The following is a 64483-nucleotide window of genomic DNA, read 5'->3' as shown; positions in this document are numbered from 1 at the left end:
AGAGCCCTTGATCTGTAATGGAAATAGTCGGTTACCGAGTGTCTAACGTGGATTGTCATAGGAGGAAAAGCTGTACAAGTAAATTCAGTACACCACGTATTATTGAGTAATAAGCTTCACTCGAAAAATTACGCTCAGACAGAGATAAAAGGGATTTAATATGCGGGGCCCCTTATTGCGCGGGCCCATTACAATTGCTGATCTTGTTACGTGCATAATTCAGTACTGGTCATAGTGTATTTATTCTGTCATAGTGTATGGTAGTTTTGGCTTTATCAGATTAGTCATCGAATTGACAATCAGAAGAACATATTATGTAACTAAATAGTTACTTACAGATAACACGCGAATTATTTCGAATTATTTAAATATTGTAAAATACTGCCAGTGCAGGCTAAAGTAAGATTAGCAATCCTAAAGGGAATATCTTAACATGAAGGGATTAAAAGGTAGGGTGCGTAACGCCAATTTACATAAATTGGCTAACTATAATAGGTTTGAGTTGCAAAAAACCAGTAACACATATGGTAAAAGAAAATGGAACTATATATTGGCCAAAATCGTAAATGTCTTGACACATTCTATTATAGATACCAGTAATACAAAATCATTTTTTTTAGCTCGATGTATGACACATTTCTTGGGAATGAGTAACGCGGATCATGGCCACATACTCTAGGAAATGTCTTTTACTTTATTTTTTTCTTACTTTATTTGGATAATTTTAGATAATTTATTTAATATTAAAATATTTTAAGTTTAGAATAAGTGAACTCGCCATTCCTCACATAAACACTTAATTTCATGAGGATGGCTTAAATTATTTAGAAGTTTATTTCTTGTAAATTTTTAACAATAAATAAAAAAAAATACCATGAGTGTTGATAAATTTCAACAATGCTCCAAGTTTACCATTTAACACTAAATTAAAATGATGAAAAATATTTTTTTAAATTTTTATCATTTTAACGTAATGATAATTAAATCTCAAATATTTGTTCTGCATTTCTTCAAAACACATATCTAAAACATTTTTCGCTAGGTTTCGGGCTTGCCGATGAATATAAACCCGTTTTTTTTAAAGGAAACTGATTGTCTCGGATCAGTCAGTATTGAAATCGAAAAAGTGATGGGATTGAAAATTTACCAGGAGGCTCCTTTGCACAGGAAGCCGGTTAGATTATGGGTACCACAACGGCGCCTATTTCTGCCGTGGAGCAGTAATGTGTAAATATTACTGTGTTACGTTCTGAAGGGCGCCGTAGCTAGTGAATTTACTAGGCAAATGAGACTTAACATCTTATATCTAAAGGTGACGAGCGTGTAGTGCCGCTCAGAATTTTTGGGTCTTACAAGAATCCTGAGCGGCACTGCATTGTAATGGGTAGGGCATATCAATTACCATTAGCTGAACGTCCTGCTCATCTCGTCCCTTATTTTCATTAAAAAAAACTTATATATACAAGCAGATAAAGTACATATTTCTTTATAAGGTTTGGGTAAGTGGACCAAGTACAAGTACTTTATATTCTGTGACCTAACCGCTAGTTATATGCTCTGGAAACTACAATTTAGTGCCGCTTAGAATTATTGAAAATACCAAAATTCTAAGCGGAATCGTATTTGCGCCCGTTACTTTGAGACATAAGAAATTAAGTATCATTTGCTTAGTTATTTTATTAGCTACGGTGTCCTTCAAATTGTAACAATAAGGCTTGGCTACAGAAAAAGATAGCCCTCACTACCATAGAATGATGCCAAATACCAAGATGGTTTGTCATAACAAGAATTCGTAAAGGTTATCACTTTGATGACCAGCAAACAATATTATACCACATTTCATAGCAGATTTTCCTTTTTCGCGAGGGCTCCACAAAAGGTACAAACAAAACTCATTAATCGTGTATCTAATGGCCACATAATTCCGTAAATATCTAACTTCACAATTCCGTAAATATCTAACTTCAGAAGTGGGATGGGTTTCGGTACTATAGATTTTATATCAGAAGTGAAAGAATTTCCAAATAGGATTGGCAATAAGATTTTTCCTTTTTGCCAAGGTTCCACAAAAGGTACAAAGACGTCTAGAGTGAACAGTGCGGAGGCTTTAACTAAATCGCTTCACTGTACTTGTAGACAATCATTCACTTCAAACTTCCACTATTAAATTCAAACAAAACTCATTAATTATGTAGTGGCCTCATAATTCTGTAAATATTTCACTCCAGAAGTGGGATACATTTCGGTACTGTATATCTTACCACGCAGTAGTGGGATAAATTTTACATCAGAAGTGATAGAATTTCCAAATAAGATTGGCAATCACATCACAATTCTGTGAAGCTGTTTTATTGTACTATGACATAAATAAAATAATTATTTAGCAATTTTTTATTTGCCTAACCATAGTATACAAATGGATATACATAGTATGGATACTGAGAGTAGTAATATTGGTACGGATAGTAATAATATTGGTACGGATAGTAATAGTATTGATACGTATAGTTTTGGCAAGGATGATGTTTGCTACATGGGTCCTGGTTCGGTTTGATCTCACAACACTCATATATGATTTCCGTGTCAGAGTTCATGATTATGGCGCATAAAATGATAATAAAGAATACAATATTCGCCCCCATTTTCTGAAAAAATAAGCATACATTATAATTATTTAGAAAAACACCTAGAAAATAAATAATAAAGAGCGTTTATTTGCAGAAATCCATTGCTATTTAATAAAATTTTATGAATGAAGATGCGAAACACATGTCGAAATGATTTTGTGAAATAATTATTTATTTTTATTATTACAAATAACAGATTACTATTATTACAAATAAAGGTACATTTATTGGATACGTAGCAATTTATTCAAACAAAACAAATTTTGTAACTATATTTACAATACTATGACTACATTAAATTAAAACTATCATTACGGAGAAGCGTACCAAGAATACTGGCAGCATTTCCGGTTCACCGAGTTTACCGAGATAGCTGCCAGCGCTTGGCTTGCCACGAGCCCTATTGAGGTGAGAAGATAGTAGTTCTTTGTACTTTCTTCGCGCCTCTGGGCTCCACGGGCCAGCTGTTTCGACACCGAATGGAACTGGGAACCACTGGAACCGATATATTTGCGATACTTGCTGTCTTCGGAGGTCGAAGCAGCAGACCAAAAATATAATAAGCTCTTATAATAGTATAAAGCGGTATTTTACTTATTATAAAATTATACTCACTTTGTTCTTGAAATAAAACTCGTTAAATTGGTGATCTCACTTTGAAAATTGTGTTTGTGACAATATGTCCACATGAACACAGAAGACCATGGAATCAATTAATACTCGCATTATCTGCAATAGAGATATCAAATCACTTTTAATTATAATCCGCCGTTGTGATTGATCTGCGCAAGCGCTCGGTTTATTACCAGTTGCCAGAAAGTAGAGTATACAACAAACCAATAAAAAAAAGTGTGTGCCTGTAATCTTTACGCGCGATTGAAGTAAAACTTAATAAAAGTTAACTTTAGGAATAATTAACAGACACATTAATATATTACATTAAATAAAACCGTGTTACAAACTATGCACTCACGTATTACTGAAGAGCTAGGAGCATTGTTAGATTTATTGGTATTTTTGTTCTCGGAAAAACTGACGATATAACTTCATCTTTTGAACAAATTTGGCATTTTCTCTACATATATAAAATAAAAAAATGCCTTTATTAATATATAATATAACTAATGTTTTTTTATCAAGTGTGATTTTATATATTTTACAAAGAATGATATAATGTTATGTTTTGATATTATTATTCATTAGAATATAAACTTACACTTTTTACAGGTCAGCTCATTTTCAGATTCTTGATTTTCTCTTTTATTCTTATTTATTGATGAAAGAGAAAAATGTTCCTGGGATTCCGCCGTTTTATTTGACTGATTATTATTTTCATTATATATTCTATTTATAATTCAGTTCATTGTCGAATCGCACATTTTAATATTTTCACTCATTAATAAAATAATTAATAATGAGAAATTTAAGGTTTTATTATTATTAGCACATATAAATATGACGTATTTATTAAATATTAACAAATATGGCTTTATGGGCTCGAACCTTTTGCCTATTCTAATAATGGAAACGAAAAACTAAAACCAAAAACAAATTAACGAATGTCAGAAAATTTCTGAAACATTATTAATTGCAATATAGTAATAAATTAACAATAAAACACTTGGAAATTTTTAAAATATATTACTGAGCAATTTGAAATATCTTTTAAAACCATTAAATTATAACGGCTCAAAACATTCTTTCAACTGACTTTTGTACTGAGCGTTACTTCCGTCAGAAAGAAAATTCTGAGTTACCCCCAAGTCGTGTTTACCTAAAGCCCTAGCCTTTTGGTAGCCCTATAATGTGTTAGTGATGAAGATTATATTGTCAGTAAAATCACAATGTAAGGGATCGACCGATAGTAGTACGGACGATTCGTTTTTAGTTTATAGGAAACGGCTATTAGTGAAACACGCTCGCTAACATTAGCTCTTTCAGCTTTAAGAATTTTAAATAATATATCTACCGTCTCACTAACGCGGGCGAGGCAATCATAAGTACGATAAGGACACCTGCAGTTCTGAATTAATATTGCATGTAAAAACTAAAATTGTACAATTTCCTCATCCAGAAATTAACTATTCGTGATAAAGTTTTGGAATGTGAATGGGAAATAAATGTTACGTGTATCGTAATAATATGTTTTTTTTTTACCAAATGTAAAATAATTTACTATTATTTTTCTACTATCTCCATGCTATTTTCCGCGAGTCAAATAGAATTTTTAGTAACTGTGTTTCCCGGCTTCTGTGTTACACCTTGCTTTGTGCAGAGCCAGCACTCAGTACAAATAGACTACAATGTATTAAAAAATTCACAATTAAGATAAGTGTACCTATCGTATTAACTTTAATCACTTTGTATGTTTCTTAATTTTGTTAATAAAGAACAATGGACATTTTGGCACCACCCTACAACAGCAATAACTGTTGTATCGTTGAATAGGTCTCAATCATACAAACAATATTTACGATGGCCACTTTCACGAATTCATAGTTCGTTTGTCAATATCGCGTTATGAATATGTAGAAAAAAAATTTGTTTTTTTCTTATTTTAGTCAAATGTTATTAACCGACTTCAAAAAAGGAGGTTCTCAATTCGTCGGTTCTTAATTTTTTTTTTATGTTTGTTACCTCAAAAGTTTCAACTGGGTGAAATTTTCATTTAAAATTTCCATTCCTATCATTTATAATTTTTTTGAGAATTTTTATATTTATTCACCTTTTAAACCTTCTCTGGACTCCCACGAATTAGTTCTTGAGTTTTAGCGAGACTAACGAACAGCAATTCATTTTTATATATATATTAAATGATAATGAACAGATTCTTAAATGAAATCTCAGTCTAACAGACTACTGAGATGACAGTTATGGTGTGGATGATGATTTTCCCCCAAAAAGCGATATATTTAAAGATCTACCCCCTTATTCATAATGGTCCGCTAACTTTAAACTGCCACTTAGGAGTGTTTTTTCTCATTCTGACTTAGGTCAATAGAAGAAGACAGAGTGAGAATTAGCAATGCTGTTAGCAGACTATTATGAATAAGGGGGCTAGTCCCTCACAAACAGTTAATTCGACATCAGTAAAAACTGACAAAAAGCAAAGTTCGAAGTCGATTATCTCCGAACGGACAACAAATCGAGACAAGCGCCATACATACTTGTGTATATATATGTAATAGCTTTCCGGACATATAAAAATCATAGCTGTTGGAGCGGGTAGCAAGTTCCATACATTTTTGCCCATTGTCCTTTGTAGTAGGAGTAAAAACCATTGAGGAAAGAGTCGAGAGCTTTTGTATAAAAGAATAGACATTAGGGTTTCCTTTTAAATAATGTAACGCAATTAAAATAAATAAATAAATAAAATTATTTAAGAGAGCGATACAATCACAGTCACGAGGAATAAATTTTTGGGATATCCCGTATAACATCCGCATTAAAAATTATCATAATTCCTAAGGTTAATTGCTCACCTTACCTGTTTACTGCAAATATATAGTCAGCGTACGTCTTCGGTTACCTTGATTTTCTTTATTTAGACCTTATTGTCGGAAGTAGACGCCTCCATCGCTATAATGGTGTAAATATCAAGATCATTTTAACACTTTGAATGTTGATTTACTTTCGGCTTATCTACATTTTAATTCAGATTAAAAAGGCAAATAGATACAATTCATAGTATTCATTAATTTTAAATACGAGGAATTTACCTAGTGCAGATTTGATTGATTGATTCATTGTTTTATTTGATATTTGAATAGAATACGTAGGTACTATGTTTTGTTCTTTTATTTATTTATTTATTCAATGAACAAAATTATCTTAATATATATAATAATAAAGACATACTCCCAAAACCTCTAAGGTTTATGTGCGAGCGTTAAGTTCGCATTACAATACAATTGTTTTAATTACTTAAGACTTAATATAACATATAGTAGTATTATTTAAAATATACATCATAGGTATTCCTGGTTATTAGCTTCTAGATAGTATTTTTTTAGCTTTACTTTGAAATTTTTCTTTTGTAGATATATATCTATTAGATCATTAGGTAATGTATTTAATATCCTTGGTAATACATAGTTACAGGTTCTTTTACCATATACATTGTTATATTTAGGTAGACAAAACTTATTTAGGTAGGCTAGTTTCCTCATATTTTGTTTTCTTTCATGTTTCTTAACATTACAATATGTATTATTATATTCTACAACAATTATACTACAACAATTATAACTGATATTATACCGATTGTTTTAAAAAGAGCATATTTTGTGGAACTTTTTTCCGATTCCTATCAACAAAAGTATTTTTGTCAAATTTGTGGACCATCCTCCTTTTAATAATATTCATTAATTTTCTTTTTCTTTTAATTATATCCACATTAAAGCTCAGCTATAATTGCCAAAATAAAATAAGCCTAAAGATTCAATTAATGAAGAGTTTCTTAAATATGGCTTTCAGTTTCAGGCAATACCTCCATGCAATAATAGACTCAAAAAGGGAACTCTTTGAAGTTCCTGAATGTTTGATTTTCTTAAATAGTCTTTTCAATCAGGGAAAGTCACAAAAGCTTCAGACAAAAGCACTAACGCGCCAGTCTCGGTGTTCCCCAAGCTTATGTGCTATCTCATACTTTATTAAGTAAAGTAAGTATTTATTTACTGACATACCAACAGCTTGCAGCACTACATACTAAACATTACAAAATAATTATCTTATACGTAATCTGGTATGAATGCCAGTTACTGGTGTATACATCACTCTCAAAGATTTGAAGTAAGTTATTAAAATAATAGAAATAATAAAAATAAGAAATATAGTTTGCATGAATATCATATATATTATTATTTGTTTATTAGTATTATATTATTATTCTGAAAATCGATTGTATTCAAAACACAGCCTTGATAATGTAGAATGTTTAAGGGCATTTGTCCTACTTACTGGTTGAACAAGTATGTTAGTAATGGGATTACGTAAATATCTGTACGGGATCCAGCAATTCCCTGCATGCTGTGTGTCCTGATAACAGCTTTTTGAGGTTAGATCCAGTACTGTGCGGCGATTATAGAGTGACATCATTTCAAAGTGTTTCAGCCGCAGGTCAAAGGTGGCCTTATCAAAGTTACCAGAACTATGATATATCAGGTATCTTAGGTAACAGTACAGTGCTGGAAAAACTTGTATATCCCAACGAATTCTCTCTTGAGAGGTCGCAGATAAATGAACCTTGTTCAGTCCAACCTCCCAGAAGAGTTTGCGCGTTTACCACATAAAAAATATTTTGTTATATCACCGCTCTTCGAGAACATATTTCTAAATACCAAGCCTCGTATATTTCGTTCATCTGGAAGGCAAAGAAGTCAATATAATACAATATTTTAGCGCAAAACAAGGCGCAGGTCCGGCAACATATTGAGTATTGGTCTCTCACTTTTTGTCCATTGAATCAGAAGTGCAACGTCCTCTACGTTGCTTGTCGTCTATTACCTCATTAATCACGGGGAGTTTTTCGAAGAGCTGTTTGACCTGATTCCTGCTACGGTATTCAACCTTCCCACGATACTCAACTTGGATATCACCATATCGTTGGGTGACCTTCTTCCACAGTGCGGTTTTTAAGCAACTTTCTGGTACGTATAACCACACTACTGATTGAACTTCCTTATGCGATGTCTCGGTCGGTTAGCTTCAAAAGAAATGGGTATAAAGACCTAAAAACACTCTTGTAATGTTACTAAGGAATATGCCTTTAAATGTATTCTGTCAATTTGATAATTGCAAGGGGTCAGTCTGATAATTGCAAGTGGAGCCAAGCTGTACTACAGTACTGTCTATTCATATGTAGGCAGGTTAATAATCTAAGTAGTGATTTGTATAAGCTACCATAAGAAGCAAAAGAAAACGAGATATTTAAAAATATTATATTTATTTTGATCAATATCTTGACTAATGAAAATTTTACGTACTTAACCTATAAATTCTCATCAACAAAACATTTTTTTTGTTTCAATTACTAATAATATTCACTTTGTGTGCTATGATACATTAACGATTTCTTACATAAGACCAGTTATTGTGGTAACTACTAAAACACACTCAAATGATGATGCATACTCTTACAAAATCAACTTAGATACATTTAAAATTTATATTCTATGCAAAGATATCGTAACAGATCTGTCAAACTTATAAGCTAAATTAAAGTTTATTTTTTTAATCCCTTATTATCTTTGATGTGTTGTAATATTTGTACGTAGAAATTAACAATTAAATATCGTAACGTTATTATTTGTAATTAAATTATTTGTAAAAAAAAGATGCTTCGTGAATATGATGGTCGTGATTACTGTCATAATTAATAATCGCGTCCAACAAAATATACAATGATTTATTAACAGCACAAGCAGTACCCGTTCATGAGTTGACGCATGGACCACATTCCCTTCATTCCCTTCGCACATATTTGAGGGACGGTGGCGGACCGGCCCACGACATCACCGCAAGTGATGCCATCGACTGATGAAGTCGATCTCATTGGGTCTTAAATGTATGTGTTGATGTACTTGTCCTGTGAAGCCAGAGAAGGTTCCTCAATAAAGAAACCCAAGCGCTGACTGTTATTTCGGCCATCGGATCAGCCTGGCTCGCTAACGTATAAATGCTGCCAGTACTCTTGGCCCACTTCCACGTTTTTATTCTTACATTCTTGTGAATTAAATTGTATTACTTCTATGTTCACTTAATAATTAAAATGTTTAAAACACAACATTCATTATAGCAGCCGGAAGACGTCCACTGCTGGACAAAGGCCTTTCCCAAAGATCTCCACGACGATCGGTCCTGCGCTGCGCTCATCCAACGTATTGCGGCGATCTTGATCAGATCGTCGTTCCATCTTGTGGGGGGTCGACCAGCACTACGTCTTCCGGTACGTGGTCGCCATTCGAGGACTGCCCCAACGGCCATCTGAACGTCGGGCTATGTGCCCTGCCTAAGTTTCGCAGTCATTTGGGCTATGTAGGTAATTTTAGTTTTGTGTGTGTTTCGTTCATTAACCATGAATGTTGTGTTTAAAGTAGAAAATAAAAATTAATAAATTTTATTAACAATTTCCTTATCTAATAATATGTTTTCACAATAACCCTTTTGTTTTTAGAATAACTTACATGTCTGATGTAATTTAAGCATACATCTTAAATCTTACTCTTTTGTTCAGTTGCCACGGTTTCTACACGAAACGGTATTGGCAAGAGCATTACATGAAATACAGTCAACTGTTATTGAGTCACCTGTACCTGAAGATGTACCGTCAGATGGCGAAACATCATACTAAGATATATTTGTGACTAGAGATGTAATAAAGATCTAAAGGGCGTTAATTTTTTATCACATTTGCAGTATCGAATGTTAACGTTACAGATAGCTGGCTCCGAGAATGTCCCAAACAAATCAAGGCCCAATTAAAACATTCTGCAAAAATCTAAAAGGCGACGATGTACACAGCGGTCTACCAATAGGACAGGTATATTGCTTGACGCACATCGCGAACCTTCTGTCGCACTCACACAAGCGGCCAGCACAGCCGTTGATGTACTGGTGTCTGGTCAGATGGTTCTCGAGGGCACAGAGAGGTTCGTTGTTGAAGCACGTCCAGTAGTAAGGCTGGAAGTACACCGTGTAGAAAGCGCATCTAATATTGTCGTAGCATTCATCGTGGATCTTGCAGCAGCTGAAATTGAATAAAATGAAATAAAGTGAGGGAAGGTGTGTATTCAGGAGGTCGTTGGTTGAGAGTTTTTTATGGGAATTTGTGTCGCAACCAGTAACTAACCCTGATGATTAGCGGTGCTACATCATCTCCCATAAACTGAAGCATAACTTCAGTGATGCCGGAGGGCACTCTTCAGTCTAATGTTAAGATGCATTTACATCTGCAGTATATGCAAAGTGTAACTAAATCGGAATCCACATCCTTTAAGTCAAAACACAACAGTACGAGTACATCGTTACTTTAGGCAGAAATAGGTGTCGTAGTAATACACATGTATTAAACACATATGTATTCGCAATAAAAAATGTCTAACATCTGAGGTAAGTGCGTGCGGGCTACTGAATGCTCATTGGTCAGGTTAATGACCACAACGTATCGTGATTGGTCAGGTAATAATCACACCAAACCGCAACCAATCATTACTGGCTATTGACAAATACTCAAGATACTGTTAGTTCTACTCCTACTAAATTTAAGCTACTATATTTGATATATTTATTATTATTTCCATCCTTGATGATGTCGAGTTAATCATATTTTGGACCTCACGCAATTATTTAAGCAATCATGCTACGGAAAGACGACAACGAAGAGCGGCTCGAATCATCGGCAATCAAGTCATCCCCGATGGACTTGACTCTTTGGCGTCGAGTAGAGATGTGGTCTCTCTGCATCTTCTACCGCATTTATCACGGGGTGTGCTCACCGGCCGAATTCCACCACCGGACATTACGTGCAAAGTATCACTCGCATCACGTTGACGTCTGGCATTGCACAACCGCGTGTTTTGCAAGAAATTTCTTCCCTCGCACATCTCTTGACACCTGATGTTGCGGATGTCCATGGGCGGTTGTCTCATCTCTTCCCATCCCGTGAGCCTCTTGCCCGTTTGCCCGTTTGTTATAAAAAGTTTTACACTAAAACTTATAACTTATGTAAAAAATGAAGTATTAAAAGTTACATACTTGTCGATGCCATCCATAGGTCTCCCCGTGCCTCCGATGCCGCAGTAACATCCATAACCCTTATAAGTCACTGGATCGCAGCCGGTCGCACATGTCAGCATGTTGTACAGGTGCAGTACTCCACGCTTAGCGCGCTCACTATTGTTCATAGAGGCTGGTGGTTCTATAACCCTGTTAGAAATTAGCATTTGTGTACATTAAAAAAACCGGAAACTCGTTGGTTGAAAATACTGCAAATCATCCATATCATAGAGATGGTGTTGGGAATGGAGCGACCGCGGTCAGGTTAAATTATAAATTTGGTTGCATCGAAATTTAATTTAAAAAAAAGGAGAAGCCCGCTGAGTTTCTTTCGCTCGTCATTCTCGGGTCTGAGGCATTAATTTCAAGTGGTTTCATATTATCCAATTTTGAATTTAAAATATTTGAATTTGCATATGGCTCTCATGAAAATTACCATTATGCGTTGTAGTAATCAGAGATAAGCCACATGGCGAAATTTCTGGCTTATGATATGGTTACAATACAATGACTGTTGTGGTTAGTGAATGAGACTGAGGCATCACGCTCGACTATATAAACATGTCATTACTTTATGAGTATTAAACAAAAAAATTCTTGTAATTAGTATTATTAACCTAACCTTGATGAAGTTTTCATGAAGTCTCATGTAGTGTGGGTGTTGACACATTTGAAAAGACACGCCCCAAAGCTCAGAAAAACATGAACAAGAAAGTCAGCGGGCACTCTTTATAAATGTAATTGTATTACCTACATTGAATATACATTTCATGAAACAGTCAGTTGACGATCGTTTCAAACAAAGATGTGGCAACTATCATTTTATAAAGTCATTCATGTTAATGTGTACTTTATATTTTGGTGATTCGTGAGCGTAGGTGGCGTAATGATAAGAACCTCTTTCTAGCCCCGGTTCGATCCTCGCGCACCTCGTAGGTACTTGTTGTTGGTACATGTTGGTACTACACTCTATGAGGTCGGCAACGCTTTTGTAATTCCTCTGATATGACCTTTTGTGGTCGTGGCCACTTCTTCCTTAAAAAATAAATTATAGTTAAAATCACTTTATAAACTAACCTGACTCCTTTTAAGTAATCAGCCTCGGGAATTGAATACCGGAACGGGTCATGCGAGGTACCCACTAACAATTGAGGCCTGGTTCTACTTCGATATGCCAACTTCTCTCTGCTTCTCACTGCATTTCTTGAGTTGTGAATCTGGTATATCCTTTGTAACGGTCGAATTTGGGCGTAGGCTGTGTTGTTATAGATTTCGTCATAGGTGAGACGTCGATCTGAAATAAAAAAATGTTTCAGTTAGCTGTGAAAGAAGAACCCAAGCTTGGGATGTGTGTATAATAATGTGTGGGTCTACATTGATATTTTTTTTTTATAAAAATAAGGGACGAGACGAGCAGGACGTTCAGCTGATGGTAATTGATACGCCCAGCCCATTACAATGCAATGCCACGCAAGATTCCTGAAAAACCCTAAAAATTCTGAGCGGCACTACAACTGCACCCGTCATCTTGAGACATAAGATGTTAAGTCTCATTTTCCCAATAATTTCACTAGCTACGGCGCCATTCAGACCGAAACACATCAATGCTTACACATTACTGCTTCACGGCAGAAATAGGCGCCGTTGTGGTACCCATAATCTAGCCGGCTTCCTGTACAAAGGAGCTTTCCACTGGTAAGATACGAGATCTATCCGATATTAGGCTTTCGATTAAGGCTCAGTCACGCACAGCAAATCGTTGGGATTTTTGTGTGACTGAGTGTGACTTTTTTTGGTGTTAAGACACTTGTCTCGTGGGGCCCGGAGAAACGGAGAATGTACAAAGTATTATCTACGCACCTCAATAGGGCTACTGGAAACCCAACTGGCAAATAGCTGCCAGTATTCTTGGTACACTTCCCCGTAATGATAGTTTTAATTTAATATAATCATAGTATTGTAAATATAATTACAAGATTTGTTTGATTGGATATTTATTTCAGTACCTGGACGACCGAGCCTTGCTCGGAATTTAAGTACAAAACTTGAACAAAAAAAAACTAATAGGACATCTGGATTCGAACCGGGGTCTTCTGCTTTCCGGATCACCCAATGTCCCATCTGAGCTATTATAGTCTTGTAAATAGGAGCAAAATATACCTTTGTATTCTAATGTTATTGTAGCTGTTTCTCATTAAAACACGGATAAAACATTTTTTTTTAAATTGAAACCTAGCTAGATCTATTGTCGCCCGCAAAGCCACCTGTATACAAAATTTCATTAAAATCGTTAGAGCCGTTTCCGAGATTCAGATTTTATATATATTTATATACAAGAATTGCTCGTTTAAAGATATAAGATATAAACTAGTTTAGTAGACAGTCTGCCGTATTAGCTTAACAATTACATAATATGTTGATATAATTAAAATATTACCAAATTACTCAGACCATTTTGTAGTAAGAAACCTATGCATATCATTTTCTTGTTGCGGTTCTTCAATACATAGTGCAGTGAACAAAATTACGGTATTATGACGACAAGTTGCAATCAGCGTTCATGCAATCGAATACCAAGCAATTGTGTAAATAAATTTGGTACAATTACCTATTGATAGCATCTATAAAATATGGTTGGTAATACCACAGCGACCGCGTTGTAATACTCAAAAAGATAACAGCTTAGATGATAGATATAATAATATTTCAAAATGCTTTGTTACCGACACATCTATTTCATAGGTCCTTAGAGCTTACTAAGAGCAGGGGCGTGCATATCATATACTAGCTGACCCGGCAAACGTTGTTTTGCCATATAAAGTATAATTCACGCGATAGTTTTATAAGTAATAAAATATTGCCTATATTATAGCCTGTACATCATTTTGTTCTATTTTCAATAGTTTTTGCAGCGCACGCAAAAATAGGTTTTCGATTTTACACCTTGTGTTACAAATTAGCAATTTTATTACGGATCCCTAATTAAAAAAACATAGCCTATAGCCTTCCTCGATAAATGGACTACCCAACACTGAAAGAATCATTCAAATCGGACCAGTAGTACCAGAGATTAGCGCGTTCAAACAAACAAACAAAGACTGCAGCTTAATAATATTAAAATAGTAAAGATAGGCAATTAGGCAGTGCCTACCTCGCCATGAACCTAAATAAATATAGCATTTGAGTTAAGTTCCGTTATCTTATAACCAAACATTAAACAACCCCATAAAATGTTTCTTTACGCTAGATTCTAAATATCTATATTAAGCAACATCTAGGTTATATCCAATTCCATATTCCAAAGCTCAATTAAGACTAGTTAGATGTACAGTGCCTGCCTACCTTGCTAGAAAACGAATGTACGCCCCTGACTAAGAGTACCGGTCAAACAAGGTAAATATAAATATTGCTTTGGGAGTTAATTTTTATGGTTTTTAGTCATCGGATTGCACTCAACCTAAAGATGAGCAAAGATAATGTACCTACAATTTAAAATATGTAAAATTTTAAAATATGTTGCGAACATTTTAGACCCCATTTTAAAAATGTTGCTGGTAAGTTTTGGCATAGTGAAAGTTTACATATTGTCTATGCAGTGCAGAAAGCTTAAACAAATAACGTTGTTACTATATCTTTATTTCGAATTAAACCTTTTCGAAAACCTTTTTGTTTTAAACCTTTTCCGATGTGGTGCAAAATATAAAAAAAAGGAAATATTTTGACATTCATAAATGTAATTTTCTTGAGTAACTTGAAGACAGAGATTTTGATTTGATTTAAAACATTTGAAATATATAATCATTGTGTGCGTTCGTATTCAATATAGCTCGTATATTACTTACGCAATACCTATCTTAATTTTTTAAGTATAATGTTAGAACTGGACCTATGGGGGTCCTCTAGTACACATTCTGTCCGTCTCTAAAGGCTCTTATTTTGGCGCGGTCTTGATACTTACGTGGCTTTCTCTTTCTCTCACAATTCATGTACCTTTCCAATACTGGAGGTAAGGAAACAGTGGACTCCACCCTGTCTGTTCCAAGCGAAACGGATCTTCCCCTCTGATGATATTTATCAATGGTCCTGGATGTTTCAGAGCTATTTAGAAGTTATAGAAGAAGAAGAGAAGATTTTTCTACTCACAATATTCTTTTCATACAAGGTTTTGCTTAGTAATAGCTCTTTCTGTCTCGTAAAACCCTTAATTTGCCACGGTTCTAACATACTTTCCTGGCTATCTCTCTCTCTCTCTCTCTTCATTTACCTTTCTAATACTGGAGGTAAGCCTTCCTATCAGCGAGATTTTGTCTTTGTTTTGTGTTTTGTGCCAAAAAGAAACAGATCTTCCACTCTATTGGTCCGTTCCCTGATGTTTCGGGGTCATTACTTTCAATCTTAAGCGCGTACCCTATATTTTGCACATAATTAGAAGTTTAAGAAAAAGGTGATCCCTTGCATGGGACACTTTTTAAACTTTCTAATTGTATTCTGTAATTTGTGCAGCATATATTACATATCGTATAGAGAAAAAAGTCACCTTTTTGCCTACAAGGAACCTTTTAGTGAGTAGATTTCACAGGAAGCAAGAAGTGGAGCATAACGACAAGTGACTCACTTAATGGAAAGTGATAACCTGGACATGTGCAATAGTAAAGTTCTTAGTGATACAGTGTGGGCCTTTGATGTGACATTATGTTCTAAGGCGAATATCTATAGAGCGAACATACAATTTAATCACGACTAAGAAAAACTCAGACTATAAGCCGAACAAAAAGGAGATTAACAATTCCCTGCGTCATCACAACAGCTGTTGTTATCGTCATTTTCTGATAAAATAATAGATTCCCATCAAACTTAAGCAAATTTATAATATCTTTGTCTATTTAGATCATAGACTTACGATATACTATCGTAAAGACAAACTGATCGAAGAGAAGAACATCTCTAACAGAGATATTAGAATAGAGATATTATTAAAGATTTATTTTATGACAATAAGGGACGAGACGAGCAGTACGTTAAGCTGATGGTAATTGATAAGTTCTACCCACTACACTGCAGTGGCGCTCGAATTCTTGAAACACCCAAAAGTTCGGAGCCGATCTACAATTGCGCTCGTCACCTTGAGACATAAGATGTTTCATTTACCCAGTAATTTCACTAGATACTGCGCCTTTAATAAAAACTTATTTTATTTATTATTATCATTATTTCAAAAAAACTAATAATCAGATAAGCTTAGGATACTGTTATAATTTTAGTTTACTTTCTATTGTAATAGTTTCTTTAATAATAATCGACAATGTTCTGTGTATAATGAAACGCGCGCTTTACATTTCAATTGGGCTGTCTTAGCGTAAACTCAACCTCAACATAATCTCGGCTGTCAATTGAGAATGAACACATTAAGGATTCCGCTAAGTTTGAACTCAAATAAGTTTTACGTAAGTAAAATCTGAGCTAAGTCTAAGTAAATTCAACACGAGTCAGGCAAACGCTACATTGGTGAATCGGGACGTAGCATAAAAACCAGGCTCAGCGAGCACAAGGGCAGTGTACGAAAAGTAGGCAGCAACCCCGACACGTCACATTATATTAGGTTCGATAGGGTGAAAGTATTGGCTCGCGATAAGAAGTGTCCGTGATACCGTGCTCGTCATCACCACCGGAGCCTCCCGCCCTGTCCAGCCGCGCACTACGAGCGCAAGTCAGCAGTATGAGACGGGACGTTATCGCGAACCCACTACACTCACCCTGATGAAGAACCTCCGAATGGTCCGTAACTAGTCGGTACTCATACCGATAAAACGTGACGAAAGACGTAATAATAAGTAAGTTGAGAATGTCTCACGAAAGTTTCAATAATTTAAAAGTGTAAGTACGCTCTATTGATCTCAGCCTTAGACCCATATCGAGATTAAATATAATTAGATACTTAAAATTTGTGTCCGAGTGATTTTGTCCTGATAAAATACATTGGTAATCCGTGACGATTTCCATCGGATTGCCTATTGACACACCATCTGGTATTCAATGAATATCTTACATGATACTTATATTTGTTACATACTTCACACCAAGAATAAAACCAAGTGACATCACAAGCACCCAAACGTAGAAAATGTGTAATCATCCCGAAAAAATAAAATTCTGTGACCATATTTAAAGTTGCATATCGCTTCAGTAGTTGTTTCGATTTTATCACTCTATTCTTTTTTTAATTATCAGTTAAGAAATGACCAGTACGCGTCTTAGGCTGCAAGTCCTGAGTCATCTTTTAAAATACGCGACATGGTGCTTGCTTCATCTCCCTAGATAAAAATTTTGCTTTCGGACAGGATTAATTCGAATTATTTCCCTTACCGCGTTGACTACCTTTTTCGTACGAACACTACGTGGACAAACAAAAAGTGGTGCCATGGTACTGTTGACACAGATAACATGGTATATTTATTTATTGAACCAATTACATAACGTGTTCATTTCATGCACTGGAAACCATAAACAATAGGTCGTGATCTAGAGGCTTTTCATTCATGCGGTTGTGTATTATATAATGAAAATGATACAGGTCATTTGGAGTGTCGCTGTTTGGATAATTGTTTTAGATATTATGACCAACAGACGACTTTGGGGATCGGTTAGTATAACATCCGCGCACTGGAACAGAAGCAATAAATATAGTACAAGATAGAAGGTTTTAAGAAGTACCGAGGTTGCTTCTGTTCTATTAGTAATTACGGAGTCTTATGAAAATACGTGACGTCACCAACATGGCGGCCTGTCCGCATCTAAACGCGCGGGATTTAATTAGATATTTGAACACGATTCCATGGATTTTATTTTTGTGAGCGAAATTCAAGTGCCTGCAACTTTAAATCCGATTTTAATAGGTCCCTCTATTTTGAAGACAAATTTGAATAAACAAACAGACAATAATTTATTAAAAAAATTATGTTCAGGTTAAAAGGTTAATAAAGAGCTGTTATTTCACAAGCAGATAATTCATTTTTATTTACGCGTACCATACCATACCTAATCAATACAATATATAATCTTCATCAAATACTTCAAGGTGATGGCTACACATAATTTATTTTGTAATCTGTTGTGTAAGATGGACGCAAATCTTTAGTAATCGGAATATTATATTACTGTTTATAGTTTTTTTATAAGAAAAAGTGACGGGTTGAGTAAGCCGTTCATCATTTGGTTGGTGATATAGAACACAGCTCCGTTCACGATTATTCAAAAACCCAAAATCTAATACTTAATTTTTTCAACAGGTTCCGTACACGAAAAATAACCAACGGAAATCCTATTACTAAGACTACTGTCCGTCTGTCTGTATCTCATAAATCCCAATTTATCGTAATTTTAATAGAGTTGAGTTTCGTAAGTCGTACGTTCGTTCACAGAATCACGTGACTTCATCAGATGACGTTGTTGCAGTCACAGGACTGTTATGCATTTTGAAAAAAAGACAGATTAAAGAATAGCCATATGTGAAGTGATCACCGCCGCCCAAATTCTCCTGCAACACCAGAGGAATCACAGGAGCATTGCCGTCCCCTTAGGAAGGTGAACATGCTTTTTTAAGGCTCCCAGCTCGTGTAGTCCTGTAAACAACGCACTAGGAAACTTATTCTACAGTTTCGTTGAGGGTCACAAAAAAGTTCCTTGTACACTGGTGTATAGAGGAACGCAAACCACATATCCAAGTTTGTGGCGTCTTGTATGAAGGTGGAATGAATTCTGCAGGTCAAAGAGACCTTTGGAACACTTCTCGTGACAAATGCGGTAGAAAACACACAATGAAGCGACATCTCTACGCAACGTCGAGGTAGCTTACAAGCTTACCAATTACTCCAAGTAGATTCGAATTAACCATGTCTACTACTCGGTGTTTATCAATATTTGAATCAGTTATTACTGATTTGATGCTTTGATTATAGTTACCCTTGATCTAGTCTATATCTTATTTCCCCTATCATGTCGGGCTTGTACGGAGTGGGGTACCTTTTGGCGTCAATTTTCTACAAGCAAGGTTCAAAATGACATTTTTCAACTCTATCAACGATTTGCTATATCTGACAACTGCTCATTTTTTACTACACAATTTAAAGTGTGAATTTTATCATTGTCATTTCAATTGTATAGTTCTCGGTATTGTACACACACACGTTTTAACAGGGTAAGTTATATCTAATGTTATTTCAATTTGATTGTCAATTCGACTGCTCAGATAAAACTGAAGGTATATAGCCCGTATCACGAAAAATCATTGCATATTTCCTTATTAAAATGCAAATATATTCAAAGACCATTCAGTGATCGTGTTGTTTTATAAATATTATGCAATCTCATTTTGATCTTGACCACATTCTTTTTATTGTCGAAACAACACTATTACTTCAAATCTAGGGTTATCTGTTATACTAGTAGTTGCCCATTGCATTCGCTAGTAAAGGTTTTATCTCAATAAAATGTTTAATATGAGAATAATCATTAACAGAGAGAGTTGTCATACTAAAACATGCACACACTGACCTCTACTATATACCACTGGACTGGCGGCTGTCAAAGTGCTTTTGTGCCTGTTTGATATTCGCCATTTTGCCGCTGTTGGTCATGTAGCGAGAGTCTGCGGTACTAAAACTAGTGAGTCATCACAAATCACATCTAAAACTAGGTAGTCAAACCTCAGCAAACATTGATAAATATTGGGAAACTATTTACAAAAAAAAATGTGTACTTTAATACGTTGATTCTTGAAGGACACGGAAAACGATCAAAATTAATTCAAAATGCAAAAATACTTCAGAGTATTGTACGTTCCTTCGCAGCCATTTGTATGAAACGTTAAAATTTTCTCTGAAGGCTCGCGAGTAGCGCTTGATATAGGCACAACAAATTTTTGCTGTCAAACATATGGAACAGCCTGTCTAATGGTATTTATACAGGTCAATGCATGCAGGGCAAGCCTGTCAGCCACTAAGTTGGCATAGCGACATCCCATTCTGCACGGACGCACGCCAAGATAGGGAAGATACCTTATGTAGATAGGAAATATTTTAGTTTAAGAAAATAGGAAACTATTTTTATTGAGACTAATGTTTTGTTGCTCTTCTCCATTTTTGTAAGTGATGATTTTAATTTAATTTAGTATGAATATGTATACATTCATGCTTGATTTTTTAACGAGAATCCAGTCTAATCTTAATTTAGTAAGTATTGCATAATATGTAGATGAACATTGTTTTGTTATTCGGTAGATTTCTCGTGACAGGCATCGTCATGCTCGCTTAAATGCCTCTGCTTGTGGCGGCGACGTGAAGCGGGGCCCTTCCCTAAAATATGGTCGAGGGAGGCGATCGCTGGTCCATGCGTCATGCTCGAGAACGGGTGCTACTCGTGGTGGCTGGATGGTCTTGTTACCTGGGAGGTCTGCTTGATGTGTTTTTTATTATTATTTCCTTTAAAGTTAAAGTTATTATATATTTTATTTTATGAAATGCTCACATAATGCCTCTATTTATTTACGGTATGTGTGGATTGATGCATCTACTATACTCAATAGCTCTTGTGTTTAAAAGTATTAATTTACTTTTTTTTTTGACTTACTCGTGTAAGCCTTTCAGTTTTTATATTTGAGTATTTTTGTTGCGTCACTTTGCATATATAGTAATTGAAATGATTTGTAAAACAATTAAAATGTAAATCTTGACTTAAAAGAGTGGCAATGAGTTTCTTGCTACTTCTTCTCATTAGCTCAATCCTTTACGAAGTAGCGGTAAATTCAATAAGAAACAATATTTTTATTTTATTTTTTGACATTCATAACTGTCATTTCCGTCACCTACATAAAGTGTTTTTGAATTTGAATTTGAATCGAGCTGAGTAAAGAATATTACCTAAAGAAACAATTGAAAACAATTAAGGACAAGCAAGTAAACGCAAATAAATATTACCGTATGAGATATTTAATTATTTAATTAATGTTACTAGGACAATATCATTACAAACTAAAGAAAGGGGGTTTTTATTTAAAAAAAGAGATCGTCGCAATACAATTATAATAACCGTAAAGAAGTTTAGAATACAATACGGTTCTATTAAGGAGTTCTGATCCCAGCGTCATCACCTGAGTAGTGTTATTGAGAACCTCCTCTTTTTTTGACGTCGGTCAAAAAAGATCTCAAAATGTAGTAGATATGTGCTTCCTGGGCATTAAAAGAATAGCCAAGCCCCAGGCCCAAGGGTATCGTAAGAGGCGACTAAGGGCATTTAGCAGTGGGAGGCTTCTTTGCAGAGTATGCCAGCTAGATTATAGGGACCACAAAGGTGCCTTTTCTGCCGTGAAGCAGTAACGTGTAAGCATTATTGTATTTCCACCTAAAAGGCGCCGTAGCTAGTGAAATTACTGGGCAAATGAGACTCAACATGACTAGCGCAATTGTAGTGCCACCTAGAATTTTAGACTTTTCGTAGAATCTTGAGCGGCACTGCATTGTAATGGGCAACTGGGCAAGGCGTATCAATTACAATCAGCTGAACGTCTTGCTCGTCTCGTCCTTTATTTACCTACTACATAATATAATGAATTTCCGTAACTAACATATAATAGTTTCGCGCTACCACGGTCGCTACTATACATTATCTGCACAGGTCACTCATATCGTAATTTGGATAGTGAAACAAGAGTGAAGCGGTCCGAACTTGATTCGAGAGTGAAAGTTTGTTATCCGAATTATTTGGGTAATATTACCAGTTGACCGCTAAAGAAAGTAACTGCTGTTATGAAACACGATGTCAGATAATAACCAGATGCTTTATATTATCATGATTTATATCGTGTGAACCACAAACCAATTTAATTTGTTAATATTCAACGTATACATATTGTATATATACAAATGAAAACAGCGTGGCTATACCTAGTCTTAAATATTCGCGATATTTTTGGTATTTTGATAAATGTTTTTGTTACAAATAAATAAAAAATTGTATTTTATTTGATTAGTTATATCAGTTAACCCGACGTTTTAAGACCTTTCCAGATCTCGTCCCCCTGAAAACGAGACTTAAGTTAAAAAGTAACTTTTACGCAAAAATTAATGTAATAACATAGTTACAATTACACGCGTTTAAATCCTTTAAAACTGTTTTATATAAATAGAAAATTTAAGATTAAAATGAAACCATTTTTTTGTTTGGGAAGTAGTTTAAGGAAGTAGTAGTAGTTTGGGAACCTGCACTTCCAGTTAAACAACGAGATAAAACTAGTAAAATCAAATTAAAATCACTACATTCATCTACTTTAATGAAATGACACCTACGAGTATGAATGACAGAAGTTTGTTATTTTTACCAGTTACTACCACTTCGGTAAGACTGAGCATTAATGATAAGAAGTGGCAAGAAAGTCAAAGCCACAAAGATTTGTAAGTAAGTTTTACAAATTATTGTAATAACAATGTATAGTAAAGAGATACAACAAGGATAATCAAACATTAAAAACTCAATGGCTTACACGAGTAATAATTTTTTTCGTTGTAACTTTAATTTTAAAAATATGAAGCATACTTTGCTTGTACCGCTTGTAGAAATGTATTATGACCTCATGCAGACTTATAATTTTTATACCTTTAATAAATTACTAGCTGACCCGGCAAACGTTGTTTTGCCATATAAAGTATAATTCACGCGATAGTTTTATAAGTAATAAAATATTGCCTATATTATAGCCTGTACATCATTTTGTTCTATTGTCAATAGTTTTTGCAGCGCACGCAAAAATAGGTTTTCGATTTTACACCTTGTGTTACAAAATAGCAATTTTATTACGGATCCCTAATTTTGAAAAAGCCTTCCTCGATAAATGGACTACCCAACACTGAAAGAATCATTCAAATCGGACCAGTAGTACCAGAGATTAGCGCGTTCAAACAAACAAACAAACACTGCAGCTTTATATATTAGTATAGATAATTTATTAAAAATTAAATTATTTAAAAAATATCGTAATTTTTTCCTCTACTTACAGATCAGGAAGCGCATGATTTTACTTAAATATTTAATTAAAGAAACTTTATTTTATATCGGCTGTATTTATAACTGCATCAAAATGTCCAAATCAATCGGAGTTTTTGATAATCTATTTTTTTTTTTAGATTTTTTAAAGTCACTAACTGACCAAACATTGTATTGCTAAAAATTGAATAATCAAAATTTTTGGGGTATAAAATAAAAATGACGACCGATTCTCAGCCCTACCAAATATATCGTACTACAATAATTATTGTATTCGATTGCCATTTTGCAACTCTATTGCGTATCTGTGGATGGAACAAAATAAGATTAAAATCCTGATACAAAAAAAGGTGTTCATCGTAGACGGATAAAATTTTAAGTTGTATTTTTTTTAATACAACATACAATAAATCATAATAAAATAAAATTAAAAAAATTGTCAAATAAATAAATAAATAGTGTTTAGGGGTGGGTAACCATTATCATTAAGGGGTATGTAAAATAGATGTTGGCCGATTCGCAGACAAAATTTTATCAGGTTTGGTAACAAACACCGGGACACGAGAATTTTATATATAAAGATAATATGTAACTACATATTAATGTTATTGTTTATTTTATAGTTAAAATAAATGAACTCATTGAACGTATGTTTCACCAGTAGGTCCCACATTCCGAAGGCTTGTTATATTTAGTATAAAATTACCCAATTTTAATTCACCTACGTTTCATACCATGAATAATTATGCTCATTACTTAGTTGCTAATTTCGTGACTTTTATAAGTAGATAATAACTAGCTTATTTTTTAAACTCTACGCTAGTAAATTTGTTTTATTATAATAAAATGAATATTAAATTATTATGTTTGAATAGATTATTAAGTAAACTTTCACAAAGACTCTCGTGCGTTTTTTGTAATTATACTTTCTCATGTAAATGAATGAATGTTCACCATAGAGCATACGTAGTTGGTGGTTTATCTCTAAATAAATAAAATGCATTTTATTAAAGTAGAAATTCAAATTCAAATTCAAATATTATTATTCAAAATAGGATGTGAAATCACTTAATGAAAGTCAAAAAAACTACCACCCATTCCAAAGTGAATGCCTCAGGCCTGAGAAGAATGGGCGCAACAAACTCAGCGGGCTTTTATTTTTCATCAAAAATATGTTTTCCAATTAAAGTAACATTTACAAAGTAACATTGTACAATTAAACTTATTATTTAATAGCCTGAGGGCGGTCGCTGCATTCCCAATCTGTGGTATCATTAAGAAAGTCATTTATGTTATAGTAACCTTTACCACACAAACGTTTTTTAACAATTCTTTTGAATAACGTAACACCTTTGTTTTGAACATTTTCTGGGATCTTGTTGTAAAAGCATATACATCGCCCCACAAAAGACTTACTAACTCGACTAAAGCCGAGTAGTAGGCATCATCAGTTTATGTCTGTTCCTGGTGTTAACATTATGGTTATGACAGTTTCTGGCAAATTCACTTATGTGCCTATGAACATACATTATATTATCAAGAATATATTGAGAAGCAACAGTCAAGATGTTAATTTCTTTGAATTTTGCTCTCAATGATTCTCTAGGACCTAGGTTATAAATAGCGCGAATAGCCCTCTTCTGCAGCACAAATATTGTATTAATATCAGCAGCGTTGCCCCATATCAATATACCATAGGACATAATACTATGGAAGAGGATTAGTTAATCAAAATAAAATATAATGAAAAATAATGTTAACATAAATATTGCACGTTTGAAGCACGTGTTTATTCTTTTTCATTTCTCAATTAATCAAGGTTTAAATACAATTTATCGGTTACTTATAGTAAAATGTTATTTTGTATAGCTGTTTGTTGTTCCTAATAAAGTATTTAAAAAAAGTAAACCACATTAAAAAGAACTGATTAAACCTATGGTCTCCTTTTATAAAATGTCCCTCATCTCGGTGTGATATTTAGTATAGGCCTCTGTTGAGATATTTTCTCCGCAACCCTTATCCGATGTGGCCTTAAAGTTAACTAATAATTGAGTATAAATAAAGTGAAAAGTATAATATTATTATAGCAACTACAAATCGCAAGCGATAACTTATTCAGATAAACACGGTGTTAACTTGATATTGTATTATTATTGAAAATACTAAGTCTTATTCTATTTATTGCTTGATAGACTTAGGTAATAGACAAAGGTATAGAAGAATTTAATAACAATATAACCTTCATTTTAGACATACCGATCATGAAAATAAACGCTACTATCATGATGGTCTCAATCAGAATATGTACTTATATTAATTTTATTTTATTATTGTAAAGAAGACGTTCATTTGGACCTGAAATGCAAAATTATTTGCCTGCTTTTAGCGGGTAAAAATCACGTAAAAATTAGTATAAGTACTTTTACTGCCTTACAAATAAACTTGGTATAAAGTTATATCTAAGAACAAAGTGGATGTAAATACAACGTTATAAAAGGCGAAACTCCCTGAGTTAAAATTGAAATTTAGTTTAGTATGAAACGTGCAGTCATTTGACATAACATTGAAATCGTTGTATTACCAGTATTCCGATTGGCCACGAAGTATAATCCGGCTAAGATTGAAAGCGAACAGTTGCTTAAAACGTAGTGGATTTCGGATATCTCGATTTTTTACAAGATTATAGCCGTCATCTGTCAATCTATCAATGACTGCACGTTTCATACGATCGAGTGAATCGCTTTATACTTAGAGCTGCCTAAGAATTAACCAAGAATACTTAAAGAATATGCTTAGTGTTGATTATATCGCTGAAAACGCTGTCATTACAATGATAATTCTGAATTTTTCGAAAGAGGTCAAGCAGCCTTGCAAATAAACGCGGGAAACGTTATACGTCGAATAAACCAATCGTAAGCAAAATGTCTATTTGTTAACATGTAGCATATTTTTGGTTTATGCTTAGATATAATATATAACTTTATACTAGGTTTATTTGTACGGCCGTTAGCGTTTTACTCTTAAACCAACAGAGTAATTTACTACTTTATTAGAGTCGGTTTTGTGTGTAGAATACACACGTGTTCGTTTAAAACTTAGTCAATGTACAGTTCTTATTTTGTTATGATTTCGTAATAATAGGTTGCGGTAAAAAGTTCTTCGAATTTTATATAAAAACTCCAGACGTTTTATTCGCAGTTTATTTAGGTTCATTTAATTGCAGTGATATGTGCCATTTAGTTCTAATGTTTTTAATTATTTATTTCAGTTAATGTATTAACCATCTTTGTGCTTATTTAGCTCAAACTCTTAAAAACGTTTATACAAAATGCAAGACTCATAATAAAAAGCATTCGTGACAATATCTCATAAGAAAGACAGCACTAATTAAAGATGTCTGAAGTAATTATCATATTAGAGACTCGTGAATTTTAAAAAGCTTTGTCTTAGAGCAGTATGCACAGTGTTAACCTTGACAAATGCTTGAGAATAAATTGAACATTCAGATATTTCGTAATCTAAATGATTAGAATAGAACAAAGTAATGAATAGTCAGTTTGAGATAACGAAACAATCTAATGGTTTATTAAGATTCTTTGTATTTTCATTAAACATGGATGTTAACATCTAGTATTGTATGCAAATATTTCTATTAATATTAAAACAACATCGGAATCAAAGTGGAAACTAGGACATTTAATCATGTCTGCGTTGACAAGCTTAAATGGTATCATGACCGTGCTAGGATCGTGTCACACAAACATATGAAGTATTTAAAAGAATTTATTAGTATTATGTCGTTTGGTATATTGTTATGAGGCAGTACAGCCGATATTAATACCATCTTTGTGCTGCAGAAGAGGGCTATTCGCGCTATTTATAACGTAGGTCCTATAGAATCGTTAAGAGAAAAATTTCAAGAAATAAAAGTTTTGACTGTTGCATCTCAATAAATTCTTGATAACGTTCTATATATTCATAAGCACATTAAGGAATTTGCTAGAAACTGTGACAATAATAATGTTTACACGAGGAACAAACATAAACTTGTTATGCCTACAATACCTATATGCTTTTAAAATATGATCCCAGAAAATGTACAAAACAAATGTGTTACGAATTTTAAACGAATTGTTAAAAAACCTTTGCGTGGTAAAGGTTATTATAACATAAACGATTTTCTTAATGATACATTGAAATTTAAATATTTGTATCAAATTATTTGAATTTGAAAATGATCATAATACTGGATTCGGTCACCGCCTAGTGTAAACGGGTTTTCAGTTAGCCGTAAACAACCACAGACCGTTTCCGGTGAATACGGCTGCTTGATATCCAAATTCTCCTCCCCTAAATACCCTTCTTCATCTTTTTCAAAATTTCTTGTATTATATTACCATTTTAATACATTTAAAAATTCCTTATCGTAACAAAATAATTATGTTTGACCACGATGATGCTTTCAACACAGGTGTACACAGTTCAGCTGAATGCGGTCGCCAAATCCAATAAGCAGGCTAGCAATAGGCAATCTTGCCACGACGATAGGTCCTGCTGCCCTCATCCAACCTATGCCGGCGATCTTGAACAGATCGTCTTCCGACTTCCGGTACGTGGTCGCTATTCGATGACCTTACTGCCCCACCGGCCATTTGTCAGTCGAATTATGTGCCCTGCCCTACACTTCACTACACACACTTCACTTCCACATTTTTTTGGGATACATAATTTATTGGTAATCATTTATTTATTATTAACTATTATTAATCAAAAATTCACTAAACAAACATTTAAATTAGGTAATTTTGACCGAAACCAATCTGGTACAACCGTAAGGGATCGCCGAAATCGGTCAAATAAAAACCTGATGAAAATAACCCAATTCGGATTACCGAAAGAGTTCAACTCTTTTAGTTATCTCTTAACTTGGTCGTCGTATATAGTGCCGAACTAATGCAAATGAACCATTATATTACGATCACATGACCGAATCGATAAACAGCGGCACGTGGTTTACACGAAACGTCAAACATATTCGTGATTAGCTGCGGGAAAAGCAGTTCGTGTCGTTTCTATCCGTGACTGAAACCGCCTGTTCTGTGACTGAAACCAACTTAACACGGTCATAGTATAGCATGGTGTTGTGGCAAATACAGCATACACAGATATGCATCAGACGCTACCTATTTAAATTGAACGACTTAACCATCGACTGATACACACAATACAATGAATTTTATTTAGAGCAGTGCCAACTAGGATGGTCTAGTTGGCACTGCTTTTATTAAGAGCTTAAACTCATTAAGCACACAGGAATATTTTAATGATTATAGGAAAAAAAGCATAAGATCTGCACCAAAACTATAAAAAAAATATATTAATAAGGAAGATATTTGGATATCTGGTTTTGTTATTTACCTCCCGATAAGGCTTATATTTTCCTTCTATTGCAATTTACTGTATCACACTATATATTTTTCACTTCTTTAATTTCAATTATGAATCCATAAAAAATATTATTTTCAATCACAAAGTTCTTTGTTTTTTTTATTATCGAATTTAAAAAAAAATCAATAATGGCAATTATAATTTAGATATTATGTTTTGTTTTTTGTTTTTGTTGCTCAATGGTTTGTGGTGGTCAATGGGTTCGTCATGAGATCTATAAGATTTTATTCAATTCAGTTGGCACCAAATACAACTCAAACAATGTCGGTGCACAAGGTCGATTACTTCTAATTATTTTAACCTCATTTACTAACATGAAATGGTCATTTGTATGAAACACACTCTAAACACCAGTACATACTGTTTTATCATCAATTATTGCCAATACACATGGACACATTGAACATCAACAATAGATATATGTAATACGTCATTCTAATTTTAAATGTTTTAATTCTTCGCACCTTTATTATTACTTTTTTATATCCAGGTGCCGAGTGCTGGAGTACTAACTCCACAGCTGAATATCTAAGTGATCGGACAGTCTGGCACTAGATTATGATTATTTTATAGCAATTACAATGACTATACAATTTTGTATATTTTATTAGAAGGAGCGCAAAAAAAGAATGCTGGGAGAGTTACTTGCGGCTCTTCTTCTATCCCAGTACGCCATTTGTTTCCGAAGCGGTAGTAGTATCTAGTATACTAGAAATGACACCAAAAAGCATTATAAAGGAATCAATTTTGAGAAAATAAATGCCTTTTATGCCTTTTACGTCGAGCCAATTACAATGTATTGCTGCTTAGAATTCTTCATTGAAACCAAAAGAGCAGCATCAAAATTGCGCTCGTCACATTGAGACGTGAGATTTTAAGTCTCACTAGGACAGTATTTTCAATAGCTTTTGGTTTTGGTAACAGGTTTGAAGGGTGCCGCTTCAACCCGACATCATTTCAGTTTGTACATTTCCGCTTCATGTCACAAAGAGACTCGGTTGTGGTGGCCACAAATTTTTAACAGGGGATGAAAACCCCAAATATAAAAGCTCATGTTAATAATCAGCCACACAAATTTTATAAACGATGCGGGACTCGAACCCGCAACCCCTTGGGTTCCGTGCGAGCGCACTTCCAACTGTGCCAACCGCTCGAGTGACGTATTGTTGATAAAAAAAATATGCTTTGTTCAACTCTCAGGTTGTGGCTTCATCTACAGGATCTACTTTACAGTTGATAACCTGCTCAATATTGGGGTTGAGTCAACCCCAATATTTGCATATTAGAAAATTGAGATGTCGCCCTTCCAAATCTACTTTGAGTATTTTCAACAAGAAAATATGAGATGAATGCCATATAATGACAACTTCTTTAAGAGAAAATATTCGCCGAGGCAACAACACACCATCGCGCTAACGCGGGCGAGACAACTATAAATGTGGTAAAAACAACTGCAACTTCGACTTAAAATAGCGAGTTAAAAAACCAAATATAAGGGTTTATTTCTCGGTAATTTCCTCCTCAAAAATTTACCAATCGTAACTAAATTTTGGAAACTAATTGGAAAGGAAATATTCCGTGTCGGACTGATTTTTTCGCTTATTGTTGTCGGATTTGAATTTAGACCTATTTTTTGCGGCTCAAATGATTGAGCCGTTTTAAACACTTTTATGTACCTAGAGTAAAAAGTAACACAGAGAGACACAGTTAATGATGATTTTGCTCTAATTTGATAATAATTTTGATCCAGGGTTAAAAGTTAAGCATAAAAGGATTCAGAACGTTTCCGTGTTTCCAAATCCGTGTTATAGTCCGCTGACAGACAGACGGACGATTAGCAGAGCCATAGTCATTAAATGCCATTGGTGATCCTTTCGGTAGGGAACACTATAATGACAATTCTTACATCTATACGTTCTATGATGCAACTGGAACCTGGATTAACAAGATTAACAAATCAAATCAAATCAAATCAAATCAAAATCACTTTATTCATGTAGGTCACGGAAATGACAATTATGAATGTCAATTTTTTTTTGATTCTAATCTTTAATATTATGTTTTTCATATATCTTTTGAAATTTATTGCCATTTTTATGAACATATACTATGTTTTCATTCGTTAGAAACAGTCATAATTTTAAAATCTTTAAATTAAGATCCAAGCGATTCTCTTGGTCCCATACCATAAATTGCCCGAACAGCACTTTTCTGCAGCACGAAAATAGAATCAATATCAGCAGCATTACCCCATAATAATATATCATATGACATAATGCTGTGAAATAAACTAAAATAATCCAATCTTGCAGTTTCAATGACTGTCAAGGAACGAATCTTTTTTACTGCATATGCAGAAGAACTAAGTCTACTCGATAAGTTTTCTATATGAGTTTTCTATATATGATTTTATATATCTGGCGTTATTCCACGAAAAACAGCGGTATCAACTATATCTAATTTCTCGTTTTTAACTAAAAGCTAGTTGAAACAAAATTGGTTGCATTTAAACTACAATATTCCTTTTTAAAGTAAGTTGGAACCCGTTATCTACCTACTGAATATTATAAAGCTAAGTAGTTACCTACGTACGAAAAGCTAATTAACAAAAGTGGAAATTCCTGAAATTTCCTTAATTAAATGAACATACATTTATTCAACGGGAAATAAATGCATCGTCTTATCTCTAATATCTTTATTTCACTTAACGTTGCATTTTGGAATTCGTACGTATAAATAAAATATCTTAGATTTTTTATACGTCTAGATATACTATGACAAGTGTGAAAGCGTGAGTTTAGAACTGGCCTCTATTTTGAGAAATTCATGCACACTAACACAAATTGTCATAAAAACGCGAGTGTAAGGCATAGCTTGTCACGCACACATAAACTAATATTCCTGGCCTGTTTTTATGGTTGTCTAACAGCAAGAGACTCTATCTAGACGTATAAATTATCTAAGCAGTATACCAACTAAATAGGAGACTTCAAAAGTATAGTTTTTTTTATTTTTTATTAATAATATATGACAATCTTTATTAATACTTATATGTGAGATCTCATTGTTACGATTTTGGCCTCACAATCAAAATAATTTAATTTATGTTTGAAACATCTAAATGAAAGAGCCCATATACTAAAGGGCTCAAATAAATAACTACTGTAAGACTACTGTTACTTTGATTTGACTATTTTGCGATTATCGATTATATAGAGAATTGGATTCATATTATTGTCTGAAGCTGAAACGATTATTTGTACTACTTTACTAGTTTTTTCTTTTGACTTCACAAAATATTTATTCTTTTAATCGAACACTATAAAAAAGTAGTAAATTTTGTAATGTATTAATAAAAATAATATTTAGAATAACGATAAAGACCCGCAGAGAATTCGCTCTTGGCAAGGTTTTCCTGGTTTCCTGATTTTCCTTAGAACCCGAACACGTAGATAGTGTTATATGAATAAGTTTTGTAAGACATACATTTAATGCTTAATTGTAAATTGTTTTATTTAAATAGATTTAATAAGCGAAAAATATAATAGTAGAAACCTGCTCAGTGTCTTGCTCCCGTTCTTCTCGGGTCTGAGGCATATGTTACCGAATGGACGATTTAAAATTCTATTTTGAATAAAAATATATGAATATGATGTGATGAATGAATTTAACATTTAATCTATAAAACCTAGGTTATTCCGTTGATTCCGCTTCGCTTCACCTTAAAAATTTGACGTCACATAGCAATGGTTCAATTGATAAACATCACTGCCACCAGCGCCATCTATCCTATATAAAATGTATCCGGCACCAACTTAATTATGTTTGACGGAGTGTGGTTGTCACCCTCTATATGTGTGCAGTCTCATTTTAATTGGGCTAAAAATTTTCGACTTTTAGGTAAATACACATACATTGTATTTTATGTGTAAAGATAAGTGAAGCTAATTAATGTTAGAAAATAAATTTGATGAGTTTTGTAAAATTTTATTTAAATTTCTTGATTTAAATAATGTTTGGCGAAAAAGTAAATACTTTTAGTTGTATTCAATATCCATGCTACACTTAACTAGAATATATTTTGTTTATTTGTTATAATTGAACTCTTACTAAATGAAACACGTTATACTTATTTAAAGTTATTAACATTTTTATAGTAATTGTATATTTTTACTGATGGCACTCACCTCTTTGCGTTAATATAAATGGAAAAAACACCATTAATATTAATAAGCCCGCATATATATTTTTTATGATAACACATTTACTGCACTTTGTAACACCATTGGTTTCACTGCTAATTGTACACTTTAACTGAGAGAACATTTTATCTATTATGATGTTATTTATTTATTTTATTTATAACATTAATCAGTATAGCTTTAATTACAAATTAAAATCATTTTAGCACTATTTTATTTATTATTTTTGGCAGGTAAGATGTATTTACACGTAGAAAAAAATTATCACATTCAAACAAAGGTCTCTTTCGGGTTTTGGCGCCAAAGTCGTACGCCGAGCGCATGCGCAGTACGATGATGCGTACAATCCCACTGCGCAGTGAAATGTCAATGGTATTCGCAGCATCTCTGCGAGAACGTATAACTTGAATACCCCCAAAACAATATTAACATGGCAAGGTTATGATGAGTTAATGATAAACGGCTCATTTTGATTGTGTTGTAATCGATCAATTATGAGATGAGTATGTCAGTAAGTCCACGACGTGCGTTCTTTTTACCGCGTTGACCTAATTTTCTTTATCCATCATTGACTTAACAGCTTCTAACAGCCTTATGAAAAAAAAAATAATAAAAACAAATGATTCCAAGTTTCCCAAGAACATTGCAAATCATTTCATTAATCACATGTTCACACCCTTGAAGTTTGCATTTGTAGTTGCTAAAAAACCCGAGCGGCGTTTTTTTTTAAGACAGTAAGGGACGAGACTAACAGGACGTCCAACTTATGGTAATTGATACGCCCTGCCCATTACAATGCAGTGCCACTAAGGATTCTTGAAAAACCCAATAATTCTGAGTGGCACTACAATTGTGCCCGCCACATTGAGACATAAGATGTTAAGTCTCATTTGCCCTGTGATTTCACTAGCTACGGCGCCCTTCAGACTGAAATACAATAATGCTTACATATTTCTGCTTCAGGAAGAAATAGGCGCCGTTGTGGTACCCATAATCTAGTCGGTATGCTGTACAATGGAGCCTCCCACTGGTTTTGGCGTTGTATACATTAACTTTTATAGAAAGCATTAAAACTTTCCTTCAAATTAGCACCTCATTTCGTGGCAGCTATGTTCCAAATATATATATATATATATCTATATTTTATTTATAATCGCTTATAAAATTCTCACAGAATACCTTTATTTATTTACGGTGTGTGGATGATACAGCTACTGTACTCAATAACTTTTGTATTAATTTACATTTACATTTTTCGACTTACTCGTGTAAGGAATTGACTGTTTGACGTTTGAGTATGTTTGATGCATCACTTTCATATTATATTATAATTGAAATGATTTGTAAATCGATGAAAATGTAAATCTTGATATAAAAGAGTGGGGCAATGAGTTTCTTGCTACTTCTTCTCATTAGCTCAACACTTTACGAAGTAGCGGATTCAATAAGAAACATATTTTTTTGATATTCATAAGTGTCATTTCCTTGACCTACATGAATAAAGTGATTTTGATTTGATTAGATTATATACGCTCATAAGAAATTAAATGTAATTAACTGTTAATTAATGATCTGTTAACAATTATGTTACTTTTAAGGTGCACATTTATCGATTAATAGTTGTTGTGAACAAACAATATTATGCTCAAAGCCTACCTACGAACTTGTAACACCTAATCTGTTTCGAAAAGATCAACCCTAGAGTTTCTTGCTCATTCTTCTCTAAGGAAATTTGCCATACGAAAGAGCTGTACAAAAAATAAGAAATGACATATTTCAAGTGTAATATGATTTACCTATGAAATTACAAAATATTTTTGATTTAATTTACCACAAAATTGCCTAACAGAATGTCAATCTTTAGAATTTAATTTCACTTCCATCAAAAATCACATATTCAAAATTTAGATATTTTAGCTGGAGTTTGAGCTATTAACAACTTTCTTTCTGTTTAAATAAGTATTGAAGAAAATAAAATATTAAAAGACTTACAAATTAGTCTTGATACTAACGAACAGCAATTCATATTATATGTTATTTATATATTCTCGATTGATTGTTTCTATATTCAAACATTGTTTGAATATAGAATCACTTAATGTCATGTTATAACATTTTATGCCTTTTTCTGATACAGACTCATTTCTCAATCAACAAAACCATACAGTTTCGTTTTTATTCGTGTTATAAATATTTTACAGCTTTCATGTGAGTGCCAATAATTCTGATTCAGTTACAAGACATTCTCATTTTTTGTAAAATAAATAAATGAAATGAATTAATTATAACAACAATAAATAAAAACAGATTATTGCAAACAGCTCAGCCAGATCTAGGTGTTTTCTTAACAAATTGGTTTAGCCGTTAACAAAAATATTAAAATAGCTTTTCTGGGGTAAGTTTAATCCAAATGGGGGGCGACAATGAAAATTTTGTATTATTAAATACTTAAATCATTATTATATCCACTTGCTCAGAATCTCTCAACCACAGGTTCTACTCGCGTGACCGCCACTGACTTCGATAGATTTAGTGCAACGTTTCACGACATTGTTGTAACACCGTCGTATAAGTCTTAATCGTATCGATCATTGTAACGATCTGGGCTCTCATTTCCTCCTCAGTTTCACATTTTTTTCGGAACACGTATACCTCGAGGTCGAGCGGCATGTGGTCGGGACACCGCGGCGGCCAAGCGACAGGACCACCTCTCCCGATCCATCGAGTACCGTACTCTCCTTGGAGATGCTCTCGAATGACGCACGAAAAAATTTGCGTGGACGTCGTATGAGCAAACTCAGGTGGCAACTCCAAACCGAGTGGAAGTGTCAAGTGCATAACTTTGTTCGTAATCCCTACGAGCTGCGGCGTAGTTACAGTTATACATCTTATTTACATCATCATCATCTAGTTTACATTCGAGTACAAGACGCACACTTATAAACTACGTACGGTACGAGGCGAGATGCTCCGCCTTTTTCGTTTGAGCCGCCGCTCTACGCCATTGGACCGAGTTCAGGGCGATGACCTTAGTTTACTGGTAGAATATACATTTCAGGGGTTCTCAAGATTTTTGAAACCATTTTATATGAAATGTTCTTTTTACTATTTAATTTATAATTTTAATCTTAGGGGTTTTGATTTTTTATTTCATTTCTAGTTGTATCTCCGCAATCTACTTCATATCCGTGTCAATTGTCGTATGGTTTTTTCAACACAGTGTATCAAAAATTGTAACGCTAACTACTATGTATCTATCAATCTAGCTTGAATCATGCACAAAACGCTTGCAAATGCCATTTGGTAGCCGGTGAAGATAAATATATAAATAATAACACGTAATAAACAACAAATTCCCTTTGATGTGGCAGAAGGCCCTAGTTTTCCCGACACCAAAATCTTGCAATCCGACGACTTTCAAGGATCTGAGGCCGGTGAGTATCCTTCCATGTTTGTCTAAAGTACTGGAGAAGATTGTGCACATTCAACTTATAGATTACCTTGAAAGTAATAAAATTTTGTCAAAGCTTCGATCAGGTTTTAGATGGCACAGGGGTACTGCTGCAGCTTTGTTGGATGTAGTAGATAATATATTATGTACGCAAGATCGTGGCATGGTTACAGTTTTGGTATTATTGGATTATTCACGGGCCTTCGATACTATAAATATCCCACTACTGCTAACAAAACTGTATTATTATGGTTTTAGTCAGAAAACAGTGCAATGGTTTACTAGTTACCATGGTAACTGTTGCAGTTACCAGGAACGATGGTAAAACGAGATACTCTCAATACAGATCTGTTAATAGAGGAATCCCACAGGGATCTATATTGGGACCAATACTATTCAATCTGTACACTGCGGATTTAATCAAAAACATTAAATATTGCAAATATCATCTGTACGCCGATGATGTTCAATTATATTATTCATTTAATCCCAATGAAACATCTGATGATTTATTATAAATACACAGCGATCTCAATCGCATATTTGAGTGGTCAGAACAAAAAAACTAAAAAAAAATGGAGCTTCAAACAGTTCAATTATCTATTAATGGCGTTTTTTCGGGCAGGGTGAAGGAAACAAGAAACTTAGGCATAATATTTGATATCTTCGGTTTGAGAAGCCCATTAATACAACCATTGCAAACTGTTTTTACCGCTTGAAACTTCTCTACCGTATAAGAAACTACATCAACACTCAATTACGTTTAAGACTTTGTGAAACACTAGTGCTTAGTAAGTTTAATTACGCTGATGTTATGTATGGGCCTCGACTTCTCAGTAGAACTAAAAAAGCAATACAACGTGTGCAAAATTAGTGTGCACGATTTTGATGGGACATTCCTCCTAGATCACATATTACTCCATATGTCATTAAAGCGAATGTCTTAAATATGGAGTACCGGAGACGGTTACACCTAGCTACTCTTCTCTTTAGAGGTGTGACGATCAAGACTCCAATATATCTATTTAATAAGCTGACTTAGATAGACAATTCTGTTTATAATACCAGGGCTACACAGGTCATGTTAAGCCTTCCAAAGCACTACACAGCGGTTTTAAGAGGTATAAGAAACTCGAAAACAGTATTTGAATTTAAACAACGCTACAAAAAACTTATATATATCGAATACAAGAACCAACCTTAGTCGCATATACACTGAACAATCCTTTAATATATATATATATATTTTTTTTCTGTTCTATCACATTCATTACATTAATAGTATTTTATGTATATGTATACAAAATTATTTTTATATTAAAGATGGCCGACAGGTAAGTGTTTTAATGTGTTTCATTTCTTTTTTAAATTTTATTGTTAACTGGCACTCCGACAGTTAACCAGGTTAGATGCTGAAAATCAGCGCTGTAGCCAGTGGTGGATTAACGCATAGGCCCGTGAGGCCCGGGCCTAGGGCGGCACGATTTGGGGGGCGGTAATATTTTCAGAACGCCGAAGTATTATTCCAAAAATTTATTTTTAAATTGGTTCTGTTTTTTTTAAATTTATTAAAAAATTTCTATGGACTATAACATAATTCTTTTTTTTTTACTTTTCAATTTGAGGTGCATTATTAATATTTTGATGGAATCAATTATGGTCTAATAAGTGTAAGAGTAATCTCATCAAAGATACAAAAGTGAAAAGTTATTTAGTAATTCTAAAAGAAGCTTATCAATTTGATTGTTTCTTTTTAATAACCTTATTCGATAAATTATATATATATATATATATAAAGCATTTGAAATAACTTATTGGTTTTTAATTTCCCGCTTTTTCTTTCAAAATCGAAGAATCTCAAAACAGAAATAGGGAAGTTATAGTTTTCACCTTGATTTTCAAAAATCTTGTTCTTTTCGTTTTTCAAATTCAAATATTTTAATTCAAAACAGGATGTGACATCACTTATTGAATGTCAAAAACTACCACCCATTCCAAAATGAATGCATCAGACCTGAGAAGAATGGGCAAACAAACTCAGCGGGCTTTTTTTTTTATCGAAAAAATATGTTTACAAAGTAATATTGTACAATTAAACTTATTATTTAATAGCCTGAGGGCGGTCACTCCATTCCCAATCTGTGCTATCATTAAGAAAGTCATTTATGTTATAGTAACCTTTACCACACAAACGTTTTTTACAATTCTTTTGAATAACGTAATACTTTTGTTTTGAACATTTTCTGGGATCATGTTGTAAAAGCATGTACATCGCCCCACAAAAGACTTACTAACTCGACTTAGCCGAGTAATAGGCATTATAAGTTTATGTCTGTCCCTGGTGTTAACATTATGGTTTGACATGACATGACAGCAAAAATTTTGTATTAATATCGGCAGCGTTGCCCCATAGCAATATACAACAGGACATAATACTATGGAAATAACTAAAGTATACTAGTCGCGCCGTATCTTTGTCAGTTAATTGTCTAATCTTATTAACCGCGTATGCAGCAGAACTAAGTGTTCGCCAATCCTTCAACATGGGTGCCCCATTGTAATTTGGAATCTAGAGTTATGCCTTATATATATGTATATTATGTGCCTTATATGTCTAGTTATGAGTTTAAATGTAAAAAATTGCACCGAATGCCGCTAAGCCGATCAAAATCGGACGAGCATTCAAAAGACACATCGCAATTTAAAATTTTATAAAATAATGTTTTCTTCGATCAAGGCTCAAGTTTATAATTATAATCCGAACCCAACGAGTTTGGAAAATCAAAATTTTAAGCTCGAAGAGCTCCAAAAACAGGAAAGTCCTTCTATTGAGCTTGAAGGGCCCAATAACTTTGAGGGATATTTTCGAGCGCTTTGATTCAAAATAAAGTGTTGCAACAAATTTCTAAAGAAGTGCAATTTGCTAAGTATTTTAGTGTGATTGTGGATTCTACGCCTGACATTGCACATGTTGATCAGCTTACGATAATTATTAGATATGTACGTGATAACGGTGAAATTGTTGAGAGATTTTTAGAATTTTTACCAAATAAGGCTAAAGATATTGAAGATGCTTTATTAAAATCTCTTGAAAACAGTGGTTTGGACATAATGAACTATCATGGTCAATCTTATGATAACGCAAGCAATATGTCAAGATTCAGGAGTGCAGTCAAGAATCAAAACGATTAATCCATTAGGAGAATATGTTCCTTGTTCTGTCCATTCATTAAATTTTGTAGGAACTTGTGCAGCTGAGTCTGTAACCGAAGCAGTTGACTTTTTTTATACTTGACAAGAGCTTTATAATTTTTTCACTATATCAACACACCATTGGGAAATCTTAGTGCAGCATACAAGTTGAAGACTTAAGAGTCTCTCACAAACTCGTTGGTCTGCTCGTCATGATGCATGTTATGCGTTACAAAAAGAGTGGCGTGGAATAATTAATGCACTGAAATTTATTGCTCAAAATCGTGATGAAAAACCAACTACGCGATCTGAATCTACAGGATTGCAGCGAAAATTACAGCATCTAGAAACGGCAATTTTGGTCATAGTTTGGAATGTTATATTAGATCGTTTTAATGCTGCAAAGTAAGAAGCTTCCAGAACCTCATGCGGATTTATCATCTGTTGCATAAATTTATGGTTCTTTGGCATTATTTCTTCAAGATATGAGGGACGAACATTACTCTGAATATGAAAAATTCAGATAGATGAGTCACGGGTGAATGAAACAATACCTTCATCTGGTCACGAAAATTTTCACACCAATGTGTATTACCGAATTTTAGATACTTTAAGCGTACAATTGGCCGGACGTAAAAGTTCTTATAAACTTTACGAAAAACTTTAATTGTTTTGATAATTTATCTGACATAGATACGATTGAATTGAAAAATCTTGCGAATTAATTAGTTAAAAGTATCCTAATGATTTGGAAGTGACATTAGAGAATGAATGAATTCATTTACAATATCAGCTCAAAGATAGCAAATACGGAAGATGTACGCTCCGCACAAGATATATGCAATGTATTGCATTCTCGAAATCTTCGAGGTGCTTATCCGAATGTAGACATTGCTCTGCGTATTTTTTTGAGTATTCCCGCTACCAATTGCTCAGGAGAAAGAGCTTTTTCCACCTTGAAAAGAGTTAAATCTTATTTACGCGCAAGTATGAGTTAAATCTTATATACTTAATGCTTTGGCATTGCTGTCTATTGAAGCTCAACTAGTTCAAGAAATTGATTACGTTGACATAGTTGATGCTTTTGCTCGGACAAAAGCCAGGAATAAAAAATAGAGCACTCTCTAATGCTTCGCATTATGAGTCGTGTAAAAAATAAAAGCTATATTTTAATAACAATTGTGAAACAAAATATATAGAATTTTGTTTATCAAAAAGGGCTGCATATCAGACAGGGCCTAGGGTGGCAATAAGCATAATTCGCCACTGGCTGTAGCCAGTATTCGTTTACAGCACAAGCTGAGCATCGGCCTTTTCTTTTGCCACACAGCATATTAAGTTAAGTTAGGATTAGGAATATATATTAAGTATTTAGTTATGTGTGTGGCACAGAATAAAAATTTCTTACTTTCTTTCTTCTTTCTAATATTTAATAACTTAAACTTGAAGCGACGCGATGTTTATTAAGCCGTGACGTCATTTATGTTTCAGTTAACGTTAACTTAAATATGATTATAATATGTGTACGTTAAATGTTTAATTTCATTGAATATCGTTTTAATCTCAATATTTATAACAAAACTGCGTTCACAATTTCTTTGAAACGTTTCATCACATATGTATGTGTATTTTCTTAATATATCATTTTGTTATTCTTTAATCCTTAATCATCACACCTGTTGATACTATCTAAGGCAAATAATTACAAAAACAACAATCTTATGAATAAAAAATAAAGTGTCGGTAGTTATTAAGGTAACCACACATTTACTAATTTCATATTTTTAAATTATCGTTAAAATACGCACTTAAGGCGCGTAAATTCAATAAACCGGTAATTAATTATCGATAACGTAATAACATAAAATTTCAAAACGCTGACCACGTTTCATGTTACTTTGTTTTTATTTTAAATATAAAAAGTGAGTTCTTAAGAATGTTTCGACGAAAACAATATATTCTTCTGTCATTTATAATAATGGCGGACTTTTATACTGCGACAAAGCAATCTATATATAATCCGGATTTGAAACAAACTAAAGAAAACAATGATCAAAAACAGAGGCCAGCGCTACATTTTATGTTTTATTGTTCCTATTTTTATTATTACTATTTTTATTATCCCTACTATTATCCCAATTACTATCCGTACTATTCATATTACCCTGCTTATTACCTGACTCACCTATGGGCAATAGGATAATTTTATATCAAATATATGTATGATTTCTGATAATATCTTTTATTTAGCATTTTCGTCTACTATTGATGAGAAAGGATAGTTTTGCTATTGAAATGTTGTAGGCGCTACAAGTGTATTTTGATAATTTACATTTCAACAAATATGGATATCAAAAAGTAAGTTTTGAATCAATAATAACGGTTTGAAGTGTTTTAAATATCCAGATATATTTGGTATTCAAAAGAAGAATGTATTGCTTGCATTCGATATGTTTACCGTCACAGAGTTTGACAAGTGGTAACTTGAATAGTGGGAGCAGTTCTATACAGTCTCATTTGATCTTTTTTTTTGGAGAGGACGAAAATGCATTTACGTATTGAAGACCCCGAAACGGGGCCCATATGTCAGGCTCGGGTGTAAACATCCCCTACCGACTAAAGACCTCCTCTGTGTTGATAGCCCTAAAGGCTTTTACAGCGAAGCCTGGCGGGGGCCTTGGAGGCCGAGCTCCTTTGATTGTTGTGTCTACTTAAAACAAATCAGATTAAATTAATTAAGACTGAACACTTTGAAGATTTCGACCGGCTTGGTGACGATCGACGTGTGTTTTTTGATGTTAAGAGCTGATTAGTTATTGGAATTGATCGGTAAAGCACTTTAAAAGTAATTCCAAAAAAGCAACGTATGAAAAAAAATCGTTGTTTTTTTGAGATTTATTAAAATGTACTTGTTGGAATCGGTCTAAATTGTATTCAAAAGTTGTAAGAGGTTTACATACATCCATACATACACACACACACACACATCACACTATAGTACTAGTAGCACTGTACACTAGTATTACAGAATTAGAAATAGAAAAAAAGTATAAGAATATAATCAATATGTAATATTAATGATAAAAAAATGTTTAATAGATGCGAAGTTTGTGGATCTTCGTTATAATCACCAAAGCCTCCTCGTATCATAGAGACTGGGGTCCAGTAATAGCCCCGTTTACCCCAGGTCTGGTACCAATCCAAAGCGAGTGCGAAGACCAGCCTGGAAGACCGTGCTTGGAAATACCATCAAGGGACATTTGTAAGAAGAAGTTATTGCAGCCTCCGAATCCCTGGTTACCGCTACCGTGGTGGTATCTTTATTGTAAGCTCCTGGTTGCACCGAGGCCAACTGTCCCTCAATCAACATACACGGTTCATCAGCATTATAAGGATACCTTGAACGAATTGAAAAGGTTTAAAGAGGTTTATAGATTAAATAATAATTAAGTAAAGTAATAAATTTGTTACTACATAATTACGTGTATCAAGTGATCACCTACATGTTTGTCACCTTGTGAGGCGAATGTTGATGTCAGTATAAGTCCTTCTAACACAAACTTACATGAGTACAATTTTACCAGTGGGAGGTTCCTTTGCACAGGATGTCGGTAGAATATGAGTACCACAATGGCGCCTATTTCTACCGTGAGGCAGTAATGTGTAAGCACTATAGTGTTTCGGTCTGAAGAGCGCCGTAGCTAATGTAATTACTGGGCAAATGAGACTTAACATATTATGTCGCATGTACGCAGTTGTAGTGCCGCTCAGAATTTTTGAGATTTTCAAGAATCTTGAGCGTTGATAGATGTCCACATTGTAATGGGCAGGGCGTATCAATTATCAACAGATGAACGTCCTGCTCGTCTTTTCTCTTATTGTCATAAAAAAATTCTGTTTAACTAGGTTTGATACATTATGCACTATATTTTAATCTTTAGGGTTGCTAGTACAAAGATCAGATCCGTTGCCTCTCAGTGAGGAGGAGCAGGTTTGATCCACACACACTGTGTGGACTCACCATTCAATACGATATACCAATATATTTTTAATTCTTCGACCTTATGTGTTCGTTTTTCGACGTTTCAATGGGAAGGAAAACATATTAGTAAACTCCGCACATCTCAAATCAAATCAAATCAAAATAGATGCCTATACATAGTAGACATTGAGTGGTGCAAAATAGCCTGTAAATACTTAGCTACTAAAATAAAAATAAAAAACAATATTCTTAAGATATTTTAGATGTTGACTGTACCACTGAAAATCAGACGTGAATGTTTATCAGTTGTTGTGTCTTAACTGCTATAGGTTCATTGCTTCTTTTATAAGCACCCCTTTGATTTACATACTTTTAGAAATGGTTACTTAAGTAACTCTATTATCATAAAGAGATACTCATAGAGCGATAAATAATATTTGACGAATATAAATGGCTTATTTATTTGAATACTTATCTTTCTATACGAAATAGTATTCTGAAAGATCTAAACAGTAGATAAACTCATCTCCAATTCGCTCCAGTTTCTACAAAGTAAAGCAAATACAAAAATAATGTGTTTGTATAAACTATGTACTATATCAGTATATATTGTTACTTTTTTTCATAACAAAATATGGTTACAAAGTGTTGTACTATTAATTTTATTATTTAATAGCCTGAGGGCGGTCGCTCCATTCCTAATCTGTGGAATCTTTAAAAAAGTCATTTAGTCAAACGTCTTTAAAAAATTCTTTTGAATATAGTAATACTTAATTCGTAATATTCAAAATAGGATTGTTAAATCACTCATTGAGTGTAAGAATAGTGTCAATGTTTACCACTCACCCGAAACCGATATCTACCACCTGACGAGGACGGGCGCAAGTAACTCAGCGGGCCTCTTCTTTTAAATAAAATTTAATAATTAAATAGGAATACATACTCCGTGAGGGTGGAGGGTGGTGGTCATCTTCCCCCACGGTGACCAGTCGGATTGGGGTGCTGATTCCTTTTTTGGTAGTCTGTTTGCTTGGTATTATGTTCTTATTGCGGATGCCAATGCCGTTTAGTTTTTTGATTCTGAACAAGACAAACATCGTGATCGAGTTACGTAATCGAAAATGTTGTTCGTGTTTGTTTTCTTAATAGCGGGTCTGTTGGTGGTCGTTTTTTCGTTAGGTGACTCTTTTGGATCTCTTTTCCTTTTGATAAGGTTGGTTTCTTTTGGATCTTTTGTTATCAGTTTATCTTTCACTAAGTAGGCAATCTTGCCTCTCTCCCTCTCTTGTAATAGTTGGGGCATGAGTTCCTTCCTTTTAAGTAATACTTCTTTGGAGAAATCTTCCATTCCATCAGGTAAACGATGCACTGGTAGACCAAAGCAGAGATGGGCAGATGACATCGTGCAGTCGGTGGGGAGAAACTGGATCGATCAGGCCAAGGATAGGGAAAAATGGAAAAAGTTGGGGGAGGCCTATACCCAAAATGGGGTCCATAACCAAAGTTATATAGAATAAATAATTAAACTGGTCACTCTAAATAAAATTAACACTAGATTTTAAGAACATTAAATTACTAATAACTATATTATGGGTTATGGAATAAATGGCTTATTATATTATTATATTATACATACTCCGTGAAAGTTATACCTGTCTACCTATTATCGTTTATGTTATACGGCACTTTGACAGACAGAGGGACAGACTCATAATTAAAGGGTGACTGATTCGACTGAACTCTTAAAACCACCGCATCTCATTTAGTTTTTCACTTACCCGTTATGAAAATGGCGATCCCGTTTACTATTACACCTTACAAACTAATTTGTTATGCAAACATATTAACATTAACAAAGCTATTGTAAAATATTCGTTAAGATTTTGACGACCCCTATAGCTCAGTGGTTAGTGACCCTGCATACTGAGCTAGAGTTCCCGGGTTCGAATCCCGGTAGGTGCAATCATTTATGATTATTATTATATTATAATATTCATATTCATTGTTTAAGTAAGTATATTGTATTAAATATATCGTTGTCTTGCACCCATAGTACAGGCTATGCCTAGTTTGGGGCAGGATAATTTGTGTAAGAGTGTGTCAATATTATTATTATATTCATTTTAAATAGTGAAATTTCATTAAAGTATAGTTAGTTATATCCAATTGTAATGAAATAACAACATATAGACAATGCAAATTCAATATACATAGTTGTTACTATATTATGAAGTAATTACAGTGAATAAAGCGTAAGGTCTTTCATTACTCTTTCTTTCTTGTTTCTTATTATATTCTTTTACCAAATTCAACCCCCGAAAAGCTTTAAATGAGAATAATTTAAGTCCAAAAAACATGTCATGGCGTCGTTGCAAAATTGTCGTCATTACAAAATTTGAAGGCTGTTTAAAGTCTTTTGTGTTCTTATCAAAATTTTAATCGTAATTTCAAAAGATTTGCATTCAAACATTGTCGTTTTACCATTGCGTTAATTAAGTACTAGTTGCAAATAAATTATGAGAAAAAGCAACTAATTAACCTCTTTGCTCTTGAAATGTTTCTATAACAAAAGATTTTTAAATATAAACAGAACAATAGTAGTGTCTTGTACTTCGCTGTGGCGAGCATTCACAATAGTTAATATTTAATCTTTTGATATCTCAATTTCAAGCAAATGTTGATAAGGTATCTATTTTCCTGATTTTAATGTAAATATATAAGTAAGTATGTCTAATTCATAAATCTTACGATACAACTATGTACTTCCCTTAGGTTACTTATACGACTAGATAGACTACAACAGCCGTGAAAACGTCGATAAAATCAGTTTTAGAGTTAGCCTCTATTTTGAGCAATGCACGCACACTAACACAAAGTGTCATACAAATCGCGAGTGTAACAAACTAAAGTAATAAACCTGGCCTGTTTTCATCGGTTGTCTAGCAGCAAGAGGCGCTATCTAGACGTACGAGTATCTAAGAAGTTTTAGTTTTTTAATACGTAATATATTTACAGTTTTTACAGAGAGATTGGGAATGGAGCAACCGCCTTCAGGCTATTTAAGTTTTATTGTAATGAAACTTTATTAAATAAAGAAGAAGCTCGCTCAGTTTATTTCGCCCATTCTTCTCAGACTTGAGGTTTTAATTCTTGAATGAGCAGAATGCATGATGAGTCTTTAATTAGGCATTTTCATTTTTATCTTATATGATTTTTGTTATATCATATATATTATGTTTGTCTTGTCCTCTTCCAATTTCTGGTATCCTTTTGTCCTTATCTGCCCTCAAATAAAAAAATATTACATAGGTAATATTATTTTAATATAAGCTATAGAGCTTAAATTTCGTTTTTCCTAAATGTAGGCATCAATTTTGAAATCCAGTAAAATCCTAAGATGAGTTGCTATAAAAGAATAAAGAAGTGAACTTCAGTAGAACAAAATATTTTGCTTAAGAATATTTTCAGCGGTGACGCTATCGTTAAGAATAATTACTTTGCAACAAACTTTACAAGATTAAAATGTGATTAAAAAAAGCGTTTAATAGCTGTTTATTAAACGGCTATTAGTTGTGGTCATAATATTTTTATTGTGAATTATACTGGAGAGATTTTCATAATGAAACAACAGGTTAGTAAATTTTCTGAAACATAACAACATTTATAGAGTCATAACATTGATATTATTTAAACACGACTCATATATTGGACGCAGCACCTTACAAACGAATTTGTTATGTATATTACAGCCATTGTAAAATACTCTATTTAATTGAAAAAGAGTGGCCATTGAGTTTCTTGTATGTTCTTCTCACGAGCTCAACGTTTACTGAACATAATATGGTAGAGTAAGTAATTTAAAAGAAATATTTATAGTGACGATTCAAAAGTGCTCAGTTGAAGCCTAATTGAATAAAGTTAATTTGACTTTGATAACCTGGGAATCGTATTCAGAGGTTACGGGATACTAAATAATTATACGCGTGTTAAGAGTATGTATTCAAAATATAATGGTCATCTCACATTATTTCCAATATGTGAACAACTCAGAATGAGACATCTCAACCTAATTTTGACTTCAAAATTATGCTATTTATCAGTCTTACGGTATAATACATCACGATATGGTCTAATTTTTTGTGACATTTTTAATAATATGAAAAATCATATAAATTTAAAAACAGACCTGTGATAGGATCACTTGATCATATAAAGTTGTTAAATACATGCTGTTTACTTATTATATTATGAATTATTATTTATTATTTATCTATACTAATATTATAAAGCTGCAGTGTTTGTTTGTTTGTTTGTTTGTTTGAACGCGCTAATCTCTGGTACTACTGGTCCGATTTGAATGATTCTTTCAGTGTTGGGTAGTCCATTTATCGAGGAAGGCTATAGGTTATATTTTTTTTTCAAAATTAGGGATCCGTAATAAAATTGCTATTTTGTAACACAAGGTGTAAAATCGAAAACCTATTTTTGCGTGCGCTGCAAAAACTATTGAAAATAGAACAAAATGATGTACAGGCTATAATATAGGCAATATTTTATTACTTATAAAACTATCGCGTGAATTATACTTTATATGGCAAAACAACGTTTGCCGGGTCAACTAGTTTATAATATTTTTTCGAAGGCACTTAACAATAATCTAGCTTATTAATAATATCTTTGACAAAAATTACAAGTCTCACCAATCTATACTCGAAAAAATTAATTATACTCGAAAGATACACATGTGTATGTATGTATTTTAGTTTCGAACTCTGCAACTATGATTTTAAAAATACTTTCACCAGTAAATTTGTTTATTACCACTGAGTAACTTAGGCTGACATAGTATTAGTTATTTAAAAGGATCCCTAAGTAAATAGCAAAAGCAATTTTACGAAAAAAAGTGACTGCCTATGGCAGTGATGCACAGAAATAAAATACTAAGCGGTCGCGTTGCGATCGTCACATTGAGATATAAGATGTTAAGGTTGCACTAGACGGTCATTCTGCCATACAAATTTAGCATGAAGGTTATTGATTGACGGTGTACGTTTAAAATGATATGTGATAAAGTAAAAGTTGCAAGTTATAGGTTATAATTATATTGAAACTTCCATATTACAACAGTAATTTTAACGCATATTTGGACAAGAAAAAGCTTATGGAGTTTGGAAATGGAAAAAACTGTCATTAATACAGATTAGTTACTTAAAAATTAAAATAATTTTATATTGAACAGGTACATTCAGTAGTTTTTTCAAAACATCCAAACGCCCAATGGCTGTCTATACATCTATACATTAATTTCATTCATTCAGTGTTATTCAATTTGATTAAGAACTGTGCAAGTGTTGTAAACTGTGTAAAGAAATATCCCATTGGTGAAAATGTAATACAGAAAGAAAGTAGCCAATATTTTATTTGATAAACTTTGCTGATAAAAATTTCAAGGAGTAAATATTTTAGTTGTTAAACGATCACATTAATGACTGAGCCAGCTAGTGAATAAAATTATAATGAATTATCATTCTTTGTTGTAACTAGTTCAAGGGATTCAAACGATACCGACTTTTTATTACGTACAACCTCATTAAAAAATTTGTGTGGTTTTATGAAACCACGGTAAAAGTGAAACTTTTTTCACATTATAGACAAAATAGCGTGGAGCACTGGCACAAATGAATAATAGTCTATAAACTACACGGTCAGCTGCTGCGAACTATACGCACCGCCCGACCGTCACGCGACATGCAACGTTTGATGTAATAAAAGTTTCGCTTTAAAAAACTGCGGAACTTCGAGCGTGCCGAAGTGAAGTGTAGTGTAGAAGTGAAAACTTCAACATTTACGTATGCATTTATTAAGTTGTCAGGAATTTTTTTACCAGTGGGATGCTCCTTTGCAAATGCCGGCTAGGGTACCACAATGGCGCCTTTTTCTGCCGTGAAGCACTAATGTGTAAGCATTACTGTGTTTCGGTCCGAAGGGCGCCGTAGCTAGTGATATTACTGGGCAAATGAGACTTAACATCTTATGTATCAAGGTGACGAGCGCAGTTGTAGTGCCGCTCAGAATTTTTGGGTTTTTCATTAATCCTGAGCGGCGCTGCATTGTAATGGGTAGGGCGTATCAATTACCATAATCTGAACATCCTGCTCGTCTCGCCTCTTATTATTATAAAAAAATATGTCTTGTTGTGTAAGACATACTGTCCCATCTTTATAATAGCAACATGCATGTCTATCTTTGTACGTACATACAGAGTGGTTTTTTCCTTCTCTTCTTCTTCTTAATGTTGCCATAAAGTTTATAGTAATTTAAGTGTATATCATTTACAGGCAATTGTATACCTATCTATCATATCCTTGGCATCTTGTTCTTGGTATCCCGCAACAAAACAGCTACCTAAGAATAACTCACCATTATTTATAAGAAATGAAATCACTAAGAACTCTAAAATACCAAACAAAGAGTTCTGTGACTTTATGCAGATGAATGGTGCGGGAACATACCTGGTGCTGCCGTGGTGGAAGGAATACTGTCAGTTATCTGATGATGACGATGTCCATCTGTTTGAGATATTCTACAAGCCAATGTACAGTGCAATTGTTGATCAGATACAGTCGTTTAGGAAACGTGGGATCTTCGAACCTGGTATGATACAGAAGGAAGCAGATTATTACAAAATATAAATGTTTGACAATTACAAAGTGTTTTTGTTAAATTATGTCTCCATTAACAACTTAAAGAACTTTAAGAATGTACAAAATTAATTTTCAACGCTTAACTTAACTTAAAATTTGATCACTTGGATAATATTTTATTCGTGTTGATCTACTCTCCTCTAGCTGTTGTCATAGGCCAGGTTTATTACTTGAGTGTACAAGATTACTTAGCTTTAGCTTTAGTTTCGGGTTACACTCGCGATACGTCAGTCAATTTATTTAAGTGTGCGTGGGTTGCTGAAAATAGAGGCTAACAGTTCACTGCTATTTTTTTCGAAGCTTTCACAGCTTTTGAGTCTCAGAATCTTTATGTATAAATTATCTAAGTTTGAACAGTCAAATTATTTACACAAAGCAAATGACTCAGGTCAAATTAAAGTTCAAGAATTAATTGAGTTGGTGAGTTGAGTTTTTGTTAATCTAGCAGTTTTAATATATTATAATGTTTCATGTGTTTGTGTCATTCTAAATAGATTTTGCTAAGATCATTTATACGTGTAGAAGGAGTGGTAGGCTCCTTTGTACAGGATGCCGGCTAGATTATGGGTACCACAACGGCGCCTATTTCTGCTGTGAAGCAGAAATGTGTAAGCATTTGTGTTTCGGTCTGAAGGGCGCCGTAGGTAGTGAAATTACTGGGAAAATGAGACTAATCATCTTGTCTCAAGGTGACGAGCGCAGTTGTAGTGCCGCTCAGAATTTTTGGGGTTTCAAGAATCCTGACCGGCACTGCATTTTACTGGGCAGGTCGTATCAATTACCATCAGCTGAAAGTCCTGCTCGTCTTGTCCCTTATTTTCATTAAAAAAAAAGAGTATCTCGCTGTTAGACAACCGATAAAAAAGGGCAGGAATATTAACTAAACTAATATTATATTAGTGTGCGTGAAAGCTTCGTCTTACACTCACGATGATGATGTATGACACTTTGTGTTAGTGTGCGTCCCTCCCATATATAAAAAACACCTTCAATATGATCGAAACTGTATCTTAGATTTCGATGAGAATATGATAAATAAATGAGCCTGTAAGTTACGTCATAAGTAAGCTATACCACCGTCCATGCTATATTAATGCATGACTTAAAATTAAAATGACGTTCAGCATTCAAGAGATCAAGTACGGTAGTAATCGGTACAGGTTGGCTACGAAGAAACTGGATGTCATCAATAGAACGAGGTGGTACTCCACTCACGTTCTCATACACGATGTCTACAAAGTACAAAAAGCCACACATGTAGTATACATAGTTATAGAATGCTCACAGAATATCTTTATTTATTTACGGTGTGTGTGTGTGTGTGATGATGCAGCTACTGTTCTCAATAATTTTTGTTCTGTGTTAATTTACATTTACTTTTTTGACTTACTCGTGTAAGGCATTGACTATTTGATGTTTGAGTATGTTTGTTGCATCATTTTACATATTATATAGCTGACCCAGCAAACGTTGTATTGCCGATATTAAAATCGCGATACAAAAGTAACTGTTGATCGTAGATGGGTGAAAATTTGAAGTTGTATGTATTTTGGCTGACTCATAATCAAACAAATTTGAAAAAAATGTCAAAAAAATTAAAAAAAAAAATTTCGTGTGGATCACCCATTTAGGGGGATGAAAAATAGATGTTGGCCGATTCTCAGACCTACTCAATATGCTCACAAAATTTCATGAGAATCGGTCAAGCCGTTTCGGAGGAGTACGGGAACGAACATTGTGACACGAGAATTTTATATATATAAGATTGTAATTAAAATGATATGTAAGACGATGAAAATGTTAATCTTGATTTAAGAGAGTGGCAATGAGTTTTTTTGCTACTTCTTCTCATAAGCCTTTACGAAGTAGCAGTAGATTCAATAAGAAAAAATTTTTTTTTGACATTCATAAGTGTTTTGATTTGATTTGATTACTCCGTAATTCGACAAGGGTTTCGCCTCGACACGAGGCATCCTCAGGAGATGTTGATTCGCCCGACTCTTGAACTTTGAAGTTTGAATAATTATGAATATCCAAAAAATTAACGCTTAATTCAATAAAAAAATTATAAATTGTCTTATCTAATATTTCTACTGTAAATACAAGTGTTTGAAAACACAGAATCTCCGAATATTTTTTTTTATTAAATTGATGTTTGAGTTCTAAGTCCAGTTTTATCAGACTAATCGAAACACTTGAGAAGTTGTTTTCCAAACAATCTTTTGTTAAACCCCTGCTGTTATACGTTTTAGTTTTACGAGGTAATGTGTCCTGCAATGCGGTTGTTAGTTATTGTGAGTATTATCATATTGTTATTGTCGTAGATTTAGTTTTATGTGCAATCTTGATGACTTTATGATTTCCTGCATAGAATAAGCTGGAAAAAAGATACGAAGAATTTCTAAAATTAAAAGATTTGTTTTAAAAGAGTGCAACTTATTGAGTTCCTGTTTATTCATTGTTAATTAATAAAAATGGTATTCCTTTGTTACTTGAAAGTTGTTCGTCTAAAATAGTTTTACCCCGTTGTTGTAAGATGAGTCGCAGTCGTATTATTATTGTCCTTCTTATCTATCTTTACAGATAAAAGTTTTGTGTCGCGTTGTTTGTCCGCGATGAACTCCTAAACTACTGAACCAATTTTAATCATATTTTGCGCACCGTGAAGTTTGATCCAACTTAAGAGATAGGACAGTTTTTATCTCGATTGGTGAAGCAAAATACTTTCAAATTTAAATTTTTTATTTCTATATGAATATGAGAAAAACATTTAACACACATTTTGACATTTCTGCTGTGACATTATTTCATTACAAGAACAGGGAAAAATAAAATAATTATTGCAATTGTTTAGTTGAAGCGAAGCGCACCGGTCACCAGCTATTTAAATATAAATTCTTCTATTAAGTCTTTTAGTCATATAGTACCTATATATTATTAAAGAAAACAATTTGGTATCTATTAATTCATTATCTTACAGTATTTAATAGAGCAAATGTGTATATATCACAGTAAAATGTTTATAGATATGATATAGTTATATCCATATCGATATATACAGCGTGATATGGTTCTGGTGGTGATATTATGAAGAAGATATATAGCGGTGGCGTAATTGGTTGAACCGTTGACTCTCATCACAGACCCCACGGTACATTTCGTTCCTTGTTCGCCACGTATTCATAATGAGTTTAAAGGCTAAATGTGTTCTGAATATAATGTCAATTTATTTGGATACTAATCCATTTATCGTCGAGACGAACGGCACATTTGTGAAAGTCCAGCTTAACAGGACTATTAATTATATTATATAACATTATTAACCAAAAACTGTTTTTTTTTCTTTTCAACTCCACTTTTCCTAAGGCGTAATAGATAGTATAACGTATATATTTTAACATATATATGTGTCATGTACGACCTAAATAAATATATTTCTTTGACACTTTGTTGTGATTTAAATTAATATCAAGTTTTATTAAAAACAGATATATTTTACCAACATTACAACTGTACAATTTGCAAGAAACCGGCTGCTGGTTTTAGCATTTCCAAGTCGATTCGTCTAGGAGGCATTAAAGCTAAGAGCGATCCCATATCACAAAGACTGCATATCTTCAAGTCTCTCTTAATGTAAAAAAAATTAATAGATCACCACTAATACCTAACAAACATTTGTTCCGTAGAAGACAGTAATATACTTAACAGCATTAATGTTACAGATGATAATACTCCAAACATCCGAGATAATGTGTAAACGAAAATACCGAAGCTCATCATCAGAAGAGAGTATTGAAAACGTGCTTTACTACCAGGACTGTAAACACAAACGTGAACAACCAGAGCCAGAGAAACTGCGCGCCAGTGAAGCTCCACCACCAAAACCTCAGGAATGTAAAATGTCTTGCAGAATGTGCTGCGGAGAAGAGTGCCAACAAACATTCGTCGGAAAGACTGCGCCGAACAAATTCCAACAGGCTGCCTTCCTCCCGAAACCACCATCTATCAAACCAAAAACACCCCCAAGGCTTCCAGTAAAATCAGAGGATACGACTAATAACTTTGATATACAACATGCTTTTCTTGGTCGCAGAGATTTGAGCCTTACTAAAGAAAATATAAAGAATCTTATATCTCAGGATGCTGATATTCGGAAAATTTTGAGAGACCTTGTCAGGGTGACTATGCAGAAAGCAGATTTAATGCAGATGTTGAGCGCAAGACGGAACATTGAAAAAGAGAAGTCTGTGAATGATGATAACGATTTGTGAATTGGACCAATTGTGACTTATACACCTTCCACACCTACATTTATAAAGTGCTGTTTATTTATTCTTTATTTCTCATCAGGTGGTCTGCGAAAACTACTGGTTTTTAAATATACTTATGATTTAGAATAGAAGTAAACATTTAAGTAGGCCTTTTGCGCAATGTTTTTCACTATTTTAATGAAAGTATCTATTCCATAATGAGATCTCATAATAATGGTGACGTGAAAAATAAAATGTATATTATATATTATTCTACAGTCTTTAGTACCTGCTAAATTAGCTTTTAGAATAATTAGCAGTTCAATTAAAAAATAGGGTTCAATCTGAATATTTTAAATATTATTACAGTAAAAGTTCTTGCTACAATTATCATGAATTATTCTCAAAATGCTGATGATGTCCTCAGAGATACGAAATATTAACAATATAATGCAAATTTGTGGAAAATTCAGCGAATAATTTCGCTGAAAAGTAAAAGCACGGTAACAAACTTTACAATTCAGTTACAAATTATTGTACGTAGTTGTAAAAATATTGAAGTTGGACTAACTCAATCATCTCTTTTTATATACGTAATATCATAGGACTGTTTGTGAATATAGATATAAAAGCGAAACTTCCGAATCAGGTAATATATGGTTTCAATTTATTAATCACGTCAAAATGATTCTTAGAAATTTATTTATTATCAGATCAAATGCGAGATTCTTTATAAATTTTTCTCAAAATGAATCACTTTTCACGTGCAGGTGGCAGACCAATTACTTAAAAATACAACTTAGTATATTTTATTTGAGGGATGGCATTATGCACACCGTAGTAGCACATTTTACTAACTTTTTATTATAGAACTAAAATATTTATGTAAAGAAAGATTTGGTAATCGTTTTCACAGACAAGGTTCTTTCCCTGTTCCAACGATTGGGGTTTAAAGTCACGCTACTCTTGTCTACGTTGTTGTTCTTAGTTTATTGAACTATTTATTATTTTTTAATGCATACGTAGAACATTCTATGAAATTGAGAATGCAAATATTGCCGGTTATATGTTAATTCACCCGGTACTAAAACCGACTGCATTGAAATATTAAGATCTTTATTATGTAAGTTGAATAATAGAAGTTAATAACGTATCTATATAAAGTATTATCACATCTTTGTATAGCTATTTCCATAATTCTCTTTTTTTTTATAATAGACATACAATTAAGTCATTATTAATAATATAATAATAAAATAAAAAAATTAGTGACACTCCTAATGTCAATACTAGAAATAGGGATAGGCTTGCTGTTCATGTAAGTCGACTTCAAAAAGTCACAAATTCATTCAGAGGTGTGTGTATACGTTTTTGTAATAAGGTCCCTATTGACATTCAGAACTTACCTTTAAATTAATATAAATCAGTGCTAAAAAAAAGTAGTATACAAAAGGGTACTATAAAATGTCTGAATATCTGGATCTAAATAACCCTTGGGACTGAGCTGCTGGGCTGTTACATGTCTGTCTTAGTTTGATAAATGTCATTATAGTTATATAATTTAAATATTAATATTGTTTCTGTTTTTTTAATAAATTTTAATAAGAATAATAATAATAATTATGAGTTATGGAATTTGAAACACAATTGTAAGTAGAGGCATTTAGTGAGTATTGCATAATATGTAGATGAACTTGAATTGTTTTGTTATTCGGTAGATTTCTCGTGACAGGTATCGTCATGCTCGCTTAAACGCCTCTGCTTGTGAGGGATAATATGGTCGAGGGAGGCGATGGTTGGTCCATGCGTCATGCTCGTGAACGGGTGCTACTCGTGGTGGCTGGATGATCTTATTACCGGGAGGTCTGCGTGATGTGTTTTTTATTACTATTATTTCCTTTAAAGTCATTATATATTTTATTTTATGAAATGCTCACATAATGCCTCTATTTATTTACGGTATGTGTGGATTGATGCATCTACTATACTCAATAACTCTTGTGTTTATAAGTATTAATTTACTTTTTTTTTCTTTTTTTGACTTACTCGTGTAAGCCTTTCAGTTTTTGACATTTGAGTATTTTTGTTGCGTCACTTTGCATATATTGTAATTGAAATGATTTGTAAAACAATAAAATGTAAATCTTGACTTAAAAGAGTGGCAATGAGTTTCTTGCTACTTCTTCTCATTAGCTCAACCCTTAACGAAGTAACGGTAAATTCAATAAGAAACAATAAACAAATTATTGAAAGACCAAACAGTTTTGGTAGTTTGCATCGCCGTTTCTCACAAATTTTGTTACACAGCTATTTTATTTGTTCTGCATTTAAAGAACCAGTAACATTAGCGCTATGGTCGAGATATTGAATTATGATCACCCTCATACTATCCCAGAAAAGAGAGCCCATGATCTTTCTAGTCAAACGACTTGTCTTAAATTTCTTAGAGGTTAAAGAGAATGGTCTCTTCCACGTAGTAGTTTTGAGTCTGTATTATAATGTTTAAGTTTCATCAATCACTTTATTCACGTTTCATGTATTATTATAAGCTAAGAAATATTTAGGAGCCTGATGTAGCAGTTCCAAAGAGGCTCGAGAAATGTTCATTCCCAGTTGAACTCCTCAGAAGATGAGCGCGCGGTAACGTTTTTCATTCCTAATAAAATGCTGTGCCCACTACCAAAATCTTTGTTTTTTCGGTTATAAAAAGTACTGTGACACGATGATCTGCTAATACAATTTTTCAAATTTTTTCACCATTTGTTTAGCCACTACCATTATTTGTTGACCCATCTCGGGTCACCCCTGGTGGATATTGTTCCACGTTTAAATTTAGAACACTAACGCGCAACTGTATTATTATTATATTTGAACCTTAAGTAACCTGTAAATCTTGATCAAATTAACAACCGCACGCAATTCAATATTATCCAGTTTTGAAAACACGCTCAACAAACTAGCAAACAAAAGACTTTTAATTCCAAAAAAAAAAAAATCCACACCAGCACGTTAAAAATAAACATAATCCGTGCCATCATTATTCTGTATTTATATCGTTCCTGCACAGTGCGGATTTCTACAAACTTTCTTCGACGTACAACCAAACAACCTAATGAACTTCTTTTCGTGATATTACCAGGACGATATGAAATGACATATCTTAAAAGGGCTCTCCTGTAACTTTAGTGTTGCAAGAGTTTGAAGAAGAATGAGAGCATGGTCAAGGATGATGGTGATGATTAGGTATCAGGTGAGCTGCATTCTCGTTAGTCCTCGCGTTCTATAAACAAATAAAAGTGCTGTCGAGAAACGTATCTTTGAGTGGACACGTTGGTCCGTGTAACAAATGTTCTGCTTTACAGAATAATAGTTCTTTGTGAAGTGACAAACGATGCGAGACGACAAAAACTATTTTATCACAAATTGTTGTGTGAAAATCTGTTGGAGTGCACGGGACTTGAAAATAATTATGTTGAAAAATATATAAAGGCTTTCAACACAATTACTGCAGCGATTTAACTGAGGTCAAAAAGGAATCGATTTTGTGAAAATTAATGACTTTTAATACATATGTTAAAAGTTAATAATGATCGGCTTAGTAGTTAAAACATTAAGGCGTAACAAACTAAAAACTTAGTCACTTAGTCAAGTTGTGAGAAGTATTCAGGAAAGTTTTTAGTACAGATAATGTCAAGACTTGGGCTGCCATTTTGTGTTCAAGTTCATCCCTGTTTGGATTATGTTCGAAAAAACAAGAAAGAGTTTTTGTTTCCGTATTTTTTTACATTTGAATATAATGTCTATTATAGTTTGTTTTCCAGCTCAATTCCATTAAAGTTTTGTTGTGGACATAAAAGTATTAACTAGTTTAAAAATGAAGATGTTAAAAAAATGTATCGTCTGTCAAATGATGAAATTGTGTGGATCAATGTAAGTGGGTTGTTTTATATCTTTGCTAATATTAAGATTCTAAACAATATTTAGATACCTACCAAATAACCTTGTGACAATACGTGTTGACGAGGATAAAATTTCAGTTATTTAGACCGAAAGTAGAAAACATTCACAAACAGATTTTTCAGGCTTTTTCAATGATACGGCAGACTTCGGTAGAATATATATACTTCATCAAATGTAGCGAAGATGATATGCTCAGGTAGCTTTTGGCCATTTACAAAAGTTTATTGAAATAGGTCTCTTTTGTGTAAAAGTATTTTGTCAGACGTATAAATAAGGATCCCAAGTCTTCGTTCACTTCTTCATCTCAGGAGTTCACCAGGGAAATATAATGTTTTAGTATCTTTATAATTTTCGTATGTATACGTGTTCTTACAATGAGTATTATAAAATAACTTGTAGCCATTACAACAATACAGTAACAACTTTACCTTCATAGAAGAGCATCCGCACGCACACATACACATGGTATACACGGCCGCTAAACAATCTTGGGGAGACAAAACTATTGAGTGCTACGCCGCGTCGTTCACCGCTGATACTGATTGCCGTGCGAGGTAAATTATCTGCGCCGCGTCGTCATTATTTTTGTATGTACCAACCCTAACGCTCCAGCCAGGCGAAGGTAAAAATTTCATAGAGGTCGCTGAGTTACGCTACTGTTCTATTACGTGTATTGAGCACGTGCATTACGATTCTTAAGCTTGAAGTTAATAACATACTTTATTCACTTATATCTCTAAGTCCCGACTTACATGATTGTCTAACTTGTGCTGCAACTAATATACATGAAAATTGCTTAAAATGTTACCATATTGTGACAGTGAAATATACTTACTCCTTTCTGTTAGTGAACGTGTATTGAAACACCTTGAGGCTGCAACTGGCAAATACATTTAATCTTCTTCTAAAGTCGAAACTTTTTAGTCAGCTACAATGACGTTCTACATCTTGAAAATATTGAAGTTCAGCGGCGGACGTGCCGGAACTGATTGATGAAGTGCTGCGATGGAATTTCCATTTCCGTTAACAAATAGAATTATTTTAAATTGTTTCGAGAACATAGAAATGTAAAAAAGAGTCCTGCTATAACTACCGACCACGGCCTAGTCGTACATAAGAACGTCCCGATTTGTCGAACAGATTTATTCTACCACAATATATAATTATTTTGTATGACTCATCAAATAAATTAATTACAAATTTGTTTTCTAAAAAAATAAAAACAAACTATGAACTTATTAACTAATTACAAATGTTGCAGTCTGCTCGTAAGCCGGCTGTTATCGCTTTTAATTGCAGAAGCTATTCTCTGACAGAGGTGTTTTTAAGGAGGATGGGCACAAATGAGCCTATAGATCACTTGATGTTAGGTGATCACCGCCGCTCATATTCTCCTACAAAACCAGAAGAAACACAGGAGAGTTCCCGGCCTTTTCGGAAGATGTAAGCGCTTTTTATGTCATGTCCATGTCATATCAATCTTGAAACCTCAAACGACTCCTCAACAAACTAGTATCTTACATTTCGAAACATTCGATCGTTTTCATAAAAGAGTAGAGACGTAATTTCAGTGTTTTTAGAGTAAAAAAATCTAAATATTATCTAAATATAATATCTCAACAAATTTTGTCAAAATATGTCACAGTAAGTAAGTGTTGCTACTATATTAAATATCCTGTCTTGGATAATTTATACGTCTAGATATACCGACAGCTGTGAACACATCGAAAAAAATAGCGGCTAACTTTAATCTCTTTTTTCAGAAAACACACACTAAAACAAACTGACATTCGTTTCGTGAGTTTAAGACGTAGCTTGACACTCACATCTATAAGTTGATGCGCAGATTAATGTCAATACAAGTTCACAACGAACCTTTTTTTGTCGTTAAGCAGGCTTTGTACAAGAATTATTGTAAATTTGTTTGAAAAGTGCCTTAACTAGTGAAATTACTGGGCTGATTATAGAACCCTGAGCAGTGCTTCATTGTAATGGGCAGTGCGAGTAACTCTTTTTTTATGAAAATAAAGGACGGGCCGAGCAGGACGTTCAGCTGATGGTAATTGATACGCCCTGCCCGTTACAATGCAGTGCCGCTCAGGATACTTGAAAAATCCAAAAACTCTGTTTCACGGCAGAAATAGGATCCATTGTGGTACCCATAATCTAGCCGGCATCCTGTGCAAAGGTTAATTAGGATTTCATCCCCACCATCTAGATGTGTGGCGGGCGGTCCTCCACAGTGCGGTTTTCAACTTATGTTTTATTATTTTACAATCGTACATGTGAAGGAAGGGCTCACACGTTACAGTGTTGCCACAGACTATGAAGTATTAGGTAGTGTTGTTATTAACTTTGTGTTCATTGAAGAGAAGATCACCGTTCGTTGATGTTATATGACACTAGAATGATGGTGAGCAGAAGTTAAATTTACCGCCTACAATAATATATACGGCAGAATTTATATTGCAGAGCTAAATTAAAGAGCTAATTCCATGCGCCACGCGGGACATCTGTCGCCTATACATCACCTTTTTGCCCTAAATAGTAATTTTCATTATTGTACCACAAGAAATAAGGGAATGCTTGTAACTAATTCTAGTAGACTTCATAATATACCTACATAATAGATTTGATTGGTTAGGCATTATCAATAAATAAATTTAAATGTTTTATTAAAAAATGGCTCTGTCGTAACTTACTACTCTGTGGAGTAGTAAGCTACGACGAAAATACGAATATCTAAGTGATCGGACAGCCGGGACTAGATTATGATTATTTTATAGCAATTCAAATTCAAATTCAAATATATTTATTTAAAATAGGATGTGACATCACTTATTGAAAGTCAAAAAACTACCACCCATTCCAAAATGAATGCCTCAGACCTGAGAAGAATGGGCGCAACAAACTCAGCGGGCTTTTTTTTCATCGAATAAATATGTTTACAAAGTAATATTGTACAATTAAATAAATTATTTAATAGCCAGAGGGAGGTCGCTCCATTCCCAATCTGTGGTATCATTAAGAAAGTCATTTATGTTATAGTAACCTTTACCACACAAACGTTTTTTAACAATTCTTTTGAAAGAAGTTTTGTTTTTATCATTTTCTGGGATCTTGTTGTAAAAGCATATACATCGCCCCACAAAAGACTTACTAACTCGACTTAGCCGAGTAGTAGGCATCATCAATTTATGTCTGTTCCTGGTGTTAACATTATGGTTATGACAGTTTCTGGCAAATTCACTTATGTGCATATTATGAACATACATTACATTATCAAGAATATATTGGGAAGCAACAGTCAAGATGTTAATTTCTTTGAATTTTGCTCTCAATGCGTTGCCCCAAGTTGCAGTGGGGCCCCCATATTGAAGGATTGGCGAATAGGCTTAGTTCTGCAGCATATGCGGTTAAGAAAATCAGACGGTTAACTGACATAGATACGGCGAGATTAGCATACTTTAGTTATTTTCATAGTATTATGTCCTATGGTATATTGTTATGGGGCAGTGCGGCCGATATTAATACTATCTTTGTGCTGCAGAAGAGGGTTATTCGCGCGATTTATAACCTAGGTCCTAAAGAATCATTAAGAGAAAAATTTAAAGAAATAAACATTTTGACTGTTGCTTCTCAATACATTTTCGATAATGTTTTGTATGTTCATAAGCACATTGAGGAATTTTCTAGAAACTGTGACATTCATAATGTTAACACGAGTAACAAACATAAACTTGTTATGCCTACTACTCGGTTGGGTCGAGTTAGTAAGTCTTTTGTTGGGCGATGTATATGCTTCTACAATATGATCCCAGAAAATGTACAAAACAAATGTGTTACGAAATTTAAAAGAATTGTTAAAAAACGTTTGTGTGGGAAAGGTTATTATAGCATAAACGATTTTCTTAATGACACCACGGACTGGGAATCCACCAACCTCAGGCTCTTTAATTATAAATGTTTATTGTACGATATTACATTGTAATCCATATTTAATATTTAAAAAAAGAAGCCCGCTGAGTTTCTTGCGCCCATTCTTCTCTGGTCTGAGGCAGCCTCTTTTGAATGGGTGGTAGATTTTAACGTTCAATAAGTGATTTTAAATCCTATTTTGAATAAAAATATTTGAATTTGATAGCTGCGGCACGCGCAGAAGATACATTATTATGTACAGAACTTATGCTTTTAGTGAATCTTCATTCCAAAAGCCTCTTACAGCTACTGACTTTCGCTATTATTTATTGGGCATCTAAAACAAATGGGAAAATAATGTTCTTTTAAAGTAATATATAATTACTGTAGCCAGTATAATATGGCCATCATATACCAACTAACAACTATCTCCTTTGCCTTCGGAAGTGATGACCATACCTAAAAAAAAAACAGGTCGCGACACGATGCGAGTAATTTCGAGGTTATGACACATTGTTACTCATATATTTTGCAACCAAACCAAGAATAACCATTATTTTACGAAACTAATAACACGCTAACCGTAAACAAGAACCCTCTAAAAATATTTCCACTACACAAAACAAATAATAACAATTTTACTTACTTTTTGATTTTTTTTCGCAAAAAATTTGCACGCACTTTTGCTCTCATGCGCGTCACGAAGCAAACTAAACTATTACAAGTGCCATCCAGCCGACAGTTCAGGAATTATTTCGATGGGCTATCTCTCCCTTAAGGCCATCTACCCCGGAATCACCCTATATTAGAAATGACATCAAAAAGAATTCTAAAGGAATCAATTTTGAGAAAATAAATCGTGGTTTTGAATTCATATTATTTACGTATTCCCTGTGAGATACGACAAAGGGTATATTTGTCGCTTAGATCATTTATACGTCTAGATAGACTGTGACAGCAGTGAGCACGTCGAAAAATATAGCGGTAAACTTTTAGCCTCTATTTTCAGTAACGATTGCACACAAAATAAAGTAAATTAGGTATCACAGTATAAGGCGTACTTTTTCATGCACACTAAAGTAATAAACCTGGCCTGTTTTCTTGTGTTGCAGCAAGAGGCTTTATCTAGTCATAAATACTGGTACTGACGTCTGGCATTCTACATCCGTGCGTTTTACTTACTTTACAGTGTGCTTACTTTGTGGAATCAATTATTACTGCACTGCACCGTCACTAACCACTGGGCTATAGGGGTCGTCTAATAATATTTACCTTTCTTTATTTAGGGCGTGTATGAATTGATGCAACTACTGTAGGTTATTAACAACTCTAGTGTGTTTTACTTATCATGTAAATGAAACAGTAAGTCAAAGAAGTAAATGTTACTTTTTTGACTTACTCGAGTATCTTTTGAGTATTTTTTGTTGCAATTGATTTAAAAGAGTGGCAATGAGTCTCATTACAGATCCACCTTTCCGCAGTGGTAGTAACTTTAAAAATAATAAAACTTTTTACATTTATAAGTGTCATTTCGTTGACCTACATGAATAAAGTGATTTTGATTTGATTTATCATATAATTAATAAACATGAAGTATTTAAAACTGCATTAAAGTAATTGAACATAATTTAAATTTCCTAAGTCACAGAGTAGATCGGTACTCCTAATTATTAACCTAAATACAGCTAGAAACTGCTAATATTTTTTGAAAGGCGTCAAACTTTTCTTGTCAACTTGTTTGTAAAAGGTAAGCCTTTACTGTCTCGCTGACAGTTGACCGTACTTCACATTAACTTTCATATTTTTATTGATAAGCATTTCATTTTCATAGATTACATTTTTAATAAGTCCTTTTTCAATGCTGAGTTGTTTTCTGGAGAGAGATATCACGGTATATATCATATCCCGGTCACATTATAATTACAAAGTAATTTAAAATTA

General features: G+C 33.6%; 2 protein-coding genes and 1 long non-coding RNA gene across 4 annotated transcripts; 2 read left to right on the top strand and 1 right to left on the bottom strand.

Annotated features, from left to right (window-relative positions):
- Positions 1-8554: 8554 nt before the first annotated feature.
- Positions 8555-33430, bottom strand: LOC126974354 (uncharacterized). Its single transcript, XM_050821817.1, has 4 exons — positions 33071-33430; positions 12480-12696; positions 11382-11552; positions 8555-10374 (listed from the first exon to the last, which is right to left on the bottom strand). The coding sequence occupies exons 1-4, from the start codon at positions 33207-33209 to the stop codon at positions 10095-10097; spliced, it is 807 nt and encodes a 268-aa protein (XP_050677774.1). The 5' UTR covers positions 33210-33430; the 3' UTR covers positions 8555-10094.
- Positions 33431-35169: 1739 nt separating this feature from the next.
- LOC126974364 (uncharacterized) lies at positions 35170-46816 on the top strand. Of its 2 annotated transcripts, none has more exons than XR_007731511.1 (4): positions 35170-35293; positions 36246-36519; positions 42828-43144; positions 46726-46816. It is a non-coding gene; the product is annotated as an uncharacterized LOC126974364 (long non-coding RNA). The 2 variants fall into 2 exon arrangements; XR_007731510.1 differs by lacking the exon at positions 35170-35293 and adding an exon at positions 35300-35480.
- A 5835-nt stretch (positions 46817-52651) lies between these two features.
- On the top strand, positions 52652-57554 carry LOC126974360 (uncharacterized). The gene is made up of 2 exons (XM_050821824.1): positions 52652-52708; positions 54137-57554. Exons 1-2 carry the CDS (start codon positions 52679-52681, stop codon positions 54683-54685), a joined length of 579 nt encoding a protein of 192 aa, XP_050677781.1. The 5' UTR covers positions 52652-52678; the 3' UTR covers positions 54686-57554.
- The last annotated feature ends 6929 nt before the right edge of the window (positions 57555-64483 follow it).

Source organism: Leptidea sinapis, chromosome 32 (genome assembly GCF_905404315.1).
Source record: "Leptidea sinapis chromosome 32, ilLepSina1.1, whole genome shotgun sequence".
NCBI lineage: Eukaryota > Metazoa > Arthropoda > Insecta > Lepidoptera > Pieridae > Leptidea > Leptidea sinapis.
This window is presented reverse-complemented; position numbering and strand designations above follow the sequence as displayed.

Bases quoted from the DNA above. Each gene is read 5' to 3' on its own strand.
- LOC126974354 (XM_050821817.1), bottom strand. From the start codon at position 33,209: ATGTTCTCTCAGTTAAAGTGTACAATTAGCAGTGAAACCAATGGTGTT. The intron at 12,697-33,070 runs GTGAGTGCCATC...TTTTTATTTCAG, and splicing joins ATTTATATTAACGCAAAGAG to ATCGACGTCTCACCTATGAC. The intron at 10,375-11,381 runs GTATGTAACTTT...ATTCAATTTCAG, and splicing joins CCTATGGATGGCATCGACAA to CTGCTGCAAGATCCACGATG.
- LOC126974360 (XM_050821824.1), top strand. From the start codon at position 52,679: ATGTGTCCTGCAATGCGGTTGTTAGTTATT. The intron at 52,709-54,136 runs GTGAGTATTATC...TTAATGTTACAG, and splicing joins CAATGCGGTTGTTAGTTATT to ATGATAATACTCCAAACATC.